This window comes from Myzus persicae, unplaced genomic scaffold (assembly GCF_001856785.1).
Source record: "Myzus persicae strain clone G006 unplaced genomic scaffold, MPER_G0061.0, whole genome shotgun sequence".
Lineage (NCBI taxonomy): Eukaryota > Metazoa > Arthropoda > Insecta > Hemiptera > Aphididae > Myzus > Myzus persicae.
Genome location: NW_019103602.1, coordinates 1,391,726 through 1,463,814, shown reverse-complemented (window position 1 = coordinate 1,463,814; position 72,089 = coordinate 1,391,726). Strand labels below are relative to the sequence as shown.

The window sequence follows — 72,089 nt, the reverse complement described above, 5'->3', positions numbered from 1 at the left end:
AAATTAAATATAACTTAAAATGTAGTATGAAATAAATATATTAGAACAAATATGTATGCTCTCAGTTAAAATAAAATATTTATTAAATTATCTTAATTTATTTAAAATGATGAAATTGATGAATACATATTTATTAAATATTGATGTGCTGTGTGGGAAATTTTCAATTTTTGACAATGAATAAAAAAAAAAAACTTAATATACCCACATATCTTGTTAAATTAGTAAAAAATTATATAATTATGTAGGTATTAAAATATATTTGAATAATTGTATAATTAAAATTAACGACTTGTTGAAGAAGGTGAACAGATAAAGTTACCCACAACAACGTATAATGTTATACAACTGTCACTATAATACGTCTCTAACGAGATCCTTACCTACCAAAGTTATGAGTTGTAATCTACCTATAATTAATTTGTATAAGTAATAATAAATATTATTGTAATTCGATCAGTATCGACGGACACATTTATAAGAAGTCAAAATCTCATCTCACACCGTTTTATTGTAGAGGGGTGCCATACATCCCGGTTTGGCTTTGACTTCTCGGTTTTGAATATATCGTGACATTGTTTAAAGTGTCGGTCAATCGTCTCAGAAATACATTTCAATAATTTTAATTTTTGTTAAAATGTCATATTTTAGTAAATTTTTTCAATAGAACAAACAGTTTTAATGAGATATACAATAAACAAGCTGTTTACTTTATTGACTGACAAAATAATCTATCATAAAATTATTTTTCGGGCTAGTTGACTGCTAAATCTAATATTATATCATTGACGAATACCTACGTTTATTGATTTATCGTCCCATAACAACAATATTTTATATTATTGTAATTAATTATCGCTAACCGATAATATTATTGTATAGGTTAGCTACTTATTTGTTTAATTGAGTCAGTTTTTACTCAATACAAGTACGATCACTATAATAGAGTGCAGACCATTGAGAATTTATGTGGAGGGTAATGTTCAGTTATAAAAGAAAAATATTATGGTAAAACTGCCGGCTGACTTTTAAGAGTGGTAAGATTTTTTCCATAACAATGTTCAAAAAAATCTTCGTCATAGCTTAAGTAAATTAAAATATGGCAACCCCATTGTGTGACGAACGACAAATTGTACATGTCAACACTTCTTGTAGATTGTGGTAGACTCGTAGTGAGTGGTATTTACTACGCCGTGTATATTTGTGCACAGGTGATCGATCAGGATCGATGTTGGACACAATATTTTATGGAAAATAATAGTAATAATATATTTTTTTCTCAAATATTTCTCATCAGTCTGCAGTCTGTCAACAGTTTGAACAGTGAGCTTAATTTATGGTAATAAACGAAATAAAATAATGACATGCGAAACAGAGTGAAGGTACCACCCAGTAAGGAGGTACTTCGAATAAAAATATAATATCCTTAATACTGTGTGAGGTGCAAACGTCGACCGTTGAACATTGTGCCACCAACACACTCGCAAGCTGCGCCGGTCTCTCGCAGGTGAATTTTGTAAATTCAATTTTTTTTTTCACAATAAAATATTATAGGCACCTTTATACAATATATTATATTACAACCATTAATAACAATCATTGTGATGCACTAAACTTATTATTATACAGTATTATTCATTGATTCGCGATTACGCAGCTATTTTTCCCCCGTTTAGTTTCAAATCGACACGGTTCGTATTATGCATTTTATAATATCATATAACAAATAACACACACACATATTAATCTTATATATGTAAAACCGTGTTTCCAATTTTGTTACACTTGTCGTTTAATAAATTATATTTTGCCTCATCCGCGCATAGCACGCTGGAATCACAATAAACGATGACGAAAACATATAATATATGTGCCTACTGCCTATATATATACACCTGTTGAAGTTAATAGTGTTAATGCTTGTTTTTTTGTATAAAAGAGACTGCAAGAGTGCATATATATAAATATATATACTTATATGACGTCTCATCGTGTGAGTCCCTTTTGATAAGTTGTTTTTTATAATGGTTTTAAATGCTTAAGATATTTTATAAAAAATATTTTATGAGTGTTGATGGTACCAACAGTTTTCGAATTACTATAGCTTATGAGTAATTTTCACGTTGTACAACTTGTAGTTCACGCCTTAATATAAAATGAAAATTGCTGTTGAATATAAAATCAAAAATCTTAAACAGTCTCTTGAAAGAGCTAATTTAAGTCGACATTTTTAAGTTGAATTTCTAGTTTCCACAAAACGTTCTAATAGATATTATGTTCCTGTGTATGATTTCAAACCTAAGCAGGAATTGAATAGTTCTAACATCACATACTTGTATAATAGATTGTATAATAATTATAAAAATTTATAATGAATATAAAACAAAATAAAACACATTTAGTTTGTGGATTAGGTAGATATTATGTAAGGTTAAGGGTGATATATTGTATAAGACACCCTGACCATTCCGTAGGTTATTCACGACAACTTTATTATTCCACAATTTTTGTGAAAAGTTGACCGACCTATACGGCTACATATAGTGTTTTCCATTTGTTCATTAATAAATTATCACAATATTTAACAAAAACAAATATACTATAGGTATAGAAATCACGAACATAATATTGTGTAAGACGTCATTCATTCATTTCGCATGACAGGTCACATACGATAGGTCATATAACTATGATACAAGCAAATATAACTTAGGAAAAATGTAATATGTTTCTGGAAACCATTTACCATCGACATTTTTACCCGCGGGAAAAGATCACACGGGAATGTGAAAATCCAAAAACCAATTCATAAAACAATAATTTATCTTTTGATGAAAGTTGTTGACTTGTTTAACACATTCAAATTTTTATTTTCTAGTTTCATTTACATTACCCCTCCTACGGGTCCTGGCTTGACGATAGTTTGTATTTATAAACCACGCATCCACGGGCCACCGTACTTAATATGGGATAAATATAGCGAGACCGAGTCCTGCAGCCGAATCGCGTTTATTTACACTTATTACACCACACTGGTATAATATAATAGCCTCTTATATAGAGTAAGCCATTATTTTATTTCTCTAACAAATTCGTAGGCACTTCACACTCCTTTTATATACATTATTATTAGTCCAAACTCGGGGCGATGGCCACGGGCGTAAAGTCGTAAAGCTCTTAAGAAATCCAAACACATTTATATACACGCGTATACGCCTTATAATAATATACGGTTAAATACACACGCGTTTTGAATAATTCGTACCTATACACATCTGTGTGTCCGCGAAAACTTGATACTCCGTATAATTAAACTACCAATGTTGCTCAGTACCCTATATATATTTTTTAATTCTGTTTGCTCGACATGCAACGTGACTGTTGGATAATTATTATTAACTTCCCTCGGACAGAATTCTAAAATATGTATGGGCGAGCCCGGGCAAATTAATGATAATATTTTAAATCGAGTTAAGTTGATATAAGACAAATTTAAAAAGTTAAAAAGTTATAGTTACCGTAATTCCTTTTTTAACCCGGTTAAGTTAAAAGTTACGAAGAGACTTGCGATTAAGTTAAGTTATTTTTTAGTACATAAATAGCCAGTAATACGGTTGGAAATTATAAAAAGTAAATATTTATCCAACATGCGTCGTCAATAATGATTGTATTATTTTTAACGTGACTCGTATTTGATTAAAAGTAACTCGCTTTTGATGTACATCAATAAAAATCAGTCAAGTCGAGAATTAACAAGTAAATGAAAATTAAATTTCAGAAAGTCAAGATAGAAAGTGAAAATTAACTTCATTCGAACACTTTTGAACTCGTTTATGCCCTGCAGGATCGTGTTCCGAGTAATGCGGGCGACTGCAGAGTTATGGGCGCACCCAGCTTTGACGGGCACAAAGTATATTGTAATATACCGTACGCATTTGCATTTTGGCACAAAAAAAAAAAAAAAGAAAAAATAGGGGCTGGCTTGTAACCGCGACGTGATGCGATATTTTGGTATATTATATCCTATATAATATGTACCTAATAACAATATCACGACCCGCGATCATATATATATATATATATATATATACCTACTATTATTTATTATATTTACAAACACCGAAGCATACCTACTACACCGCGGATCGATGAATGCTCAGACGGCATATGGGTACCTATATGCCTCCTAATAAGAATACACTCATACGAGAAATGCGCACGTATATATATATATACATATGAGTCATGTACGTCTATATATATATATATATATACACCCGTACGTGTATGCCACTTACACGTGCAAGTAGTATACTTGTATGTGTATCGCTAATTTCGACACAATAACAATGGACAAAGAGCGTCGTGGAGGCGGGATGGGTGGTGTCGGAGTGAAAGGTATATACCGGCGATGGGCGTGCGGGTCGGAGCGGTGGCGGCGGCGGCGGCGGCGGCGGCGGCGGAGAGAGGAAAAAAAAAGTGTGGACTAATGTTGGACAAAACGCCTTGCCTGCGGGGAAACCACACAAGATGATGTTCAGCAGGAGTCTGTGTTAACACCTGTTTTTAACAGTAGGAAACCATGTAGATCTAGATTTCTTTTCTGTGCTCGGCCCGTCGCTGTACATAATGTGTTTATCCGTCGTTTATCGTCACCTCTTTTCTTCTTCTCATTCTTCTCCCGGTTCTTTATTTTTTTTTTTTTCTTTCCACCGGGACGTCTCCGGACGCGCATTACACGGTCGTCGTCCCCCGGGCACAATGCGACACGGTGCCCGTCGCTCGCGCGCCGCGCGTTCCGGCAAAGGCGGTCCGCGACGGTGACCGCGGCGGTCGTTGCGGTAAGGGCGGGCCGCGCGAAGGGGTCGTCGACGGTGGCCCGAAGGGGGCGATAGCGGCGTGGGCGTCGACCGGACGACGGATAGGGGTGGCGGCGGCGGCCGCGGCGAAAAGGAAATAATTGTATTACATATTATTATTATTATTATTATTATCATCATAGCCATCGGTTATTCTTGACAAATATGTTTTCGATTCGGACGATATATTATTATAACAAACCGCAATTTGTATGCGACACATTATTATTGTCGTATAACACCTACCTACCGTTTTTCCACGCGAGACAATCACTTATATCCGCTCCAGTGCAGCGGCAGTGTGTGAGGTACATAATATGCAGCATTGTGCAGGGTGCGGGGCCACCGTGATTTTCGGTTGGGCAACACGTGGTGAGACATCTGAAGTCCCGAAACTACTCATAACGACTGCTCTGTACACTTATAAGTACCAGGTGACATATAATATGACGTCGTGAACGATTAACACGCAAGGCATGGAATCAATACAATAATTAATGCATTTCTATAGATGACGCTGCGGCGTCGGAAGACTGCGATATCGATTCCGAATACGTTTAAATACAAAATGTAAGACTCGTATGTCTCGAGTACTCAGTACGATATATTATATCTAAAATACTTATGCCTACACGCAGTGGCACCTTATCTACGATGCAATAATAAGCGTATTCGGATCAAGTCTAAGGATGATTTGACACGATCCCCCTCCACATTATTCCCTTTCGCAATCAATTTATTCGATTTTCAATTTTTGGAACCCTTTAGTGCGTAGACCTGAGGACCATATTTTCAATTGTTTAGAATTTTCATACCATTTATTTCAAGGGGTGTAACGTGACCACACAAATACCAATCTGAGTCTTAGCCGTGTGGCGGTGCAAACACTGCAAACTCATAAAGATATCAAAGTCTTGAAAAATTCTTTAAAATTCCGAAACTAAACAATTTAACAAATTAATTATGAAAGAAAAATTGGGGGGTTGGGTGAGCTTGACGAATCACAACGTGTATTTTTTTTATTTCAACATCTTCAATAATTGCCATTTTGTAAGCGAAACGGTTGGATATGGACATATTATGATGGTATTCGTTCATTTACTCTCTGGAATGACCCGTTTTAATACATTTTATTTTTAGAGGCGCAAATTGACCTAGGGAGGGAGTTTTCGTTGGTATATTTTTTGGTATACGTATGCACATATCATTGGACTTAGCAGTATAAAATATTATATTAGCGACATAATTGTATAATAATTATTGATAATAAAAACTATTTTACAGTATTGCGTTAGTTCATTACTAATACATTGTTTCTATGATATGTACATATTAAAATATCAAATTGTAAAATATAAAAAAACTTAATAGTACCACACAAGCGATATCCTTATATATTTTAATTTCGTTACCGAGTTTGACGAGTTGTACGCCTGAAACATTTCTAACTGCTACCACACTAGCGTGGTATCGAGCCACCGATCAGCACATGACGTGATCTTATTGTTACTACCCGTTATTTAGCTATGCAAAAATGACGAAACAAAATATCCATTGTTGATTTGAATAAAGCAGTGAAAAAACATTCAAAACTAATAACTTTGAGATGTCCATTAATGAGAGTGATTGTTTTTATTTTATTAAAGTATTATAATGGTTGGACCCTCATCATTTTATCAATAGTTGTTGGCGCAACATCATTAAATATTGTAAAAAAGAAGATTGACTGTTATTTCTTAGAAAACAGAAGGTAATTGACAAACAAATGTATTCATTGTAATGTGTCTTTGCAATACAAACGTCAACATTATTTAGAGTTGGCCTGTAGTTCGAGATCGGAATAAAATATGCTGAAATTACTTGCCTCTGGTAGTTGCGTCACTCTTATACAAAAATCCGTACAGAATTTCCAGATGAAGCACATAACGAAAATAACACTATAAGAATTAACACGAATTCGATACGGCTACTCCAGTTATTATATTCATTCTGAATTAAAACATACAAAATATTAGTCTTGCGGGTGCTTAGAAGCTAAGAACTAAGAAGAAATGATATCGTGTTATTATTTAACTCATGCACGACGCATAATAGTAGATATAGACGTACAGTCGAGTGTTGACGTGTTGTATAGTGTCAATGTATAGACGTAAATAGTAACGGGGTAAACCGATTTATCGTGATTTAGTTTTATCGAGACGATCGAACGAGAAACGTTCATTGCAAAGTATACATTTGATTTCGTCTCGTTTAATTTTCAAGCCATACGAATTACGTAGGTATTTCGGAATAATATTATGTGTTTTCGATGTTAAGATAATCTATTTCTTAGGCACACGGCGTTAGGAAGGTTTTCTTCTCGGTAAATTATATTCAATTATACACATACGTCAGATATTATATTTGAATTTGACGAGTCCACGTATTCGCATACGACGTATGACATCGTGTTCCCCGAGATAGTGTTATTAACACTTATAAAATATGTTCGCGCCATGACCCATAATGCGATGTAAACTTGAACGTTATGCGTCCGAACCAATCGATATTGCAGGTAGGCATATAATATTATACCGTTTACGCACAGCGCTTGCGCACATTTTCAAGCAGAACTTTATCGTTGGCATTCGTAATTTCAAGACCTTGATTTAGATATTACAAGGTTTCGAAATAGGTTTCTTATTTTTAACTACTGCCATTATATTATTATATACGCTTTACGCCATTTTGTAGTCGTACGAACGGTCGTATAATAAACACCATGTGAGGTTGGTCGTCGGTTTGTTTTTCATTTAAATAAATCGAAAAATAACAATAAAAAAATACACCCACGCACAATATATATTATTATTATTATTACACACACCTACCAGCTATTGTGCGAACGACGGTTCGTATATTATGCTCAATATGACGGTAAAAACGGGATGTGAATATTATTCTTTGTCGCGCCATTGCTCCGCGAGTATATTATATATATAGTAATGTGCATCATTGATATTGTGTAGAATACGGTGGACACCCTTTTATTTCGACTGGTTATTTTTTTCGTCCCGGGTGTCGGAAAACCCGAAAACTCACGCCCCGAACCATTGCCGCCGCGCGTTCCAAAAACACAATTTATGGCCCCGGCGGCGGCGGCACGACCAAAAGCCACTGGGAATCGGTCCAGAAATTTTTTCACACCATCCATAATTACGAGGCAATGGGTATTTTGGGTGGTCCTAAAAATAAAGAGGAAAAAAATCCACCTGTAGTATATATATCGATTTTAGAGTTGATTGGAGTCAAACCGTCAGACCGTAATCGTGACCCCGGCGCACACACATCGCATGGTAATTGTTGGTTGAGGTTCCTTTTTTCTTTTCTTTCTGGTACACGCTCACACACACACACATACACACGCACACACTTACACACTATCCATAATAATAATATCATAGCCGCTCGCGCGCGCGCCGTGTATATATATATATATATATATTAGTTTTTTACCCAATTTTATTTATGTATTTATTAACACCACCGCAACAACGTGTGGCGTTCGCCGGAATCAAGCAGCTCGGTCTCTCTTATTTATATATATAATATAACTACGTGCATACCATGTACAATATACACGAGTACAGGTACCTACATGTATTATATATTATACTGTTTTTTTTTCCATTCTCACCCATAATAATTATTACACTCCCCCTCCCATATTATACTCGTCGCATTATCGTCCCTCTCGTGTATATACATCACATACATATTATATATATATATATAACATATTATATATTATATACGCAACTATCACATTATATTATTATACTCGGTATATATAATATATTATACATATTATGTAATACCTGTTTGCCCTGCGTACGAGAAGAAGAATGAGAAGTGCCGTCCGCGGACCCTTTCAAGTTTACGGCGGGACCGTTTACGACCTGCGCGCCGGCGGGGCACATTTTTCCCATTTAAAAAAATGTAAAATAGAAAAATCAACCGTGCAACTTTATTGTGTACCCACCTTTACGTATACCTAATAATAATATGCGTGCGCGGGGAGAAACGTTTATAATAATATAATATAGTGCCTACGTCGGCGGCGTCGGTGGTGTTGCGGGAACACAAGAGATTCTGTCCGCACATAATACTACCTCTGTACGTGAACAACAACAAAAAATAAATGGGAAAAAAAGGCGTTAATACGCGCCGGCGTTCTTTTTACACCTCTCTCGGCGTGCCGATGTGCACTATACAGGTGCCTGTGTGTGTGTGTGTGTGTGTGTGTGTGTGTGTGTGTGTTTTATAATTTTATTAACGTGTGTGTTTTTTGTGCAGGCGTGAAAAGGAAGCCTCCTCGCCGCCGCTCGCGGTACTCGCACTCACAATATCTATGCGTGTATACTATAGCGGCGGCGGCAGCGTGCGTTCATCTCTCCATTCACAAAAGACGAACGACGATGGAGCGGTGACGACCGCGACCACCGCCTCCACTCACCCGCCATCACCGCGGGCACCGCGAGGCTGTGCATTATAACCGCTGTGACCATCATCAATGCGACCCGCTGAAACGGCCGAATGGACCGCCGCCGCCGCCGCCGCCGCCGTCATGCGATGTTATACGAGACGCGCGTCATTCATCCGTTTTCACCGACAAATAGGTAATAATAATAATAATAATAATAATAATAATAATAATATAATCTTCACACACGGACGACGATAGGAAACGGCGCTAAAACGCGCCCGGTATGTTGGGGAAAACGCATTATGTATATAATATAGGTACGATGTTATTAGTCGTATTATGTACATGATATTATGTATATATGTGCGTGTGTGGGTTTTTTGTTGTTGCCGCCGAACAATGGCACTTTGTACGTCGCGTAGTTATTCGTCAAACACACACACACACACACACAAAAAGAAACATCTTCATTCAAGAAAATAAATATAGTACCCATATAACACATAAGTATATCATACTGGTGTGTTACACTAACTATATATACATATAGGTATGTGTGATATTGTTATATCCCCGTATATATAATGTAATGTATAGACAGAACTCACCGAACATTGTACATACTTTATGCATGTCCGGCCATTATGCTGTAATAACCTAAGTATTTTTATTATACTTACGTGTGTGTGTGTGTAGTAGGTATAACGTGCGCGGTATGCGATCTCCGTCGTTGGCTACTCCGATCCACTCAGATTTTTTTTTTTGTATCACTATACCAATTTAGGTATACCAAACAAATCCGGGCATACCCGGTATACTATTACAACCGCACATGACGCGCGTCGTGTTTTGATATCGATCCCGAAGCCGAGCGGGAATATCGCGCGGACGGTGGCAGGTGGACTTGGGCGGTTTTCGGGGTGGAAAAAAGTACGATATTTCATTTTTGGGGCGCCGTATTTATTTTTTCGATTTATTTGCGACTCGCATTATGATCACACCGGAGATGATGGACTTTATTATAGTATATCGTCATAAACACTGTGATTATAGCACATACATATATATATAAATCGACGCTGCACGGTGCACCGGTTGAATCAAACCAATATTATAAGTGGTGAAACGTTTCCCACCGCGAACCTTCCGTAATCGACTGCATAATGATATTGTGCTATATTATATTATTGGCATAGAAAACCAAAATGGACGACTAAACCTTATTAATTCGGCGCCACATTGATACGCGCCGATTGAAAACCGGTAATATTTCCGAACTTCCTGTGGGTATTACATGGTGTTAATACCCATTTTGTAAACGTATTTTGAATCTCGCAGTGATCTTGTGCATAACAAATTATAACAGACGCAAATTAATTGTCATTTGTGTGCGTTATTTTTGAAACCGCTAAATCATATTTTACGACGAAATACCATTAAAAAGAAACAACTATTATCAGATAGGATTGGTAAAACAACAATCGATCATGGCAGAGGTATGGAGTAATAATTATTGTAAAATATTTTTTTAATACCTTATACCAATGTCTAAATATAAAGTCATACAGGTATAGGTAGCTAAATGATACCGTTAAGGAAATGGTGAATTTTCGTTCATATTTATTATTAATTGACAATCCCCCGACAAAATGTCAATATACTTTGTTATTTCGGAATCAGAGTGGATCGAATAAGCTATAAGTTATTTTTCAGATAACATTTCATGAGATAGGTAATATTAATCTTGTCCAAACAAATGTAGTATTTTTTGAATACTGACAAACCTTCGTGTTTAACATTTTTTTAAAAATTTTATATATAAACTTAACTTGCCAAACTACGAAATCCGCAAAATTAGCGATAATAGTTCAGTAATGTCAAGTTCGTTTTTTCTTCTAATTTCTCATCCATAACACCAATTAAAGATAATATTGGTAATACAATACTGAACAGTGAAATAAACTTGTGTAATTGGAACCCATTAGTGTCACAAATAAGAATCTATTAAATTGAGTGATATAGAATTAGAGAAATAATATTAAGTTCAACAATTTAAATCTATTTTAGTCATCTGTTGCGATTTGTAAAACACCAGAATATAGTTTATTAGCAGTTTGATACCAAACACTTTATGATTAAAAAACTAATAATTTGATTGAACTCCAATAATCAGTGTAGTACATTGCATGTTGAAGGCATGTGGAGCTTTCTTCAGTATGAATTGTATTTCGTACCGATCGAATATGCATTTGGAGATAAAGTTGAAAAATATGAGAGCCATTTAGTTATTAAAATAATGAGCTATTCGTTTTTGGAAATAACCACGACCGTTAAAAACAAAAATTATTAGGTATTAAGAACATTACATAATATATTCTTTCGATTGATGTGCATATTTCAAGTGATGAAAAAAATGCAAAGGGATAATTATCATAAAAACTGAGCTAAAAAATAATTATAATATCATACAGCTAAAGAAGTCTGCTTCCTATGAAACAATAACGTAGCCACGTCGGTATGACTGTGTACTATTTTGAAAAGAATTATTACAAATGCTCGGTGGTTCGTTCGCAATGAAAATACCTCCAAATCGTCGAAATCGTAGACGACACGGGCACCCTATCAAAAAAATGTCCACAATTCATTGCTCAACACAACAGGCTCGTTTCGCCACAATCTTCATATCAGTCGACCACTCCAACGAAGTCTAAAGTCAAATTCTACCTCCAGCTTATAGTGTGTTTGTGACGTTGTACCGTTGTTGCATTATTTTACGTTTAATCGTACGGAATTAATGTAATTGCTTAGATTAATCGTACCCATGTGCATACGTGTGTTGGCATAGGTACCTATTCAAAATTACCCACAAACCAATATTGTTCTGTATTGACCACAGGTATGTAGCCGTTGGCTAGGAATGCCTTAGTTTATTGAACAAAAAAAAAAAAACAACAAAAAACAAACAAACAAACCGTATCGCAGACATCGAGACACGGCTTGCGGTCTACGCACACCACTAAAATATTTGTAGTTATTATTGAAATAGTACAAGAGCAGTTGTGCACATATTATATAATGTCGTAGCCGCGCAGGTACTGTAATAAAACTATTCGAGGTTTACCGGTAATTCAATTATACGTACAATTCAATTATAAACACATAGTCCAATCGATTATATAATCTTTATAATTGAAATCCGTTAAATAATACCATAGGTAATAGACTATAATGCGCTGTCCGTGTGTACATTAATTCTATTTATAATTTACAACTCAATTACAACACCACGATTTTGGACTGGGTGTCTGATACGCGTTTTTTACTTTGGTTTTACTTATACGCTATCGTGGACAACTATTAATTTAAACACCGATAGATTTATGTGAAAATCGATTCAATTGTCAATCCATTATAATAAAATAGTTGGGGCTTGGCGAGGCTAACGCTCTGAGCGTACGTACCGGCTGTCGTTGCTAGCACTCAGATGGGTGACCACCCGGGTTTTTAGCAACAGATCCTTGCCACACATACAGAACGTGTTCTAACCAACCGTTTCTCCACACACAGTACCAGGCCAATGACCTAGTAGTCAAAGCCTTAATCCAAATAAAAATAAAATAAAATGGTTAACATTTATTCACTTGTAGATATTATGTCATCAATTCAATTGCGAATAATGACAATACATATAAAAATATTGTCTATCTCCTGTGTTTACATATTATTTCGACGGACAATCCATCAATCAAAGTTTATCAATTTAATTATAAACACTATTTTTACCCAACGGCGTATTAGCTGTTTATGCTACTGTCTTGGACAATTTTTTAAAACATCGAATTCTAAAATTGTACACTGTATAGAATTGTATACATCTAATACTCTGATGAGAAACATTTTTTTTTTTGATTGAAACCTGTATTTTTAATTTGTACCTAAGTTACAATTTTGTAGATGATAATATTAAAGCATAGGGTTTTTTATTAGAAAGCATTTAAAGTTTTGATGCGGAAATTATTGGTGAGCCATGCATTTCGCAAAGTATATTTCCCTCGCCACTTTTAACTGGAATTCAAATTATCATGAAATAGAAACTTTTCATTTAATATTTATGAATCGATATTTTTTTTAAAGTATTATTCCGTTATAGGATATGAAATTTAAAATTTAAACTGCTAAATTGCCAATTAAAAATCAAAAGTTGCTGTGGTATACTATCATAAGGATTAAAAAAAAAAAGTCAATATCATATTATGATGGGTGCATGCATATTGATATTGTTTCTCTGAAAAAACCTCTTTAAAAAATGTATACTTTTCCAAATATTAAGTATATTTACTACGAAAAAAAAATCACTTTATGTTTAGTGCCTCTAAACGAATGTCGAGCAACAGCTGCTTTTGTACACCCATAAGTATAGGTTAGTACATTATGCACATAAAATGTTTGTTTTAGTCTTAATCATAGGTAATATATCATACAAGTCACTCATATTCTTATGAAAAAACGTGTTGTTAAAAAGTTTGCAACAGGAGACTTTATATTTCTTGTTACTCGCTGATTTACTGCGCTGCTCTCTTTGCGTCGTTCTATAACACGAGTGGCCAAGTGCGTTGATCCTTATTGTCAATTAAACTCTCCAACTCGAGTTGCACTTCCTCGTTTTATGGTGTTTATTGATCTCTTATAATAAGGTTGTAATAATGTTAATAGTATTTTTGAAGGACTGTTATTATAGTTTTCTTGAGGACCAGTGTAAGTATTGGCGTTCATCGTTGTTATTGATCTCAAAAAGCAGTGTATCGTCTGGCGATATTTAATGACTGTATGGTATAATAATTGATAACCTTTAAACATTTCGAACTACATATACTATTCAATTATAATATACAAGTTTAGTACCTATATATTATGCTAAATAATCGCCACAATAAGTATCATTCGTTATATTGATATTTGTATTTAATCGATGATAAGTATGTGCTTAGTTCGAAATTATTCACATGTGCGAAACGCGTGGAATGTTCCAAATCGTTTTAAATGTTATAATGAACCTGCAGAGGCACTTGAGTACATAAAACCAGAAACTTATAATTAACAACCTCTTGATTTTTATACACATTAATATTATTGATGACGAGATATTATCCCATACTAACACATGACTCAAAACTAAATACCAGAGCATAAATTGCCCAATAATATTTATTGATATCTTGCAGTAGTACAATAAAAATAACAATAATAACACGAGTGGAATATTTTATGTTATATAATAATTATTGTTTTAACAATAAATCGAATATACTTGTTCGAATAATATGAGTAGATTCCAGCCAGAAACAATATAAGTAGGTATTACAACTCGAATATCTAGTCGAATGTGAATATGGTCTTTTTCCGTTTAATCATAAAACATATCAATGTCAAGCTGTAAACAACAATTATAATATCTCGATTGCTCATAGTACGTATATATACTTATTGCCGGTACTTAATTTTATTTCTTCTTGAGTGTTATCAATTGATTAATTTAATAACTTTTTTTCACTAAAATAGGTACTTGTTCTATCTTGTGCACATATATCGCGCTTAGTGACCATGTGTATACTAATAAAATATATTTGAGAAGATTTCAACTAAAAGCTCAAAAACGTTAGAAAAAAAAGTCAAAAATGATCGACTTAATGACGTGTTCTATTAATTCACTCTCCATATGGTAAGTAAATCAATTTATTATAAAATTGTATTAGTGAATGGACTTTCTCGGCTAGCGTTGATAACTATTTGCCATTTTTACCACAATTACACTTGTCGATATAAGTGCTTTTTATGACAAACTCGATGCACACGAGAATATGACGTTTTATTCATCGTGTGCGATCTCTTGTGACGTGTCAGTATATTGCCGTTATCGACTATAATACGTTTCTCAAAACATCGTTTCTAATAGATTTTGAAACGAATTATTTATTCTGATACCAATATTTATTTATGCTGTATGCCTGTATTACAGTTGCCCTTGACGAACCTAAACGTTTACCTATTTAATTGTTGTTAACTTCAATCTATAGGTAATAATTTGATTTCTAATTTCAAATCAATCGAAAAATTATTCTATATAATATGAACAGCAAGTTTACTGATTAACTATATAATGATACTGCTGAAGAAACGCAATTCGTTAGTTTTGACTTATCGTAATGATATTTTACTTTTTATTTGGGGGTTACGTTGTTGTAGGAAAATTTTAGTGTGTATATAATACTCTATTATTCTTAGAAGTTCTAAAACCGTCGACAGTTAAAACTATAGAGCCAACTGGGAATACGTTTTGGTACCTATTTGTTTTTAAAACTATATTCAAATTGCTTTAACAGTTCAACTTTTTTTGTTTGAACCGACTGTGATGTGGAAACTAGTTACATAATACTTCCCCGAAACAATTCAACTTACCTATATGATATGGATTGCATATGTTTTTTACGAGTATAATAACTTAATGAAATAAATACAAAATAAAATATTGTACAAGATGAAATTAAAATACAGTTACTTTAAAGTGTTGACAAACGTGATGGCGATTTTTGACCTATACCTAGATACTACATTCGAAATGATAATATCATGTTCTGAGGCTAAGGACCAATAATTCCAGTCATGACTGTTCGGGTAAAGATAGAACTTAATAACTTATTCATTACCAACATTATATAATATGAAATGATTAAATTTAAAATATAGATGCTTGGAATAGTATCCATATCGTTATAGCAGTTGAAACTTCCCACTTGAATCGATCAACAACCTATTTAAATTATATATAAAAGAAAAAAACAAATAAATTAGAACATTTGATACCCATTCATTATCTTCTATAGATACTAATGAAGGTGTAGGTATAATATGGTATTTTAGTTAAGCATTTAAAAAAATAAAAAGGTTGAATAAATGTGCATAATATTAATTGGTGGTATTTACCATGACGCACTACATGTAAAACTCACCACCTATAGATAACGTAAAAAAATGATATATTTTATAATGTTGTCAAAATGTACTTACCGAACTTTGAGGCTTTCCACATCTGTATTGATTGGTCCGACAACTACGGTAATTTTTGGTTCAAACTCTGCAGTCTTAATCGTTTATTCTTAACCATATTAAAATACTATTCGAGCACCTACTAAGAAAATCAATCATTAATCGGACGGTGATGGCCGACGTAATATCACTCCCAGTCTTGGCGATGAACGGTTAAGTTACGTGTGCGACTGTACAGACTAGCGGTAGCACTTTATTAATACCGGTTTGGTGACTATGGTACTACTTGCCATTGATAAAACATTGTAATACTGTCACAATTACGTATAATTGCATGATTATACTGATGCTGAAATTTATGGAATTATTAATTTGTCACAACTCGATGCGTTCTACCGCGGGTGTAGAGGCCAGCCACGATCTGTGCCATGTTCGTATAATATAAAACTATAGTATTGGAAGGTATCTCTGTGCATGGTATAATATATTAAACATGCGATGTTCATATCACAAATGACGGGTTTATATTATAATATGTTATCCATGGTTAAAAATCGTCTAAAAAACAAACAATTAAAAAAAAAAAAAACTCGTTTTGAAGATGTCAAAAACACATTTGCTAGTTCGAATACGCATAATGGTAATTTAACTACTATAAAATAATCCAAAAATAGTCATAACTGCAATGATTGAGAAGCTGCCAAGGTCAAAATAAAAATGTGTCTTCTCAAATATTTCATATAGAAAGCAAGCATTGTCATCGGACATCAATAAAATAGGTACTTGAAGAGTACCTAAATTCTAATAGTCCGGTAATTTATTTTATAACCACGAGTGTATTACAGTGCATTATGTACTTAAGTAGGTAGGTAATATAAATTTCAAACAATGTAGGAAACACGAGGTTTCTATACATTGCCATCTAGAAAATATTAATAGGTAGGTAACTATTTAAATATTTTTTATACTGACCGGTTATTTAAATAAAATCCCCTTACGATATACGTACGTCAAGATTTCTGATTCTTCGTGGAAAACGTGACCTTTTACTTGTAAAATAAAATATTTGTCTATTTTTTCGTAAACAAACATAAATTTATTACTCATTGAACCTAGCAAAAATGTAAAGTAGATTGGAACAGCATTACTCTGTCAATTTGCCACTTGTATTAAATTCAATAAATTCATTATTTACAATAGTTATGTTGGATACTAATGTACACTATTACAGTATATTTATGGATATCGACTAATTCATCATAATTAACTGATGACTTTTATGTGATTGACTTCTTTATAGAGACTAATTTTATAATGCAGATCTATTTTTTTTCTCAAATGCAATGGTTTTATCAAATTTGTAATAATATTATAATCATTAATCATAATTTGTAACCACCATATTAGTGCGCCAAGTGCTATGTGGAAACAAATAACCAACAATTCAACAGATGCCAAATAAAATAAAGATCATACATTGCGCGTATCGTAGAAAAAATAACTAAATATGTACAAGACACGTAGAGAATAAAAAAAAACATTACTATTATCGATAAAATATTTTATATGCATATTATAAATGATGTACCCGAGTGGTTTAAAATATTTAATTCGTGAAGATTCCTTTTTCGATTCGTTTTTTTTAGTATTTTTGTTAGTCTTTAGTTTATTTATTAACTTAGCGTTATTCCAAAAAATAATCTATACAGGACATATAGTGTATGAGTTGTATTATAAAATAATAAAATACTAAACATGGGCGTTATGTTGTACACTGTATAAACATCATAATCCATTCACTATACAGAAGAGAAACTAAATTCGTGAGGAACGAAAACTGTGTTGGATGTGTAGATAACAACAGTGAGTACTAATCAAGTCCCCAGAACGGGAAAAAAATAATACACTAATTTAGTCCCTTTTAGAAATTAAAAATGTACCAATTTAGTCTAGGAAACAAAAAAACACTGTTTGAGTTCTACGATTATTTTGAGTAGAATATTAAATCAACAGTACGATTTGAATAGTATTATAACATAGGTACAGATTTTAACTTATATTTTTGTTGTTTACCTTTGAAGTCATTATGATATTGGCCTCTATCGAGAGATGTTCTCTAGTATGGATCCACTGTTTGTCATCCATTTATTTCAAATGCTAGAATTTGTGCAACGAACGTTCGAGCTTTTATTGTTGCTTTTCTCCTAAACATAAAACACCCGTCGCATGACTACTATGATATATGCATACATTAGTCAACTGCTTGGTCTGAGAAGTCCATCAAGGAGAATAGCTAGCAAGACTTGCCATAGTAAACCAATATCTGGTTTTGTCGATTTATACCTACTCTCCTGCCAAGGATCGACTTTAGGGTGACTATACCGTCCGCTTAGGAACTCCACTAATTTGTTCCTTGCTCCACAATATTATCTCCTACGCCGTTTGACGTGCGTCTCGTCTGCAACGAGAACCCTATCTTTGATCTTCGATCAATTGCGCAACAGTCGTGTCAACGATACCGAACTTATTGTTGTTTCAAGAGATCAATTCGATTCGAGGCGATCGTCGTCAGACTCGCTATATTGTAATACCGTAATAATATAAAAAGACGCGAAAACAAAAATATAATAATAATATGTCGTAGACGGCAGGCCTACCCGCCGGCGGCGCATCGAGCCGCAAACTTTGCCACGTTTATTCACCGAAATCGTGTTTAGGAAGCCAACGGTTTCCCAGCTGCACTGCGCAGTAGATTTAAAATAAAATAATAATCTACAATCATAAGTGTGCCGTACGCGCGTGCGTGTGTGTGTGTGTGTGTGTGTGTGTGTGTGTGTGTGTGTGTGTGTGTGTGTACAAGGTACATGCTATAAAACATATTATTATATACGGCGACGGTGTCACGTATAATAATATATATATATTGTGAGTTATGACGTACACACGTTGGCAAATCGCACGAGGACTTACTTTTATGTACGATCGAGAGTGTCAATACATTTGCTCGTGTGTGTGTTTTTTCGTTTCGTTTCGTTTCGTGTTCATTTGTTTGTGTTTTTTTTTTCCTCTCGTGCAGCACACGACGTCATGTCGTACCACCGGCATACCTACCGTATTATATCCGTATATACCTATGCACATACTCGTATACCTACACGTAATGTGCGCACATACGTTTTCGATTTAATTGATCCGATGTAAGGCGAACGTCAATTATCTAGTCCTCGGTCCGGTTTCGAACAATCACCGCAGCGCACGACGGACGCGGATACGGCCGAGCGTCAATTGTAAGAGCAGAACACACGCGGACGACGTCGCGGAAAAACACGTAATATTATATTATATACATTGGTTTATAATAAACGTTGGACCGTACCAGAGGTATTGCGGGCGGGCACAGACGATTATCATTACCGTGCACAGTGCATTATATATTTTTATATCGGCTACCGTTCCAGAATACGCTTTTACGCTGTATATTATAATAATAATTGTCTCTGTCACCGCGCGTGTTTCCGAGTCGTTCGCCGCCCGCAGACGTTTGTCGAGCAGTAGCTTTGTTTTTTTCTTGCATCACAATTGTCCGCGTGTTTCTCTGTCTGTCCGTTTGGTCATTTCGCTCTCGCAAAATAAACGTTTCGTTTCGTTATCGCGTATAATAATAATAATATCGTGTTCGTGTACACGATAATGATTACGCCGGTATGATGTCCGAACCGCCCACGCGAGCGCTGGTCGCTGCCTGTTTTTCGATTTTAGTTTTTTCACCGTCAAATCCAATTCGTTTTCTCGAATGCTCTCTGTTTGAGCTTGTCGAAGAGCACATGGGCCGTGGTCATGTCCAAACCAGAACGTATCTGCAGCGTGCCTGTCGTGTCTGCGGCGTACGAGTACAGCAGCAGCGCAGTGACCGCCTCGGTTGGTCATAAGATGGCGGGCGAGCGTTTTCTACATCGTCGGCTCGACGATAATTTTCATCCGAGCACGGCACGCTGAGACGGAATTTGAGAGCTCCCTGAGTGGTCCAGGAGAGTATCTGGAGTTATTTTTATTGTAGGGGAGGCTTATTTTAGTTTTTAACTCTTCACCGATTCGACAATGTGATTCATGCAGAAATATATATATATAAATTACTTACTTGGGAGAAGCGAAATAATGATCTATGTAATTGATATTGGAAACGATCAGTAGCATTCCATTGCGAGAACGTCGAATCGTCCAAGCACGAGTCTTAAGTGATGGTGGTCGACGTCGGTACGTATTTATGTACCGCAATATTATGATTTTCGACGGCTGTATCGACAAAATGGTGTTCTCTACAAAAATAATGCTCAGATCAACGGTGTACAAAAAGCATAATTCGTAATGATTAGGCTCGAGTACTGTTGGCGTTCGATTTTCATTACAGTAAAATGTTTATATTACTTACCTGTCGTGGTTTTGAAACTATGTTTAGTTACATATACGTATTCTCTAACATTACAATTCACAACTTTCGACCGAACATTTAGGTAGACAACACTTTTGTATGCATTAAGGTAATTTCAAGGTAAAGCATAGGTTATATTTTAACGGGGACGCTCAAAAAAAAAAAAAACCAATTTACACAAACAGTCAAAGCTTAGAGTGGCTACATTTTTGGGAGGAACATAACTTTATTGAACAACGCTGTTTTTATTCCGACCAACTGAACTCAAGTGCTAGTCGCAGTGAAGTAGGTCTCTCGGCCTTGAGAAAAGAGGAGATAAATAAAATATAATGTGCACTTTTATCTGCAGTGATCTGATCCAACAGCATTCTTATACGTGTCTTTGTCTGCCGTCAAGAACGAGACCAACGGCTATACATCATATGCATATAGGTATACATTGGACGACATACGTGTTTAATGCGACGTTACTCTTTATACGAATATTCTCAATACAGCCGACTAAAACCATTCAATCTCTTGTCTGTCATTGTGAAGCGCGAGTGCAATTTTGTAAACAACACGTCCGATAGGCCAATAAAATCGTTTGGATACAACGTGTCGAATCATCCAAATAGCTCAATCGATCTTTCCGCGAAATGAAAATCCAGTTCATAAAAAAAAAAAAAAAACGACCAGAACTTATACATACTTGTGTCTACCATCTTGTCCAGCCCATAGAACGGGTGAAATGTTTGTCCGCTGTCGCGGGTACTATAATTGTGATACTGATACTCATTTTTTTAGCACCCCTCCAGTATATTATAAAAAGACATTTTTTTTTTTGCCTGAACAAAGTTTAAACAAGAACTGCATAACAAATAATATTATTGTATTTATCATAGTATTTGTTTTTTTCTATTTTAGATACGCCTCACCGTCGCCAAAGATTAATTTGGCAGTCAAATAAATCGACAATGGGTGATTAAAAAATATCCACCATATTTAATTTATTCCTGTATTTCTTTTTAATATATTATTCTAAACAACTATCGCTACTATGTAGCTAACTAAGTATAACTACTTAAACTAATATTTAATTTTTGTGTTTAAGATCTGAGAACACTACCCTTATGACAACTGTAGTCACATTATCGTGCAACTTCCCTTCTTCGGTGCGACGAGAAACAGTGGCGATCGTCCACGACATAAATTACGATTTAATACAATACGTCAACGAAATCATAGGACCATACAGTCGGTACTCGGCAAAGTACAATCGGGGTGTATAAATTCAACATTTTCAAAATAGGTACGGAAATTGAAAGTAGTGACATGTATAAAACAGAATTGCATTGTTATAGATTGGTACACCCTAGAACCGTTTTTCAATAATTTTTCATTTCCCATCTCGTCACACCCCATTTTCTGGTGTTGGCCGGGGGCAAAGGTATCGTTTTGCATCTTCAAATTACGGTGGTAGGTAAAAAATGCCAGGGAGGCAATTTTACCACTTATCCACCGTTCAACGTTGAAACAAAGTCATACTCTGAAAACCGAAAACTTTTCATTTAGACCGCTGCAGGAGACGACGCAGGAGAGATCGGGTAAAACGGATCCCGGTGGGTCCTGATGTGAGAATAATACGTTTCGGCGGTCGAGATTTGCAGACGTCGCGGGGAGGCCGAGCTGATTTATGATGTGGTCAAACACGCATTGTACGAGAACAGTCGTAAACGGCGCCGGCGGGCGAGAGACGTGAAAATGTTTTAAAATCAAGGGATGATATTATCAATATTAGTTGGGCGTGTAAAACGCTAGCCGTGGATGGGTACACACATCCGAATTCTTTGCGACGACGTTCTGTACGCCAGCAGTAGACATTTTCGAAAAAAATAGACAACCGGACAACCGTCACCATAGGTATTTAAATACCTATACCTACCACTTATTATCCATACAATCGCTGTAATGACAACGCGAGCGTATTGCCGCTTAACGAAACGTATACCGGCGATTGTCCGTCCATCGAATAAAACTATTTCATTCAAATATGTTTCGATTGTACGGAAAACCGTTCTTTGTGCGTGCCTACCATATAATATATATTATATAGGTAAATATATGTGCGTATTGTGTATAGTATATATTATATACATGACGTGCTCCTTGGGTTTGCGAGGTATGTCGGGCATGCGCATTTATTCACAAGTGTACGTCGTCTGAACACAGATCGAATTCACAGACCTATCGTCATTATTGTGCGCCGCGTAATGTTGACGATAAAATATTTCACTGTATAATATATTATTTTAATATTACACGCTACGAATGTACACAATAAAATACTACATCCGGTTACAGTAATAACACTTTAGATTGCAATAATAACCTATATTATGCGGGTAGGCCTTAGGTAGTTAGGTTTTAATAAACTAAAGAACCGTGCAGAACCGATAGACACCAGAGTGATTCGTTAATACTTGTTCGATTTGAATCGTTTATTTTCTAATGATATAATATCATAAATCATAAACAATCTAATAATCGCACGCGGTTAGCGTATTGATAAAATATGTTTCTGTAAATTAAAATACTAGGGCACTTTATGACTTAAAAACATTGTAGTTCGAAAAAAAAAATGTTAACTTTACACTTTTCGGGTTAAATTGTTTCTTTGTTAACAATATTAACTGAAGGCTTGTTAATCGAATAAACTTAACTCGTAAACAGTTAATTATTTTCATTGACTTGCCCTACCTTGGAAATATGGTACAGGTAATACGCATAGGTACTGTATGTAACCCAGAACCTCATTCTAAAAATACTAGGTTTCATGTAACGCTTCTCTTTGAATTTCAAACTGTTTTATTCTCTTTATTCCGAGCTTTTAAGATCGATAATTGAATAAGGCTCAACTCTTTATGATCTTCTGACTCTTTCAAATTAGAGTGAACTCAGAGGAAGTTTCTTAATCTCATCTATTTTTGTCTTAAGATTGAACGTCAACACCAAGATTATTTCTCCATCTTACACCACTTAAACTATTAGTAGTCTTTCCGACGCAGTAGAGTTTTAATCAATCTTAACCTTCTCAATGTGCTTGTAAACGGTTCCATCAATGCACCCAAGCTTCTTGCAGAGGTGAATTTTAGAACCCCAAACAGATCCTCCAGGCTATCTGCTTCTTATTACTATGTCCTTGGACATTACACTAACTATGGCTACCCTATGCTCCGAATGATGCGACTAGCAAACGAGAACCCCTCTAGCCTTTAAAACCTTTTGGAATATATGTGCAATAATACTTAAACGTAATATTTGTATGTCTGTTATATTGTTCCAATATCTTTTTGAAACGGTACCTTGAGCATAAGCCAGCGATGTAATGCAAAAAAAAAAAAATGAACTTAAAAATGACGAAATACAGAATTTTAATAAATTTGGTGTGAAGGAAAAAAAAGGTCGTGAGCTTGCTTGGTGAATAAATCTACATAAATATAATATAGCATGACATATTATACCATCGGATGCTTTGTGTGTCACGTATTTTTTGACCTTATCCAAATACGTCTTATTTTAACGTTAAAATGTGTAGGCCACATATATAGCTATACAGGCTATATGTTATAATAATGCGCCTGTTTTGAAAAAAGGGATTATTCAGAAATAGTCATGTCCTTCAAAAATATCATGTATATATTATGTGCGTGTGACATAATAATAATATAGTGTATTTAGTGAACACAACGTACATTTTGTATTATATTTCACAAAACGATTTATTATGTTCAGGTAACGGGAATATGGTCAAGTATCATAAACCCATTGATCATAATAAAAAGAATCATAATGTTGTCATGTCATAAAATATGATCACAGTGGTGAGCTGTGTTATTAGTTATAAAATGAGTCCACACACATGTCTAACAGGATTAAAGAACACACGACATTTTTCCACGAAAGAAATGATTGAAAATGCGTAATATATATAATAGTGTCGTATGGCACATACAATGTACACATATATATTATTACATAAAATATGTTGACGGTGAGACTTCTAAGTAAACAAACAAAAGGGTACACGAACAACAGATACGCAGATATCATTCGTAAAATATAACGCGGGATCAAAAAACAAAAAACAAGCTATTTAGGTTTAGGTAGATTTTTATTGTGTATGTAAGCGTATAGAAATATTTTAATGTAAGTGCGGTTAAATAAAATTTAAAATGTGGTGCCGTCCCTGTAGTGGACTTTTTTTTCATAACAAGTAATTTTTATTTTTGCAATAAAGTTAAAAATTGAATGTCGCAATATGATATTATACCTACTCATATTACGTTGTTTCATTATCCATTTGGCATTTGATGATCCAATCCTTACACAAAGATTTTCAATTTTATTGTTAAATCAGTATCTGAAGATTTATTCTAAACTACCTAAGGTTTTAGAAGTGATCCGTGGAATGCGGGGTCGATCGTATTAACAATATAGTAGAAGTAGATCGGTTAGAACCTAAGACGATGCAGCCAAAATTTAAATAGTTTTTAAGCGATATTTTCCTCAACCAAAAGTCCCATTATTTAAAACAATTGATGACATATTTTTACTATCTATGTATTGAAAAATCTATAAGTCATAGGTCATATACCTTAGCATAACCAATCTAGTAGTGAAAAATGAAAAATACAATATTTCGTGAGATCATTTATGTTTTTTGAGTATACGTCTTCAATCGAGTAATGAACAATTAAATAATAAATAATAACACAAATTGTAAATGACTTACTGTTGATAGTGTGGAAGTGTTGAGTAGTATGATATGAAAACGGATTTTCTCTCTCTTCTTTTTATCATAATATTATATTATAGCCCTTATAAAGGCACACACTTGTTTGCTAACGTTCTAAATCGAACTAAAATTTCAATTAAAGACTTGCTGTATAACCAATTTATATCAGTGCAGACCAGAAAAGATTTATGTTTATTCAATGTCGTTTCATTAATGCAGAAAACATCACAGAGACAAGGTTATGCAAAACAGTAAAAATATATAATGGAAGTCATCCGTCAATTTATATTTGAATAAAAAACACTTATTGTATAGATTGAAAGGCATTTATTGACACAATCGTTGTAGGTGCCTGTGTAGGCACCGTGTGTTATTAAATACAGCATAACTCAATACGTCTTGTCCGTTTTCGTGCCGTGTGTTTGAGTAAAAGTCGTCGGTACCTACTATGTTTCTCAGTGAGCGTGGAATGGATTTTGTTTTATTTCTTTTGTTGACACATAACTCGGCCGAGAGGAGAAGGAAAAAAAAAATATCGAAAATCTGGTTGTGGTAGGCGCGGACGACCGTGGTCGTTTTAAGTGGACAAGAAGGTTAGACGTAGTCTCGTAGACATGTGAAATAGCATGCCAAACAAAATGAAAGCCAGAGACCGCCTAAGTCAACTACTAGTCATTCTGTATTTGCTTAAAAGATCAGACTGGATTCAACGACGACATTATGAAGAAAAATAACACAACCGTAGTCGGATAATGTTACCCGTGTTGGACCTATTGTTGACAAAATACCTTTCCAATACAATATAATACACCTAATGACAATAAGCTCACCGAATTGTTTTTGTTTTAACCGCGCATAAAAATATGTGTATAAGATAATAATTATCATTTTCGTTGATGAATACGTATAAAATAATTTAAAACGTTAGGTATCCGCATTGTTTTTATGGAAAATTTAATTCATATATTTTTGAAAAATTATATTGTTTTTATTGCCTAAGCATAACATTTGGAAGAATACCTTAGACCGCAAAGACTATTAAATATTCACACGTCGAGTGATAATTTTAAAAAAAAAATGATCTTATTTTTCAATGCCTATTAAAATATATTAGATATTTAGTTTTGAAATGAATTTATGTGATGATAATATAGATTTCAGCTTGGCACCTAATCAAAGAGTATTTTATTTATCTTTCTCACAGTATTCAAAACATTTTAAATGCTATCGAAAAAAATGTACTATTTATAAACAGTAAAACACTTTTAAGTAAAAATTAAAAATATATCGACATTTCCGAGAATTAAGATACTATAGCTATAGCCATTACACTACTAGTATTTTATTAATCTAAATAAAATTATGAATTAAAATTTAATTTGTTCTGTAGATATTTTAAAGGTACAAAGCTAAAATTGTATAAAATCTGATAAGTGATAACCGAGGAGGCATAACCTAGGATAAATGTATTTAACTTTTTCTGTCAAAAGGTATATCATGTTATAAATAATAATTTTACTCAGGATACAAATTATACCATCGATAGTTTTATAGTCGAAACATGATAAATTAACAATACGATTCTGGCGAAGAGATGACGCCGTGACTTAGTGATTTTGTTTAGTAACATTTTGCAGTTTGGCTAACTATGGCTGGTAGCGGTTGTAGGTAAAAACACTGTGGCCTTTGATTATACCTACAAAAGAAATAATACAGGAGAAGTATTATCTGAGAACTTGAGTTTGCTCGGTGTGTAGTTGCATTCAAATAAATAGTTTTTAAAAAAGGGGGGAAGTAGATGGATTTGGTTCGGTTATCCTAACGTAATAAGGTAGAGTTAGCTGCTGTGTGAATATGTTAAGTTTAAATTGGTACGCTAATGAATGTGTTAAATATTAATTCTATTATAAATCGTTGTAGTCGATGAAAAACGATTTTGAGCGATGTCCGTCAAACTAACCTAACCAAGGTTACCAAACAGTTTTTTTAACAACAACATTACAATTTTAACAAAATATATTCATATTTTCTTCCTGATTATTTTAAAAAGTATTTACTACTGAGAATTTTAAAATTTTACCTCTTAAAAATAATATCCGACTTTTTAGCTGAAACCTTCATTTAAGTTTTAAAGTCAAAACATTTTTTTATACCATAAAAAGTGTCTGCTTAGACTTAAATAAAAAAAACACACGTTGTACAATCAATCTCTCCTCTTAGAATCTTTTTTAAGACTATATAATTTTAACTTTTACCATAAAATATATCATACATAATATTAAAATCTATTTTCAGTAAAATTGAGTTTATTAGTTTGGGTATATTACTAGTGTACATCGTTTTATTATATTCAGTACCTACATTTACTCACCTATCCCGTAGGCTGAACCAATGGACACTACCTACAACCCTGTACACTTTTTCATATTTCATCGGATTTCATAATATTCGTCTGTATTATAATTTTATCGTATCGACCAATCGCTGTGAAACGTACGTATAATAGATATTCGATTATTTCCACCCGGTGTGCGATGGTCAGAATAATACCGGCGATGCCTCGTATTACAATAATATAGGTTCAACATCATCACAAATTAAATAATATTACGCTTGATGCACCCGTCGAGGGCGTTATTGACCGTCCAAAGGTATACACACTACGGGGAAGGGGACATTAAAAATGTATACATTATCCAGAGGTCTGCTGAGAATCGGATACCTACGTCTTGCACACGTATGTGTACGGCGATCGCACACGGTCTAACCTTTTGGCTGTCACTTTTATACGCCCGCGCAGTGGTGTAATATACGTAGGTACGCACGAGGGAAAACACAAAAAATCAGAGAAAAAAAAAATAATACTGCGTGGTGCGGTGTTGTTCGGAACCTATGTATAGGTGCCCGTAATCGAATTATGCCAACGTCGTCGGCGAGGGCGTTCGTACGGTTTCCGTGTGTATAATCCCTGCTTTTAAACCTTATATGGTCGTGACCGTCGGACGTGGGTACGCTTCAGTCGGCCATCAGACGACGGGGCACATCGAATGCCATAATATTTTATCGCGAAATATCGTATACGACAATATTCGACGTCGTGTGACAGTATATAGTCGGTCTGCCGTACACTCCGAACGCGGTCCGGTCGTCGTCTCGCGTGCGTTGAAAAACAATAGCAAGTCGATATCGTCGAAACATTATCCGATCCGTCGTCGCCGCCGCCGCCGCCGCCGCCGCCTGCGTCCGGGTAACACGCACGCATAATATCGCGACGCCAGTTTTTTTCGACAGGAAACCAGAGGACGAGCGCAGGACCTACGCAGGACCTACGCAGGACCTAAGCAGGATCTACGCGGACGCTCTAGCTCGCCATGGGAGACGGCCGCAGAGAGAAACTACTCGGCGCCGACCGGCTGGACGTGGAGGACTTGCCGGACGCCGGGGACCGTTTCGAGCTCGGAAAAATTCTCGGCTCGGGGATATTCTGTAACGTTTACGCAGCCATCGACACTGAATCGGGTTAGACGATTTTATGGTTTTAAAAAAAAAAATTTTTTTTTCAATTGTTCTTCTCCGAAAACACTAAAAAAAATGTCGAGCGGTGGACGGACGTGGACCCGGGGACGGCGAGCCCACCTCTCATCGATTTTATACCTCTGTTGTATGCATTATGTGATGCGCAGTTTCGGACATATTTTGGTTTTCTTTTTTTTTGGGGGGGGGGGGGGGGGGTACGTCGTGGTGTCAGTCCTACAAACAGTTTAATGTAATTTGTCCCTTCGTCTCGATTTCGCTCATTTCCGCAAACGCTCAGGTGTACCGAGACGACTTTGATGTTCGACGCAGTTATTATTCAAATGCTTAGGTATTGTAATTTAATCCGTCGACGGCCAAATGTTTTTCTTTTCGGTAACAATTTATGATATAATATTATATAGTCAATCAACTACTAAGCGGTGTGGGTACTGGGTTCGCCATCCCCTCGTCACATATACCGCGTTGTCGCGCTTTTACGCGTCGAGTCTTTGAGGGGGTTTTGTTTTGGGTAGTTAAGTGTCAATTCCACACGACTAGCAAAGGGTGAAACGGCGGCTCAGATTGTTGAATTCAACGTAGCGGCCCATTTTGAGCCCCGCGAGCCAATGACTAGTGTAACAACCCCCCCCTCCACGGCCAACACACACAATTCCGAGGACAACGGTTCCTCCGTCGACCCGTTTTCGAGAAAATGTTCCTTTTTGTTAATTAAAATAATGTCGTTAACACCATTATAGCCATCAAATGTTGAAATATTATCTCTCTTTCACAGTGTTTCGCTCAAAGCGTTACACAAAAAAAATGTATGTTTCTAATTATTAGCATAATATAATATAATATAATAATATGATAATAATTATTATGTTAATTTATAGTTGTAGTGTATAATAATATGCGATTTCTCTCTGCTATACTTTTATATTTATTGTAGGCCTTGAAATCAAATTGCAATTACTTGGCTTTAAAGCTTAGTTGAGTAGTTTAAGTTTTCCAAAAATAATAATTATTAAAAAAAAATATAACAGAAATCAATAATAAAATTACAGCTGATATAAATTAAACACTAAACGAACCTTAACGAAATAAATAACTGATAATAGTCACACCCAATAATATTAATAATATTATGTAACACTATTGTGACGTATCACGTGTGTAATGTATACACATTCTAATTTTGTCGTCAGCGAATTTTGGAATTTATGCTGTCCAGCAATGCAATCATTCTCAATCGAACAATATTATTCGTTACTCATTGCGCATGGTTTTTTAATGTCCTTGAATTATTGTCTAAGTTATATATCATTATTAGTACCGATGACACGGTGACTAATAAAAATGTATGGGTAGTTTTTTTAAATTATAAAACAATGAACGCTCACACAACGACAAACGAATTGGCAATTGCACAGTTGTTGAGTGCATAGAATTATATTGTTACATTACATGCATTTCTTATTTGAGATTTTTTTCGGTATTTCCGTATTCATTTGAATCTGTTATTGTTGTGTTATTTCTATATAAAGTACAACCAAAATTGTACACTTTCAAGTAGGTTCATTCAAATATGAAAGATTTTTTCGTAAATCATGAATTTGTTTTTAAAAATATACTGCATTAGAATTGACATGTGTGTATCGCAAAAAATATTATAAGACTCAATAGGTATAATATACTCAGCAATTAATAATATTATATACTATTTTATGCTAGTTTAAGGCTATAGCGGGTGGCTACAGTCTCTATACATTTTTTTGTGTTTATATGGCTCAAGCTTCACACATTATTATAATTCATTAAACATATCATAACAAAAAAGATTGTTACTTTTTCTGGTTGTCGTATTATGATTTGTATATTAAAGACTTTTTTTTTTCTAATAAACCATGTAATAAAAGAACATTTCAGCAAAAAACGAAAATATAATTAGATATTTCGATATGCAAAAAGTTATACTTGTTTATTTTCTAGATGACTAAGAACACTACAGAACTCGACAATACAACTGTACATTTCATATGGGTATTATTATTTTTAAATTTTTTCCCAGTGATGTTTTATTGTGATCGATGAAATGGTGCATAATATTCTCAATTATTAGTATAAACATATTTTTCTAGGATAACACGTCAGTCATGGCCAATGGCCAATTAGACATTTAGTTTTCATAACATTGTCTTTTGAATTTCAAAAATTCCATTTCTCTCTGAATTGTTCAAACTATTACGACGATGTTAACATTAATTTAATCATTATAAATCGTCTGCAAATTATTATATTCGTATTGCGATTTGCCAGATTCATCACACCTGAAAAGAGAAATAAATCGATTTGATTGAACAGCGATTTCCAAGTAGAGTCGCACCGACCCTCTGTTCTTGTTGGCTGTTGATTTTTTATGGCCTCCACGAGTCATACCAATAAGTTTAATGGATGCTAAAAGATCTATTAATGAGTATAAAAATATGAATGAAAACACATATATCTCGATTGAGACGATTGTGCTTTATATTTATACAATACATTTTTTTTTATAAAACTATTTTATGTCTTATTCATTCCATCATATTTGAAAGCAATAATATGATATATTGCTCGGCTTAGCAGAATATACACATTGCTATAACACTTACGTTATAAACTTAATCGGTAAAATATCACGCGTGACGACAGTAGATACGCATGACGTCAAAGCTGAGGATTGATGAGAATATAAACTGGAGATGATTTTTTATTTTTATTGTTTGTGTAATGCTGCTGAGGATGCCTACGAGTCTACGAAATTGCTTTGATTTCAGTTAAATTTGTCTAACTATCACAAAAATAAATTCAAAATGGAAATGTAGACATAGAAATATGTAACTAGTTGTTCGGCAATAGAGTTTGAACACTTTGAACATTTAAAATTGAACGAAAACCAGAAGTAAACATGGTTAACACATTTACACTATAACTTGTAACTTATTGAAAACAAATTAACAAGTAGTTGTCTTACGCATTAGTAAAGCAAAGATTTTTTATTAAGTATTTTTCTTTTCAGCAATTATTATTTTTAAGTACGTACCTACATTGCAATTTCAAAACACATGCTTTTTTTCAATTTCACTAATGATTTATGTGATGGGAGAGGTTAAACTCAAAACAGAGTACCTACCTAAAGTAACTTTTATAGTTAGATGTTCACTAACTAAAGTTATATTATAATATAGACTACGTGTTACCAATTTTCTTGTTAAAAAAAAAAAATGTGTTGTTCTGAAGGTACGTCAATTTAATAGCTTAAATATGAACAACTTCACTACAAGTACTGTTGTACTATTGGCGTATTCATTTTGTATTTTTATAAAATGCTGTCCCAAAATAAATGATATTATGTGTACTATTAAACGAAACGTGTGTCCTAATCCCTAACTTATTATTACATTTCTTACAATATTGTGCACGGCGAGTTTTTAATGGAACAACAATTGCATGAATTCTTAACCCTTATAATTCAGGGAAAAATGTTGCGATCAAAATTCAAAAACTCAACGAATATACGGCCAGCGAAAAAGACACCAACGAAGAGTATCGGATATTGAGAGATCTGTCGTCGCATCCAAACATGCCCGACTTTTACGGCGCTTACACCAAAAATAACGCTGTCGAATTGTGGTTTGTCATGGAGGTATAATATATCCAACTGATTGTATTAATATTAATGATGTGCTCGATAATTATAGTTCTACTTTTTATTATAGATGTCTTAGTTTTATTGTTTCCATAATTTGTTTTTAGTCCTACTCATGTTGGAGAGATTAATATTCGCACACAAATACACTGCACAGTACCGATTTTCCATGATTTATAGATACCCACTTAAACCTTGTAAAATTATAAATGGTATACATGTTACTTATATTAAAATTAAATTTAAATTCATTTTATAGATTTACTTTTCTTTCACTTCAACTAATTTAAGGATATTAATAAGGATTAAATTTCGTAATACGCGTATAGTCATTAATTTTCGGTACATATTATAATACCTATTGCATGCGTCTTATCAGTAATGTAATTAAAATCATATTCAAATATTTACAACAACAATTTAGATATCTTATAATTTGCTCCTATCGTTCATCGTTCTGTTAAGTAATACATTTTTTGGTTACAACACATTTTGACATACTTTTTAAAATGATTTTAACGTATATGGGTTCAAAAAATTTAACTTTTCGATGTTATTCACAGATGTGCGAAGGAGGAACTATCGTGGACTTGGTCAATGGTCTTTTGTTACAGAACAAAAAAATGAAAGAAGAGCACATCGGATATTTACTCAAAGAACTGATCAAGGTATGTGTTCAACAATAATACGTAATACCAAATAGGTACCTATCTACTAAATGGAAAAAAAAAACACAAACTATTTTCAAAACATTATTACAAATAACTATAACATTTTGAATGTTGATACTTCTCGAATTAAATAATAATAAAACGCCAATCTGGTAGGTAAAAATAATTAATCAAGAAGGTTTTTTATACGATTAAAAAAAAATGCAACCTAAAAAAATTTCACCACTCGGGTGAGCTTTGATTTGTCTCAACTCAAATGTTCAAACTTTCTTATACGACGATAACGAGCATAAACGTAACATTATTTATTGATTTTCAGCGGTGTTTTAATTTTCTTGTATCTGAAACGACGCAGTGGCCGTGGTGCTTCAGTATACGTACCTAATTGCTTCTAATTTATTAAAAATAAAAATAAATAAATAAATAATCCAACCTAACCTAATCAAACGATTTTTAATTTTTTAAATTGTATAGGCCTTGTGTTTTTTACACGATAATCACGTGATTCACCGAGACATCCGAGGCTCGAACGTGCTGTTGACGAAGAACGGGGAAGTGAAATTGGTAGATTTCGGTCAATCCAGGTAAAGTTGTTATAATAATAATGCATGTGCGCTCGCACACACACACACACACACACACACACACACACACACACATACACACACACACACACTGAATGCTGTTTCCAAACGTTAGCCAGACGAACGAGATAGAACGCTAAACCCTAAAGCTGAACATATTTACGGCTAGGACGCGAAGTGGAACGTCTACTCCCCCGCCAGAATAAACATTATAGCTCGAGAAAATGTTCAAAACGTTAAGCAAATTGCATGTTTCCCGATCGGTTGACATTGGAGTCGAGTCCAGTAATAATGTACACGAACAAATTAACAACTATCCTGTTTTGAATGTTGAATAAGTACCTATTTCACATATTGTTTCTGACAAAATAGGAAATCCGGCAATATGAAAATAACCATTTTACAAACGCTTTATTTTCTTTGCATTTCTCTGGCCACTTTCTTAGACCACTAAAACTGGATGGTCAACTGTGGCAATACATTTTCCTAGCGCCGTGTGCCAAAAATTAACCGATTTTTTCTGTTTAGCATAAAATTATGAAAAAAACATTATAAAAAATGCAGTGATCAAAATAGTGTTGACGTTTCACATCGTTTGTTATAAAGGGAACTACAGGGTCCCGAATATAAGGCTAACACGGGAGTTGGATCTCCCGCATGGATGGCACCAGAAGTAGTTCTGGCTGAATACAAAGACAGTTCCGGCGAACAGCCATATTACGATCAGAAAATCGACGTTTGGGCAGTCGGTAAGTTCGTTGGCGCATCATGAATAATCACTTAGTAAAAATTTTTTAAAACATAGATGTTTCAATTAATATATTTTTATTCACCCTGTAGTCTTGCCCTCGACGCATTGAAAAAATAATATCTAATTTAAAAAAATAGACCATATTATAGTTAATTCACATGTGAAATTTTTTTTTTCTTAGGTATTACCGCTATTGAGTTGGGTGACGGTAAACCACCGTACCTCGACATCCACCCGACGAGGGCGTTGTTCCAAATTGTTAGAAATCCGCCCCCAGGACTATCCAAACCGTCAAACTGGTCGCAATTGTTTAATGACTTCATTGCCGAGTAAGCAATTACAGTTAATGCGTGGGAGGAGTAAAGGGGAGGCAGTGCTGCATTGTGATTTGTGGTTAATACCGCGCGGCTGTGTTACCATAATATTAACCACAAAAACGAAAACGATCGATTAGTTGTATATATATATAAATATAATGTACATAGGTAGTGTATTATTATAGTTGATAATTTATATATGATATTATACACCTTGGTGGGCAGGTGGCCACCTGGAAATATTAATTTCAACGATTTAATCGAATACCGGGTCTGATATCGGTGATACGCACTGTGTTATTGAAACACTACAAATATTGTTAAAAGACTTCATAGGTGGTAACACAGTAAAATATAATAATCGTTAATACTCTAATAGTATATAATATGTATACATCCCTACTCCACGCTATACAGTACCTGTATTTAATAATAAGTTATCCTATTACCTACCTATGTAATATACGCTACTTACGTGACCATTGGGTTCGTAGAAAAAAAAACGACACTGATGTAGGATATTAATATAAGGTTTGGATTTTTTCGGAATTTTACATCAAAATTATTATTTTTTGAATATTAAGCCGCATTTAACGAGCAATTATCAATTACGTCGTTTTGCAGACAATTCTTAATATAGATGCGTTCTTATTGAATTGTAACTGATGGACTACAGACTAGCTTTCATAACTTTAAAGTTCTATACATTACACCTATAGAAGTTTAAAATTATTCATCTGCGAGTTTTAATTTTACTATTTATTTATTTTCTATAAACTCGTGTTTTTTTTTTATGATAGAAATACTTCAAACTAAGATATAGCACATTTAACTTAGTTTTATTCAAGAATTGTTCAAAAGTTCAGAACATTTCGAAGTACTATAGGTATACGTTAGTTATTTGAATAGGAATTAAAGCTTCTGCAATTACATAACCTTTTTTTTATGATTATATATTATATTATATTATATTATATTATATTATTTTTTTGAATACAATTAATACCCACGAGACATTTTTTTAAAGTACAAACTGCTCGTACCTTACTTTGACAACAAGAGAGTAGATGAAATAATGTTTCGAAGCACAGCGAATTTATTTTAACGATTTTAAGGTATTTACTAATGTAACCTTATGGGTAGGTAGGTGAACAAAGAGTATGCCAACGAACTTTTTTCTTAGCGATATGTCACTACATCATTCTATTACCGTTCTAAAATTAAAATATGTACATAACTTCCAAAAAATTCATCACTTTATTATACAAGGTAAAACATCTGGTTTAATTGTTGTAAGCGTTTCATGTTTGAGATTGAATTTTATAACACTATATTTTATAGTTAATGAGTTGTTTATTTATTTGTTGATAAAATTTTACATTTTTAAGAGTACTGTGGTTGTTATATCATCTAAAATAAGCACAAGGTTGGCTAATATTCGTTACAGATATCTATAATACTATTAATCCTAACAAATTTGGAAGGTTTATCAAAAACCGTTTATTGAAATATTTATTCATGAGTACTAGTACCTAAGGAAAACTCTAAATTATCATAAGATCCATTCAATATTGTTTTTAGCATTAGATGGTTTACAAATTTACAATGATTTGTCGTCCTTCAAAAATAACAACACGTGAGTGACTATATCAATTTAATGATAGTGAAGTGTACGACGTGTGACCACCTCTCCTCTTGCCATTATCTGTATCGTTCAATCTGTACATTGACCTTTCCTGTCAACTCGCTGATACTTACATTCGTACTCTATTTTTAGTTATTTTTTTTTTAATAATATATTAAAAATATTAAAAACCGTGTTTTGGACAAAAAGAAAAATACCATCTATATAGTGTTCTGAAACAGTGGACATGGCATAACTAACCTGTCGACCCGTTCGTTTTTTTTATAGGTCATGTAATGTGGTATACTGTAAACAGAATATCGAACAACAAGTAGGTACCTAATATTCCCGACATATTGACTGGTGATACAAAAGAAAAACTGACTTGAATATCCCCCGTATTAAGTAGTTGTGCTCTTTGGAGCAAAAGAAAGGATATTCAGATATTATCCGATCAAGGGAACGCCGTTGTAATTAGATTGAAGTGATTGAACAGCTTATGAGTACTTTTGTTTAACACGAACAAAAGAATATTTGACGTTTTAAAACACTGAATATGTGTTCACAAGTACATTTACTCATTTTTTTGCTGAGTGCCTATAATATTGTAAACGAGAGTAATATTTTATATACAATGTCACTTTCAACATGTCTTTTGTCATATTTTTAAAAAATTTTAAATCAAATATTCAGATCGTGATTAATTCAATATGAAAATCAAACGCTGTTCTGCAGAATAAATCGTAGCACCTGATTATTAGAGCTCAATCTCCCGCAGTCTTCGTAGTGATTTTGCCGCATATATTATACACTATATACATAGTTACGACTATAATTGAGCTGAAAATACTTTTTTTTTGTTTTTCCTATGATTTTTATTGCATTGAAAGTTTTTTTTTTATGTTAATTAACGATAAAGTTTAATTTTCAATACCATACGGTGTTTAAGCGTAGGTATACTTGAAACCAATATCCATACTTGATTTCAAAATAATAATTAGAACTGCAAACACCGTAAATTATTAACTCATATGTCTTACAGTGTAAGCAGATATATTATGCTACTATTCCACTGTTAAAAATAATAATAAACGTAGTCCTAGACTATGTAAATGCCACGCTAACAGTCTTTTTGAAATTATATCAGGTGTTTGGAAAAAAATCCTGATCACCGTCCATACATGGAAGAGCTTTTAGAACATCCGTTTTTAACGCAAGTTCCAGAAAATGTAAGTTATACATTGAACACATTGTTAGATAGTCAGACATAAGTTATAATAACTCTTACGAATACAAAACATATTTTAACAGAACATATTTTATATGGTTCATTATTTTTGAAAATTCAAATCGTTTTATATTCCATACAGATAACGCATCATGTTTGATTTCAAAAATATTACTTTTTATAATTTCAGGTACAACAAGAATTAAAGTCAGTTATGTCATCGATTGTTGACGACGTGACGTCTATTCGAAAACCAGAAGTCAGGATTATAAAAAATGGATACTTAAAAGCAAGTATTATTAATGTATAATATTTAAAATTAGTTATAAATCAAAGAAGTACTATGACCAAATATTTATAACAATATGTTTTTTTGGTTTTTTAATTTTAATTTACAAAATTATAACAGTATCCTTTTGAGAATTGAGATTGAAAAAACTCAATTGGGCGGGAATGGGATTGAGTAATATTCACATAAGAATAGGAAACCATTATGTAATTCTTACAGGATCGTATAATATTCGAGTTTGAATATTGTCAGATATTTTTTCAAACCTTGTAACAATTGAAATTGATTCAGAAAATATTTAATGATTTATTTATGTGTCCACTGACCATTACATGCAATTACAATTTTTATTCAACCCATATAAACTTTAACTGAAAATGAAATTAATAATTTTTACATCAAGTAAAAAGGAACCTAAAAATATTGGTTCTTTATTTTAGAAAAATGTCTGGCTTCGTGCCTGAATAATGGACACACAAAACCTAATGAACCCTACTTATCTCATTATCAACTTTAATGGCTGCTCATCCGTTAATATGAGTAGTTATATTTAATGAATAATGATTTAATGATATTTTCCTATATTTAATTTTTTCGGTTTATTTTTCATTTTTCTTTTGATATAAAATTTAAATATTTGTTGCATTTTATAATAACTAAAATATATTGTGATAGTAAAACAATCTAAACGCATCGATTGATTTCGAAAATTAAAATAATTTTCTAAATACGAATATATTAATAAAGTGGGTAGATTTTATATTGTATACAATAAATATCGCCAGAGGCCACACAATAATATGCAAATAATTGTGTAATATTCGTATTTTGTATATTTTACTTGCAATATTAATTTCTGTACGCCATCCGTCGTTGGCCTGTCAATTTAAAAAAAAAAAACAATACAATCAACGCAAAAAGGGAAAATAAAATTGATTTAAATGTACCTATTTGTTTGAAATCTCAACGAGTATTATACGATCAACTGTCATTGCCACGACGTTCGCCGACGAACGTCTCTACTACTTGATTAGTCTCGAGAAAAAATAAACGGCTACGATGTTTACCAAATAACACAATTATTATTGTACGGACAATGCAAAAGTCCCGCTAGTGCGAGTACCCAAGCGTTTTGAAGTTTATTGCATTTCAGCGTATTTAAATGCCAATCATCATTAGAGAATAACATATTATTATAAAATATGTTTGAAAATGAAAAAATAAAAATAAAAAACATGACTACCACAATGATGAAGAATTGAAAATGCGTGTGGTTCTATCGTCCGACAAACATAAGGGCAGCGAATCCGGCGAGCAGAGCTGCTAAACAAACCGCACGTCCGCCGCGGACCTCGTCGCGTCCATTGTCTTGTAGAGTTATTATAATTGTTATTGAGCGTGTGCGGTGCGAAATGCGAATTGCGTTGCACACGACGGGCTGGAAATTGGACGTGCACGACACATCTCAGATGATGGCAGTGATTTATGTTGCAGGTGAATCAAAAGGAAGCTGCCAAACCCATGCATCTGGAAGATTTAGCCGCGTTGAAAGACGTGTCCGAAGAGACCGTTCTCGACGAATTGCAAAATCGCCATTCGGACGGTCTGAGCTACACGTTTGTCGGCGACGTGCTGTTGTACTTGAACCCGAATCGAGACGAGCCTCTGTACGAGAAAAAGGTAACCGTGACCATATTGCACTGCGTTACCTACCAAAACAAATTACCGAAAATTATTTTTTTTAAATTTTTTCCATCATAATGAATTGTATACAACACCTCCCGCGTATATAATTTATTCCGAACGTTTCTACTATATTATAATATTAAAACGAAATAGGTACCGACGCTTGCGACAATAGCGTAGGTCATGGTATTGTCATAGTAGGTATGTCATATTATAATATTATACACTATACAGTTATATACCTATTTCTTTTGAAAACTAGTTTTGTCAGCGAATTAGTGCCATTCCACTTGAGTTTATTTTGATTGTCATGTGATTTAATTTTTGTTATTTTTAAAATCGTTTTTACAATAATATTTAAAAAAAAATACTATGGACATATTTATATAAATCAATGAACTTATGAGACAAAAAATGTATACTGGTTATATACAACAGAACACCAAGCAATTATGCCAACATATAAATACAAATAACGCCGATCTGAAAAATAAATACAAATTAAAATATGTGAAACATATTTTAATATAATCAATAAAATCATACTATCTATAACAGTGTTAAGCTGTTAAATTATAAAGTGGTTAGATGATATAATAATCGTTATATCTGTAATTATTTTTACTAAACGGGTAAATTATGCTGAATTTAGTGAAAATTGCTTATGATTATAAGCGAAAATAAACTATTTTCCAGAAGTGCATTATTTACCAAAATCGTGAAAAGCCACTAGAAAATATTCCATTTCCACTGTGCCCCTATCAGTTGGACGAGGTCTGTCAACTCATACTCTCCCCCTCCCCAAGACAGTAAAGACTTATTTTGCACACATTTTTAGTTATCGTGAAATCTATTTACCCGTAAACCGAATAATGTAAACTTAGAAAGATTTGTTAGTTTCAAAAATCTGGAGAGTTTACCAGTCCAGGGACCGGACCCCCCTCGAAATTTTTAAAAATAAAAGCATTATAAACGTTACATATTGTAACCATAATATTGCTTATCGACTATTGTACTAAGCGTGATTTTATATTTTTGTAAAAACAGTATGCGCCTTGATTGTCTCAGACGGCCTTGCATTCTAGTCATCAATAACTGTGATTTGTGTATCTAATTTACCTACCAAAATTGGTTGTTATACCGTCTCCCAAACAAGTCCATATCCCGTGTTATAATAGTTTTGAAACCATCATTGCGGTTATCTATAACGATTTACTCATACCAGTTATGCTTGCTAATACTTGTTGTTATTGTCGTACGTTTCAGCATCATTATCGTTATCAATTCAAATGCCGATCCGATAACGCGCCTCACATATTTAGCGTGGCCGATGCAGCTTATCAGGACATGCTACACCACGAACAGCCACAACACATACTGATGGCGGGCGAGACTAAGTCGGGAAAATCGTTGAATTACGGGAAGTTAATCGAACATTTGCTGTTCTTGGGAGAGGTTGGTACATGGTTTTCTTCCGTCACTATATTGCGATCAGTAGATAAGCCCGTGCAGTATGTATCTACATCGTTTCAATAATATAGAACTAATTGGTCTCCGGACCGTCGGATGACAAATATTTATCTCCAGAAAACAATGTTAGGAAAATAGTACAATAATATCATATTAATAGGTTTATTGTGTTCACTGATAATTAATAGTCAACAAAAATATTGCGTTCTACCGAGTATACGAAATTATAAACTCATAAGAACTTATAGTACAAAAAACAAAAAACCCATATACGACAATCATGTTATTATTTTGTTTGATATTTTAAGCAAAACCACATCAAAGTGAACGACATCGGTTTGAAAATAAAATGCGCCATAGACGTGATTCAAGCTTTCGGAAACGCGGCCAACAAATATCACATAAACTCCACTCGGCACGTGAATCAGACCCAAATCACATACTCGTCAACCGGCAAGATCAGTGGTGCCATATTTTTCATCTACCAGTTAGAAAATTGGAGAGTAACAAACACCAAGTGAGTGGTTCCGATTTCGTCTACCCTTATGTACAAGAATCTACATGATTATTGTATGGGTTACCGCATACCACGTTAAGATTATTGACGATTTGACGGTTATGGTTTACGGGAGTATTATCTAGCCACCAGGCATCTATCGTATTATTATTTCAATTAATATTTTTCGATAACTTCATATACCTGTTTATAGTATATTTTTAAAAATAATTATTCTTGGCACAAATTGAAGTTACATTTTAGATAGTTGGTAAGATCAAGCTTTGATTTCAATTTACTACAGAACGAGACATGTGAAGTAGCCGGTATAGTAAATACTTTCGAATTTTATTCTTAATGCATTACGACAAAGAAATAATAACGCTCTGATCACTGAAGTTCCCTTAAAATATAATATATATACTTACTAATAGTACAATCTTTGTGGTTGCATGTACAATATTTTTTATTAAATTAATACATAAATAAAAAGAAGTAATAATAATATTAAATATATTTATTTACTCGATTGCTAACGGAGCATTGAATAGTAATGACATTTTAATATTTAAAAATTACCAAACGACTTAATAACTACTTGAAAATATTCTATGAAATTAAACTACAAAACTGAAAAATATTGTAATCGTGTTGGCACTCAACTATAATTATTTATTGTCATACCGATAGATAACAGCATATTGGTATTAAAACTATTTACCTACTTGAAATTGTATTTTACATGCTTAAACAAACACAAGTATGATGGGTACCATCATGGTATGAAACGCACTTAACATTATTTTTTATTAGGAGTAATGGACAAAAGAATTTCCACGTGTTCTACGATTTCTTGGAGGCGGCCAAAGCCGATCAAGTTTTCAAGCAATACCACTTGGAGGAGGACCGTCGGTATCGGTACTTGGTGGGTGAAGGTTCGGACGAGCGCTTCCGGTACCAGCCCAAGTCGAACGTGAAAAACTTCAACAAACTGTTGACTTGCATGAAGGACACGTTGGAGTTTAGTGACGAACATTTGAACACGACCTGGCGCATTTTGGCGGCCATACTCAATCTTGGCGAGTTGAGCGTTTCCGACGACGATGATGGCGAGACAAAGATCGAAGGCGCCGAACTACTCGCGAAGAGTGAGTAATTCAATCTTATAAAAGCTCATACGGCAACCATAATATGCTCCGTGCTTCTAATGAGAACTCAGTGTACCCAAAAGCGAAATGTTTTTTTTCAAAATAAGTATTAAGGAATTTCAAGAAATCGGTGAATTTTATTCGATTTTGTTCATGACCGCGCGCGATGTCTACTTTATCGGCATGAACACGCGGGCGTTGGAATGTATTATATTTTGATCGCAAGTTATTATATTAATACATCGTAGACTTGTCAAATCGTCCAAATCCAACAGTGCCTACGATATTTCGTAACCGGTCCCACAGACCGAACACACCGATTTTTATTAAATAATGGTAATAAAAATATTAATTATCTTGACGCCCACGTTCCTACTGCTTAAACACGACACCGTCGCCGACACTAAACGTGTTTATTGTGAATACGTTACAAAAAATAATAATTACTGTACGAACGCGCGGAGATAGTGATCAAATCACAAACAATTTGTCCGCACGAATTATTTCTAAAACGCACGAAAATCGCTCCGGGCGAACGACGCCCACGTGTTCTCGAGATGAAATTTGAGTTTGATTTCGAACATCGTAACGATAATATAATATAATAATATTATGCGCTTTGTAGTTGGTATATTATGTAGGCGCGGGGTATAGGCAGGCACCTATACCTGAGTACTCTCTGCGGTACGATCGCGCGTGATATACGAAATCGTATAAGATAATGATATCGGAACAATATGTAGATAATGTGTGCCGACCATTTCCCCGGCGTTCCGGTTATTATTACTGTTGTATTAGTGTGTATGATATGTAAAGATCTATATGAGTACTGAGCATATTTCGTTGCCCATATCGGAAGACGAGTTTCAAAATAAAAATGTTTCGATTTCATCGACGGTGAAAAAAATTATTACGGTGTAAGGGTGTGCGGGCTATAATGATGATACTATGACGTGTGCTGCAGCACACAATATCGCATAATAATATGTACACATGTTATTTGCGAACACATAAATATTATACGACATTAAAGGTGTGCGTTTTAGGTAAACGACAAACGAACAACGCATATTAATAGGTGCCTAACGAATTCAAATTATTTATTTTTTTGACATTGTGCTGTTTTTTAAAATGTCCATTGGTCCACATCTTGTTACTGAAATGTAAGAGAAAACTTTGTATTTTCACGACGAACGACGATTTGCTCTGTTCACTGTAAAAGAATCCTCTGCGCGCGCACTACACGATTAGACATCATCTGCAGCCATAATCAGATATATTGTTGTGAATGTAATATTTGTGTGAGCACATTACGGCTGGAAGCGACTTAAACGGCAAGTAGTGATTCGGCTAAATTCGCGTTTTTGATTTTCAGTCGCCGAACTGTTGGAAGTGGACTCGAAGAAGCTGAGCTGGTCGTTGTTGAATTACTGCGTAGTGGTCAACGGCACTGCGGTTCGTCGCAAGCAAACGGTTTCGGGGGTGTACGAGTGCTTGCGAGTGTTCTCCCAGACATTGTACGCCAGGCTGTTCGATTGGATAGTGAACGTCATCAATCTGAAACTATCGTTCACCAGGGCCATATTGTGAGTTAAATCGACCGAGTATAAAACGATCGGATTTGAAATGATTGCTATTGAGATGACTACCTACTTGCCTATAGTCTTATACAATATTATTACGAAAAAAAAAAAAAAAAAAAAAAAAAAAAAAACAATACAAATAAATACAATAATATAAAAATAATTACGACACCACACAATATCATATTGTACTGTGCTGTGTCATTATCGAGAAAATCCAACTGTTCGCAGCGGAGACACGCACGTGGTGTATTTGATGGACTCGTTCGGTTTCGAATGTTTCCACCAGAACAATTTGGATCAACTATACGTCAACTGTCTAAACGAACAACTCCAGTACCATTACAACCAACGGATGTTCGCTTGGGTAATGGTGAGTGAGGAAGGGTGACAACAAATTTAAATATCGATAGAAATATATAGGCATAATATTATTAGCTAAATGCTTGGAAGTATAATATTATTAGCTAAATGCTTGGAAGTATAATATTATTGTCTATCTTTCCTTTACACAATCACACAGGTGGTACTATACAAAGACTACTTGTTATGAAATTAATGGATTCAAATCGATTTGGATGACATTGACGTTCATAAAGAGTTATACGTCATTATTATTATTTAGTTATAATAGTACACATAATGATACGCCAAGCATGCTCACTTCCGTTTTTTTAAATGAATAATATATTTATTCGAATTCTGATTTTTAATTTTTTAAATATTACACTTAAGCTGTAAATATCACATTTTCAAACGATTTGGATTTTTCGTGCTACTTGAAGAGTGTCCTATAATACGCACTTCTATTTTTCAAATAAGAATCACCCTTGTTTTCTGTAAATGATTTTATGAATAATTTTTAATGACGAGGATTTAAAAATATGGTCATCAAGTATTCTTTAAAATTTCAAAAATCAAAAATTGGTGAAGGATTTTGAACACAAAAAAATGGGTTGTGAATGCTTGGTGAATCGCCCTGTATTGTTAATATATGATTTGGCAGTTAGAACTTAGACAGCAGGTCGAGTATAGTACATAAGAAATTTAAAGCATTCTCGACAATAATGCAGATTATGATGTATATATAAAGTATATTATTATCATTACGCATCGGTCCATAAAATATACAAAAGAATCTTCGCATTGTTTTATGTTCTTTTGTAAACGATCGTTCTTATGGTTCGATATGCTAGTTGCGTAAATCATGGCATCTTTATATCTTATTTTTCTATGGTTTGTCGGCTCTGCGTCGACAAACAGACTAATCAAAGTGTCTGTACAGCAAGACTTGGAGGAAGAGGGCATGGACCAGTACAGCATGCAATACCGAAACAATAAACCGATAATAGATGCACTTATGAACAACCCAGATGGACTTTTTTACATGTTTGACGATGCTACTAAAAACTGTGAAGAAAACTGTGAATATATCACAAGTAATAAACATACCATTAATAGTCGTGTTATAAGTAGTAATAACTAATAAAATAATATAATATTTCACAAACTCCTAACAAATAAGTAGTGGTTGTACATTTAAACTTTCTTTTTTTGTCGAGGAATTAGAAACAATGATCGTGGTTGTTATTGAATTAAAATTAATTTTCTGATCAACCATTTTTTGGATTCTGAGATTTAAGTTGTATTAGTCTAGTACTAGAATATAGTACAGGCATTTCTGGATTGTATTAAACAATTATTATTATTTAGAATCTTACTACTTTATAATTGTTTAAAATATAAATTGTATGAAAATTATGAAGATACTGAATCCGTTTTTCACGTTGTTATAGTCCAAGGGAAAAAATTTTAAAAAAAAATTTAATCAGTTGCTTGACAATTTATTTTACTCTTTTATAATGTGACAATAAACATGAGCAGTACGTACACAGTGAAAAATGAAAATGTTCTCGTTCGTATAATAGATGCACTAGAGATCAACCCCAAAGAACCATACATCCACGTGGCCAGTTCAAAGAGCTTTAGCGTGGCGCATTATAGTGGTACCGTCTCATATCAGTTGAAAGACGTGCTTGAAAAAAATCGTGACTTCTTGGCACCTGAAGTTGTCGAGACAATGCGTATGTCCAAAGACAACGTGATAAAGGACTTATTCTCCAACCGGTTGACAAAATCTGGAAATCTAACCGTGTGCAGAGAGAAGACTTTAATGGTAAAAACTAAAAATAGCAAAATCAGTAGATGGGGCGCTGCGTTGATGTCAGAAAAAACACCGATTCGAGTACGTACAAATTTATGATAATAACAATATTATATGACTTATTTAATTAGCAATATTATATTATTCTACTCGTTTTTTTTTTTAAATTTTGTTATAAATTCAATTATAAACATAATATCGATCTATTTAAGTGTCCACAGTAATTATTTCTAAGAATATTAACTCATAACATTTTTTTTTAACTTTTAGTTACATAGTTTTCTAAGAATGTATAGTTATTATTTTTCAAAAACATAATGTATCAAAATTAAAATAAAAAAAATAATTAGTGTAGGCACATAAATAGATCACTCATTAGTTCAGTTTTTGTTCGTAAAAACCATAACGTGTAGTAAAATACCTGACCTTTAGAACAAGTGATATATACGGCGAATCCAAAAATAAGTCATATGATGTATTTAAAGTTATAATAAATGTCCAAAAACTACAATATAAAAAAAATGCAAATTTTTACCATTTCTAATAATGTTTTTGTAATGTACAAAAAATTTAATTAAAAAAAAAAGGTGGACAAGTTGGTTCTGTGCAATTGAAGTTATAGAGCATATAATTGTATGGATGTGTTATATTTTAATTCAATGATAAATCAGTATTGCATACGAAAAAGACGTTAGGTCATCCTAGAATATTTGATAAATGTATAAATAATCAAATTAAGATAAATATAAAAAAAGTTTTTATCGGCAATAATTTTTTAAAATTTACGAAATCCGCCAAATTTCTCAAGGCTAGAAATCTCGCAAAAAAAGTCAAAATATTTCTAAAATATTACCACAAATGGTATATGATGATATAAATATTTGGTGAAAAATTCAAGAACTATGATTATGGATTTGTGGGTTACACTAAAAAAATAACCTTATTTTTTAAATTTTAAATTTTGACCTCCCACCCGAACACTTCAACTAGATTCACTTTTCTGCCAGAGAATTTGGCGATGTCGTAGATCAGAGCATTTTTACCACCCCAAATGTAAATGGCAGAAAAAAACACGCATTATTGTAAATACAATACATTCGTCGCTACTCTCAGAAACAAAAAAATATATGCCTACATAAAAGATTGAAAGTGTATAGTACCTATACCACCTATGACGATAGAAATTAAAACAAACATCATAGAAACATGTCCAAATATTTACGACTGGAGCCAATATATACCAACGAGAAGTGGAGGCATCGGGAATAACCCCAACCTACATAATATGTTTAACAATATTGTACACCAGTAACTACAAAGCGACAATAACAGTTGTTACGGGTTTAGGAAAAAAATGCGAGTGAAAAAAAAGCATATTGGAAAAAAAAGCGAAAACCAATATTATTATTATTATTATAGGTATAAATTATTACAAATAGACAAATAGTTTGTTAAAAAAAATCAAATAAAAATAATTCATTAATTAAATATATTATGTATATTATAATATTATAATAAGTCATAAGTGTAGGTATTACATGTTAAGTGCATCAACATGATAGTGCTATCTAAATCTATCTCTAATCTAATTTTTTTAATCAGTGTCCAAATAGAGGGATGATTATAGCTAATGAGTTTAGAAAATCGATGATTAAATCCTTCTGTTTGATTATTAGTACGCTCTGCATTTTTAATAGTTGTTTCGTGTACATTCTACGTAGCAGGTGGGAAGATTGGGGGAATATTTCGAAATTTAGTTTTTTTACCTGGCCGTGAAATTTCAATTGGTCTATTTACTCCCGAAATATAAGTTTGATCACAATAATTCACTAGTATGCTATAGCATAGATTATAATCCTAAAATTAATAGTAATTTTTGTTAATATGTAAAATTTATACCTATAGTAATAATAATTGGTTTTCGCTTTTTTTTCATTCGCTTTTTTTTCAAATTGCTTTTTTTCCATATGCTTTTTTTTCCTTTGCTTTTTATTCACTTGCTTTGTTTTCCTAACCCCGTTGTTACATCATATGGTCTGTCGACGCCGCCGTAAATGTTATTGTTTATTGTGAAAATGTATAACATTTGTATCGAGATAAATATTATTAATATCGTGCACCCCGCAGAAGTACAACACGGAATCTCGCGGGGAGTATTCGCAAACTCGGCGCATGCGCACCGCGTCTGCGGTGTATCGGTCGAGCAGCATGGAAATCTTGCGGTCGCTGGCCGACACGGCCGAGTACAAGAACGGCGTGCACTTCGTCCGATGCATGAGGGCGACGCTTACCGACGAGCCACTCGGCTTCCAACCGGAAGTGGTCAGGCAGCAGCTCAAGGCGCTGTCCGTCGTCGAGACAGTGTCCGCCCGGCAGGACGGTTACTCTTGCCGGATATCGTTCCACGAGTTCATACACAGGTAATATTCGATGGCCGACGACTATACGAGTCGCCGTGGATTGAATGACGACAATGAGACGATTTAAATGTTAAAATACGCTTAGCTTCAGTCTTTGACCACTTTAGTTAATGGTCCAATCTCTCGTTACAACGGTTTGCTTAGAAACTTCTGATATCGTGTTTTTAGCTACTACGGCTGTTCAGTGAACTACGACGTGGCTGTAAGAGATTTTGATTAAAACATTTTGACTTTTTACCTAATATTGATGGATTACATATAGTGTCGTGATACCCACTTGTTGCATTATACCGTCAATATAATGAAATATTTAAACTCCACAGTTTATTGGATAGAAAAATAGAGATATTTACGAATTGTACATATCATTACCTTAAACCACATACCGGCACTATTGTAATATTATCGACAGCATGTCACTCGATTTGGAAATATGTTACAGAAAGTTTGAGCTTCAAATATGTTTACTGAATAAAAAAAAACATCGGTTACTGTGCCCTTCATAAATCTCGTACCTAGTGCTTTGTACGTTCGTCATATTATTGCTATAATAATGTCGTCATGTCTATACCCAAAAAAGTGCACTAAAATGATGATGCGGGCCTATTTTTGCAATGCTTTCGTCTATTAGATGCAATTTATTTGAGCTTTGAATGCTTTTGAGACGGACGTAAACTAATGAGAAATTTCTTAGAATACCAAAACATATAATTTTTTTAAATACATTTATTAACACACAAGTTACAGACAAAAAACCTCTTAAAAAGTTAATAGGTAGATAGCAAAGATACGAAAAGGAGCATTGATTAAAATAAACTTGAAATATTCTAACAATATTTTAATTTTGAACTTGCACCTGACCATAATATACACTTTTAATAATTATATGACATAAAATGGTGTATGTGTTGAACATATAGGTACCCAAAACAACGTCCTCTTATTTCCAGTTGTTATCACTGACATAACAATACAGATTGATTCCACGATGAAAGGCTATTATCGTACAATATACCTTGATGAACATGCGAAAATTGTAATCCCCAAATTCCATTTTAATGAAAATATTTGTTTGCGATTCTCAATTTTAAAAAATTAATACAATTTTCTTAAGAAACTTTTCCACACATTATACGATTATTTATTTATGATGTACATACAGAGTGATTCACCAAGCATGCTCACCCACTTTTTCCTTTAATAATGCAGTTATTCAAAATCTGATTTTTAATTTTTCAATATAATTGAAGACCATATTTTAAAATTCTTGAGATTTTTTATACTACTTAAGAAGTGTTCTATGGAGAATACAAACTTCTGTTTTTCAAATAAGAATAAAGAATGTTATCCTTAATACAAACATTTTAATAACTAAGAAACTGCTAATTCGAATCTTGAATATGGTGCATATAAATTTTCAAAAAAAATTATTCACTAATCAATTTACAGTTAAATAGGTGGGTTCTCATTTGAAAAACAGAAGTTTGTATCATAACAGGGCACTCTTTAAGGAGTACGAAAAAATTCATAATTTTCAAAATATGGTCTTTGAGTACAAATATAAATTCCAAAAATCAAAATTTAAATAAATTCATTATTAAAGGACAAAATGGGGATGGGCATGCTTGGTGAATCACCGTGCATAGTGCATATAATAGTCACTTATATTATTCAAACGTTTGTTATACACAACGTGGTAGGTAATATAGATTATAGGAGTTCTACTACAATCTTAAATACGATAATTATAATTTCATGAAAAATGTAGATGTTATTTTCAATTTACCTAACATTCATTTTTATATTTTTGTTTGCTCAAATTGTTCAAGCGTACCATTGTTAGTTCGCATTAATACGTTTTATACTGATCTGTAATTTGTCATAATAGACTATTACTATTATTTGTTTGAATCGTATGTTTAATACATAGGTACATATTATACGGTCGTAATAATAGAATGATTGTCACACAGGTATAAGTTTTTGGCATTCGATTTTTACGAAAACGTTGAAGTCACCAAGGAAAACTGTAGACTATTGCTGATTCGTCTAAAAATGGAAGGGTGGCTTATTGGAAAGAGCAAAGTTTTTCTACGGTACTACAACGAGGAATACTTGTCCAGGTACGTACAACATCTAAAGATTCTAGACAGTTGAAACAATGTGTTAGTCGTCGACATGACTATTGATGACCCATTTGATTATGCGTATCGTATATTCGGTACTGCCCTTACATTATTAACGTCAACTTGTGATTGGAAAGTTCACGATTTTCGTAAAAAATAGCCTATTAACATTATTTTTTTTTAATTTAACTGCACACTTTCAGACTCTATGAGACCCAAGTGAAGAAAGTTATAAAAGTGCAGTCGATGCTCCGAGCATTCATCACGAAAAGGAAAATTGGACCGCAGTTGATAAAACAACAATCTGGTAATGACGATGCGTTAATACAGTCTTAATATTTTTAAACTAGTTTGTTGAAGTAACATACAATTTTACTACTTTTTTTTTTTGTATCGTTATATTATTATATTAAACTATTATAATCCATAGTCATTAAATTATTGTAGTAGACTCTCGTAATGTAGTGTTGTTTAGTTGGAAAAATAATACAAATAATAAAATAAAAATATATTCGGAAAAAATTAACTTATTTTTTTTATTGAGTAGTTTTTAAGTGTTGGGAAGGTTCTTATATTATAATCATTTTGTGTTTCTCATAATATTGAACTATACTACCAAGAAAATACAACAGATATAAATATTATTGAGATAAATTTCCATACCAATAAATTCACACAACATTAAACTTTTATTCACTAAAACTGAGTACATTTTTTATCAAGCTAATTTTATTTTTTCTGAATCCCCTAAAGCACATACTGGATATTATGTATTAAATAAAAATAAAACATGTTTGGAAACTATGCACTTGAGTTTAATTTAAAGCGGTGGTCTAAAATGAGAGCTGCAAAAAAAAACCGTATTCAACCCTTGCCAATGACTTAAAAGCATCTCGTGACTCGGTATAATGCATATTATGTAGCAAAATAATGAATGCTTTTACACGATTTGCAGTACCCAAAGAGGGTTGTAGACAATAGCTCATTAAAAAAATACCGTAATATTATTACACTGTATTTAAATTAACAACTAATTTTATTGCTCGAAATCCATTTCAAAATAAAAATGTTTGCTCAATTTGTTAAACACGGCGGCTACCCCAATTCGGATTGATTGTAAACAGATAGTTCAAAGTATAGGAATATAATGACTACCATGACGACAAAAACATCGAATCGTTTAGTTTGATCAAGTGATCACATCAAAGTACGCTTTTGGATACCTCAACTCATCTGCAACACCATTGGCGTATGTAGGAGGGATAGGGGTTTCAAATCGACTTGAAAATAAAAGTGTGTGTGTGTGTGTGTGTGTGTGTGTGTGCGCGCGCGCGTAGAATTACTATTAATAATTTAACTGGCGGTAATCATGACTCAGGATTTCCACAAGGCCCAAAATATCCAATTGTCAATTGATTATTTATGTACTTCAAATGCAATGATCGAACTGGAATTCAACGTCGTTTAAATGAATAGACGCCAGAGAACAGTGAACTAGAATAACGCACTGGTTACTGGTATAATAAACACATACCGGACACCAGTGACTAAACACAAATAGTTTGGTGACATAAGCGGGGTAATTATTTACGCCAATCTATTCGGTATAATATGCTGTAAATGGTTTTCAAGAATTTCTCATACTCCATCGAGAAATATGTTAGATATCTATAACCTGTAGGTATTCTACCATCAAGGAGTAATTATCATACAATCGCAAAAATGTCAAAATTAAAAATTTGTTAATTCCTATGAATTTACAATTATTAGTATAATTCAATGCATAGTGATATCATGTTTTTTTATGATTTCCTATAAAATATAGCAAACACTCGGGAATCAAACATTTAACTGCATTAAAAATATTATTACAATTTGAACGGACAAAAAATTATACTGGGAGCTCGACTATGCAAGTATAAGCATGCTTGCATAGGAGATATCCCCATCAAGTTACGGCGTAGGATCCCGTGTCTACAATGCACTATTAGCTGGGACAGTATACTGTTACACCAATTATTAATAGATGAAGTAAATGTAATCCATTTTAGTACCGGCGTATATTAAATGCCCTCCTCTCCCCAGAAAAAAATGCTCTTGTTTCGGCCGTGGACGCGCAAGTCAATCATCACAAATCACAGACGTTTACACACTGACGAACTGCGCGCTGCACGCAATATAATAATCGTAAATAAAAATAATAATCCTCCGCGCACCATACATGATGCTTACGCGTACACATAATATATTGCACACAAATATAGCATTATATATGTTATTATCATATTGTGTCGTACACCAAGGCCGCTACTTGTGCACGACCAAAGGGTAGGTACAAGTCATCGTGACGTTGATGACGATGACAAGCGCTCGCGTTCGGAGGATTTGGTGCGGGACCCTCGTGTTCGGGAGATTCCTGTCGTCGTCGGCGGCGGTGGTGGCTGGTGGTCGGGGCTGTTCGGCGCGGTGGGAGGGTGTAGGTGGCAGTTCCCTGCTACTCCGGACGAGTGGGCAGAGATTATTTTGCGCGCCCGCGGGGCACAGGGGGTGGCTTTTTAATTGCGCTTACCCTTTGAAGTCGGGCAAGCGGATCAAAGGTCTGGTCGGCACCGCCGAGGGGCCGCGAGCGCACAAAGAGACTTTACCCTCCCCCGCGGCGGTCGAGCAGCCATGCCCCAAAGCCCCACGCCGTTTGCCTGACACACACACACACTCGGGCGCGCTCGCAAACATTATAATGTATAATACGATCGCGGAGACGGAGATTTAAACGTACTGGCGGAGCGCAAAAAACTAACGAAACGCGACAAAAAAAAAATCTCTTCTCTGCCACGCTTTCGAGTGTATACCGTCGTTTTTGAGACACACGAACAACACACTCACTTGCACACTCTGTCTCTCTCTCTCTTTCTCCCACACACACACACACACACACACAAGCTCGTAAGACAATAAAAAACACGGAAATAAGTGGTTTTTCGTTTGGTGCTCGTATATTATTATGTTTATATCATGCATGCACAGTCCGACTCCGGTCGAGGGAAAAATGAACAGACACAAAATGCGGTGCTGTATCGGTGTAGTTCGGTTTCACGGGAAAATCGGCATCGGCGTCAGTCGCTCTGTCAACTGATTCGACCGATATCGGCCGATCACCTCGTTCGTTGGCGCTCGGTATGTGTTCTAACGCCGTTCAAACTATAATTCTCTAAACTCTTCTGTTCTTTGAGATCGATAACCGTAACTTTCGTCAAAGTGGACGGAATCCGTCTTTTTGAGCTACAAACACACGGTCATCGGCCATTCGGTGTACATTTGAATGACAAACAATGAGTTTTATTTCATTTCATTTTGTTTCACAAAAAACTTTTTTCTCATTTCTGTAAATCGACGGAAAATTTTTATAAATATTCGATTTTCGACTGCAAAAACGAAATTCATCTGTGAGTCACTCTATAGCAGCAGCATAATATAGGGGTCTAAAATAGGCTAAAAACGAAACACGAGTCCCAAAGAATCTATCGTCATAACTTGCGTGGCCGTCGGTCTAGTATTGTTTCTGAGAATTGCTGTGCGTTAAAACATACAAACCCTTCGACTTTACGATACCTATAAGTATAGTGTTAGAGAATAAATTAGATGGTTTAGATTTTGTTTGGGTTGCCTACATTTTAATATTTTATTATTTTATCACTGCCGGCCAATCGTTATTCTTTTTTTTTAACCACTGAAATAAATATATACGATCTCGAAATCTGCCGGAGGATCAAAAATATCAATCGGATACACCGAGTGTCAGTTTTCCAACCACGGTCCATGAAAATACTTTGTACATATCATTATAATAACATATTATATTATATCATAGAAAAAAATAGTTCAAGGTTAAAAATATCGTCGGAAAAGAATACCTTCCGGGCAAAGAAAATATTAGGCTATAACGACAGACGATGTACAACTATTATTGAATTATATTATTATATAGTGTAATCGTTATACCTATAATAACCGACGAAAAGGAGTTGAACAGCTATTTCTACGGCTGTGCGAATTTCTTTCGAGAAAACGACATAAATGTGTTTAGTATTATGTCACATTGTCAGCCTAATTATTGAGGACGCTCAAAAGAAGTCGAAAAAGAACTTAACGATAATATAATGAAGAAAAATCTTTAATAAATGATATAATTAAGATGTATTGTCTGCTTGTCGTGATAAATATTAATCAAGTTGTAATTTGAATAAGCAGTTGTCTCGTTTTTCGTACCAGATTATTATTATTGAAAAATATGTTAAACGTAAACATTGTTTCGATGTAATATATGATATTATTAATTCAACATGTTCATACACATTTCATGTTTTTTTAATAATTATTACGAACGAATATTATTGGTCGTACTTCGGCTTTCGTGCGATCACTATTGACGCGGTTGGCCGTTTTAATTTTTATTTCAAAAATCGAAATCTGAGAACCGCCGACACGGTTTAGATCGCTGGTCTGCAGCTAAACCTACTAGAATATATTGTGCTCTGTACCACTCATCACGCGAAATCCGATTTCACAAGTTCTGGAGTTCGAAAGTCACCACGGTCTATCCGGCGTCAGCTCCCACACGGGTCAGTATAAATGCTTTTAATTGATTAATAATTGGGCACTTGAATAGTTGTTTGCATCCAAGTCTACTTAGTCGCAGTCTTGTTCCCGTGTTTTGTTGTTGTTGTTGTTTTTAGTTTGCTTTCTCGATCCTCGTTAACTCAGACGTAGAGGTTAGGTTGCATGCTCACCCTGTTCGCGTGCTTGAATTGTACAAGTATTCGAATTTTGATTTTTCTAACTTTCGTATACCTCATCTACTTGAGATTTTCTGTACCGCTTGAGAACGATCCTGTGACAATCCAAAAATATGGTCTTTAGCTATACTTAACAATTCCAAAAATCAGGATTTGAATAAATGTATTATTAAAGGAAATAACTGGGGCTGAGCATGTTCAAAAAATCACCCTGTATACTGTACTGTACTCGGCCCGGGTGAAGGTGATGGGTTCAGCAATATCTAACTTAGATCGTCTTGATCACCTTATACTATTAGATGTTAATATTAATTGAGTGCACATAGAACGTATATATTATTTAATTTTAATCGAAACTGTGTAATTTGAATTAAATTGTCCATTATATTCGATTATCGTTTCCCGCGCAAATTGGTTCGATGTTTTATTGTAATTTGTGATTAAAATTTTTTTAAAAATGTATTAGACCACAATATTGTCTTATTCGTAGATAAAAATATTTCATTACGTAAAATTTGAATGGCTATGCAGATTATATCATTTTTTCCCCCAATTTTTCTTGAACAGTGTATTATACATTATTGGTACTTACATTATTTCTCAATTTCAGCTTATGGAGTGTTTTTTTTTTTTTTGTCATTTTTTAATGTACCTAGTTTGAAAAAATAACCATTTAATGTTGAACGTACTCAGTACATTACTCAATAATTGTTCATTAGATTTGTTTTAGTATTTTTGTTTACCCAACAATAACTACTCAATAGACATTCAAATATTTACGTGTTCGGTTTCTCAGATTTTGATGTATCTAACACGCGTGAATTCTGTATCATTTTTAGCATGAAATAATACAAATTTTAAATAAACACTGAGCTAATTTTAATGCGTTTTTATTCATTATATTTTGTAAATGTATTGTTATTATTGTTGTTTTTTTTTATTGATCGAGAAAGCGTAGTTTTCTTAAACCTTCTAATTTGTCAAAGTACCGAATTTATTAATTTGCTGAAAATAGTGTTTTATATAATACAGAAATTAAATTATAAATATAAAGAAAATATAAAACCTTCAACAAGTATACTTTATCTAATATTATACACTATACATTGCAACTTCAGTGTAGCGGACTTCCATTTAACAAAACATTTGTGAGAACTAAACAAAATTAGAACCACTTTCATTTGATTGGACTTAACGAATTTCTCTTCAGTACTAATTTGTTTAGTTGCACACGATTTGATATGCGTATTAATATGGAAGTTTCGTTATTTATAATATTTTATTACTTTTTTTTAGATGATTTTTTAAATGTTTTTCGTAAAAAATGTGATTGACATTGATCCCGCACATTCACAACAGAGGCATACTCTTTATCCAGTTATTGGTACATCTTGTATTTTGTGTACTTGAATTTGTTTAATATAATCTATACTCTCGTGTTGTCACAATATTGAAATATGTATTGAAATTATATTATACTGCTAAAATAATATTCTCATAAACTATGGTTTTCAGCGAATAAACGAAAGTATTCAACTACTCACGAAGAAGCAGCACTTGTCATACAAAGACGTGAGTATTATATTACGGATTTCATTACGACCTTATATACAGGTGAACCTCGGTACCTCAAAGTCTTGAGAAAACAAAAATAAAATTCGACATATAAAAACGTCGAGTTAATAACTTACAGTTTGTAAATTAATGAAAAAAAAATGTATTCACAGATATTGCGAGTTACCGGAGTTCGAGATATCGAGGTTCCACTGTAATATTATTGTATAGGTTCACGCCAAGTGAAAAAGCGTTTTTGTATACCTATAGGAGAGGGTAATATTGGGGAGGGAGTGTAGTCAATATATTGTTGATGTATCTGATGACTTAATTTCTCTTGATTGCACTGCTTACATGATTAATTATGCGACATTTTAGAATGCATTTTGTATCGTTCATACTTCAGTTTTACATGCAATAAATATTGTCTGGTAAACGCTAATCAGTAATCACTGAGCAGATTTAATCATGCATTCCGTCAGGTCACTGTGTATACCGTAGTATAAATTTATATTTCGTGTTTGGTACAAAATTAGACGAATATTAGAGTTTATATTTTGTCTGATAGCGTTACTTAGATTTACGTACATGTAGGTTTTTGAAATTTCTCTTCAAATAAGTACAAACAAAAACATAACAGTTCGTATTACGGTGATGACTGATGAGGCTATAACTGTCTACTTGACACAAAGCTATGCGTATGTTAATTTTTTGGGATCTTCATATCATTATTATTATAATATATACTGAGCACTTATCGAGAATGATTTCCATTTGTCGATAAATCATAATCAACAACAAAGATCAGCCACATGTTTTGAACATATACATAAAAAAATAATATAATTGATTGACTATAAATTTATTTTTGTTTCCATTTAGATTATAAGGGATATCAAGTACGAAATAAAAACAGTTCAATAAAAATCGGTAAGTACTAATAGTTGATTTATAGTGATATAATTACTGTCGTAATGTTATGACTATTATGTATTCTGTTTTTACAAATAATATCATCTCCTGATGAATGGAACATTAAATAGTTACTCATACAATTATATATGGAAATAATAGTGCATAACTAATTTGAAATACTTCTGATGTTTAAATGATAACATCTTATTTAATGATATTTAAAATTGTATTTTCATTTTTCAAACGGAACTTAATACCAAACAAATTTGATTAACGTATTTTTTTTTTTAGGCAAGCTTGATGCCGTGGGACGTAAGAAACTAAAAATGATTATTAATAAATGGAAAGGAAAATCAATTTATCAAGTCGTATTGTTGGATCGAGCCAACAAACTTCAAGACGTTGTATACTTTTCGTTGCAGGTAAGTTTCAACACGTATTATTATTTTAGTTTGTACAACCTATATTGGTCTTAGTACAGACAAACATAATATTTAAAACTAAACAAATGACTTAACAGATATGAAACAGCAATAGAATTGTGTTTGTTTGTCATAACTCAAGCCCGCCTTGTTGTGCAGTTTCAATATAATTACATCCGAACTCTAAATAAAACATACAATGTAATATATTATATAATATTTATTATTAAGTCGTGGTCGGCTTTAAATAACATTAAAAAAAATCCCTGCGGCTTATACAAAATTTTTTTTTTACTCTTCAAACACTACATCCAAACACTGGACGTAAGCAGTCAAAACTCAAAAACCTTATAATATACCCACGCCTCTGCATGGTGGAACTCGGAAGTACCTACCTACTTAACATAATTGCGATCTCCCAATCGAAGTTTTATTTGACAACAGTCTTTATTATATTATATCTATACGCATCGATAGCAGTATGTCCACTTCCCGGAAGTTCCACGCGATCGGGTTCCGGTTGCCCTAGGCCGCCTTGACCGATCGATGTCCATCTCTATTATAATATGTGTATTAATGTATTACATGTCTGACGCCCGCTGTAATGGCTCGTCCACAGGTGCACCTGTACAACCAACATGCGATTAGTAACTTGAACAACATGAACCACCGACCGGTCATGCTGAAAGATGTGATGAGCACGACCAGCGTAAACGAATTCCTGGGCAGCAAGAGGTGTTATTTGTACAAGATACCGTTCCAATTGAATCAAATGGACACGGAAACCAATCACAACAACTTGATGGACGAGAGGTGATAAAAAAAAAACTGGCAACGCAACAAGTCGTTATTATGGTATTTGATTGCCGTATTGCTCGTAATGTTATATCGTCCGCGGATCACGTGACGTCCTAAATATTTCCGAAGCAAAACTTTCGTTTTCTATCACTTTTAACTATAGTACAGATCGCTTATATAATGTAATGTGAGATGAAATATTATAAAGCTGCTCAAATACCACGCAATTGTTGCTTAATGTTTGTAATGGTACCTACCTCCTTGGTTCAAGACAAACATTATATTTTTTAAATTTCCACAAAGACCTTATTTTTCATCTTGAAATTCAAAACAAGTTACTACAACCGAAGAATAGTCGTTCAAGCCAGCAGAGCTGATTCGGCATACCTGGGGTTTGAAGTTAGGACTTTTTTTTACAAAGAAATAATTTTTAAAAATCTTGTAACATAAAATAATTTAATTTTGCTTTTAATTTAAATTCAAAAAATTGACTTTATTTTATTCAAACATAATACCATGCTACTAATCATTATTTGATCATAATACCTTCTTCTACTAACACATAATATGTTAAATTTAAACAAATCTTATTACCTACTATTCTTGTATTCGCCTATTTTTTATTGAAAATTCGTCATAGACGGTGAAAATATTTATGCCGTTATACATAAGACTTTCAGTTTATACAATATTATAATCAATATATTAATTTAATTTGTATTGACTATTGATTTACCATTTGTTCATTGTGCTGTTGTTGTTTCAGTATGGTGAACAATGTGGACGACTGCAATTGGGACTCTCCTCTGAATCGTTTTCCAGAAGCTCGTACTGCATTCAAAATTTTGAAACACTCGTTCGCAGTCCGAGGTAACATAGTTCAGTCTTCACTTATGTGCATACATAGCAGATTATATCGTGTATATGAAACAACCAGCTCTCCGGCAGGGATTGATTATATAGGGTCTAGGCCCTAAGGCCCCCAGAAAAATGAGAAATACATCCATTATGTTGTATATTGTCTCAACAAATATTTTGTGTTCACTGAAATGTGTTATGGACATATTTTAAAAGAACTTTTCTGATTCGGTTTTCACACAACTATTTGACATCTGTTACCTAATAAAATTAGTATTTCACACTAACTAATAATAATTACGTGTTGATGGGTATTAAAAATATTTTTATTGGATTGAAACTAGTAGACGCACCCATACTTGGATATTTTGTGATCGATATTCGTATTTATTTTTATCAGTATTCCTTTGTGATGGGTCAATAAATATAAATAAAATAACCTTTCGGTGCAATTACTACAATAATGACATCACAAACGATAACATTTTTAAAACATACGAAATGTAAAACATTTATTGTATTCCTCGTGTATATTATATGGACGAAATGGTTTATTGATTATGTTATTTTTGAACAGATCAAGGCGTACAAGTGGATGTAGTTCAAGGAGTTCGATTTTCCGATACCGAAAACAGTAAACCACAATATTATGTAAGCACAAATCAAGTATTTCGTGTTCAATAAACATGTAGACAAGTATTTAATATAGTGTTTTTGTACTAGGAAAACAATCGTATGTATCAAAAACAGGATGAAAAACCAATAAGACAACCAATGAGTGACAACAGATACAGTGTTAACGGGAAAAACGATTCGAAAGTGATCACTACAGTGAACAAATCAAACATAAAAAAGTTCGTCGTTCAATATTCGTATTTATAGCTTACTTTTAGTACGGATGACAGTAAGAGCCATAACAAAATTAATTTATGAATTACACTAGGCTTACTAATAATATTCCATAATCAAATTAATACTAATTTATTTATACATTATTTTATTTTACGAACTTTATAAAAGTTAAATGTTGAAAAGGGGATTTTCAATTATTATAGTAAGACTAAATTCCAGCTAAAGTTTTAAATTTGATTCGATTCAGCACAATATGTATCAATGATTGAGTTTGATAAAATTATTATATATTTAACCTACCTAATGCAAATTTGTGGTATTGATCAAAAGTATTTACAATTATGTATTTTATAGTTAATTAATTTTTTATATCTTAAGTGATCATTCAATGACCACTTTTTCGGATTCAAACAGTGCCCCAATATAATAGGTATAGAGAAATTTTTTTTAACTATTGATAAGTTAATTAAACGTTTATTGAAAATTTTTGAAAACTGCATACCGGTAGAATTAAAAAATATGGTATACCAGATACCGTATAGGTCGCTGCAATGCATTCAAGATATGACATAGGTACATAGTAAATATTTAATAACACTTTATATTTCTATATGTGTGTATGTACAATTTTAAATTCGTGGAATTCGTGTTTCTCCATACCCTAGAAGACTTTGACAAACTCAAATTTGTAACCAGTAAATCAATTATTAACGTATAGAATAATATTAGTTCGAAGTAAAACTGTAATTCTTTAAATTTGAATTTTCAGACCATCGGATAAATCAAATCCTGTTCTTGAACTCCAATTAAAAGGTAAACAGTACCAGTCGGGTTACACGGACGAAGACGATCCTCCTTACAATTTTCAGGTATTAGCTGCTGTCATTATACAATCTTTCTGTAGCATATTGAATACAAAAATAATAATTCAAAGTGTATAGCATAATATTACAGAGGCGTAGCCATTTGTGGGAGGGGAGGCTGTACCTTATATTGGTTGCTGTGGGTATTATTTTTATGGTGTATGAATATTACTGCAAATACGAATTTGTATGGCTGAACAAGAACCGAAACCTCAACACCACCACATCGGTATACTAGTAGGTACACCGCTAAACTTATGAGAGACCTAGATTTCAACCAAATCTGTGTAAATACATTATCAGCCCCCCTCCCGCCCAAAGAAAATTCCTGGCTACTCTCCACCAGTGACGTGCTCAGCTTTTTCGTATGAAGGGTGGGTGGAATGAACTAACTACCTACACATTACTATTTTTTTCCGAGAAAACCGAAACTATCGAAGAACTATAAATTACGCATAAAAAAAAAAGTTCATGGGATGATATGACACCCTCATCCCCCCCCCCCCGTGAGCACGCCCCTGCTCACCACTGTAATATTGTACTACATGTATATAATAATTCGCATTGTAATATGACATTGTATTATTATTGCACATTTAATTCTCCTTGCAACAATTTAAGCATCATATAGTATCACTGTATTTCTATTGTGTGCTTCACAGGCGATTTTGAAAAAGACCAACTACAAACGTCCGTCACTGGACGGTCGGACTATAGAGTTCTCGTCGGCTAAGTCCGGCGGCGACAGAATGACGGACAGAGGAGGGTACGGTGGCGGGGGACCGGACCGGGTGACGCGGATAGAAGAGGATTACGGTCGCAGGTCGGACGCAGACAACGTGAAACGGTCGAAGGACTACAAGAACGAGCTGAACCATCAACTGTCCAGAGCGACGAGGACTGAGATCATACCCGGGGTGGTGCTCGAGGGCTCTTCTTGCGACCTTTAGATACCGGCTGACGGCCGTTGACGTCGCGAAAATTAGTCATTACTAGGGCTCGGAAGTTATTGCACTAAGCACTAGCTTTGAAAATTGCAGAAAAATATCACACAAAATCACACTTAAAATTCGCGTTAAAAATGAATTAACTAATACAAATTCGAATTAAACAGATTTTCATAATTTGATTTGATTTTTATTTTATCTTGTTTCTTCGGTACGATTAAAAATAAAATATTACACAATTCAAATTCAAACTAAACTGGTTTTTCTTCGGTCTTTAAACGTGAATAAGAATATTACGAAATTGATGAATAGCAAACGCAATACAATGAAAATATACTATATATACATTATACATATTATGAATCATAATAATTCCGTAATAGTTTTGGGAAAATAATAATCACGGCATCACCTTATCGCATTTCCGGTTGGCCACGACGGTGACCGCATCAATAAGAACAAAAAAATACAATTGTTGTAAATACTTATTGTGTATCTAAGATTGTACTAAAAATTAGGAAGGTCAACGAAATTGCAAAGAGTTGCACTAAAAATTCTATGCAGATTTAAATTCGTACTCGCATGAAACGAATTTAAAACCTACTTATAGCAGAAAATCAAAACAATGGGAAAAAAAGTTCGCAAATGAAACAACAACCGAGCCCTATAGTTATTTCATTATAATTATTATATAACTATTATACCATGATATCATGAACGGGATACGGATACATTTTTACGTTCGCTTTCTATATAGTCGCTTTTATAATAATTGTAGTTAGGTGCACAGTGTTAGTCGTGAAGTCTTTTCGGCGTCATCATCTGTAACGATCCGGCTGGATTAAATTTGTCCTGATATTCACCAGTCACAGTCTGTCGCCTTACCGCTTCCGTTTTAACCGCGGTAACAGATGAACATTTTTAAAATATAAACACTTGAAACTATGTCATACACCCATGCCTTTCAAACTCGTATTGGCCACTTTATATAGTTATAAGAATATACTAACACTTTTTTATGTGATTATATTACACTCTAGTGTGATAACCGATGTAATAGCGACAGTATAATATCTTTTATTTAACTTTTTTTTTTTTTAACTACCTATTGTAATGAGTAATATAATATAAAAGTTTATGGAACATTTTTTTTTTTCACAGTTTTTATAATGATTAAGGAACGTCACATTTTCTCCAAAACGTTATTTTGATATTATTGTCTGATACCAAGTTAAGATTTAGATATTAGTACAATAAGATTTCACCAAGAAATTACCTAAGTAATTCCTAACTTGACCACGTTCTTAGGGCATTTCATTGCTACACGCTGATATTGGCTTCTATAATTTAATAACCACTATATAAAGCATTGAATCGGTTGCTCACAAAGTAGTGGTTAAATGGTTTTTAACTCATCCAAGAGCTGAAAAAGATCTATCACCAGAACAGTTCGCTGGCGCAGCTGAAAGATAAATTCTTAAAACAATACATAAATTAGGGAACCCGATTATAAACGGGCATGAATCCAGGACGAAAAGTCCGGGGACAAAAAATCAATTTTGAAAAAAGTTGGACAAATAGTCCGGATTCATTTTTTTATTGTTGGACAAAAAGTCCGATCACGCTTTTATCAAAAAGTCTGAAAAATTAAATTATAGTTCCTTGTACAAATTAAAAAAAAAAAATAGAAACATCGATGACTACAGTAATAATAATTTAAAATAATTCAATACAAACAATGTAGATGTTTTGTAGAAAAGGTATGCACACTATTGCGAAAAATAATTTTTTAGTAGGTACGGTTTAACTTTGTAAATTTGATTTCGGGGTGCCAGGCTGGCCGGCCAATCGACTAATGTATAACTATAACTAATTATACCTAATATGAACTGTTTAAGAAAACATGTACACAACTATTCAATAAAAAAATCGGGATCAACTCGCATTAATATTACTTTCATTAGTAGGAGTATATAATTGTAGTTGGAAATCCAATAGAACATTTTAAACTTTCGGACTTTTCGCCTGAAAATATAGAAATGTGATCCGACTATTAATTGGCTTACAGTAAAAAAATGAATCCGTCTTTTTGTTCGACTTTTTGTCACCGGACTTTTTGACCGATTGCCAATGTTTTTGTATTCGTGAAACTTAACTAGGTATTTGTGTTGAGCATTTAGGTACATGTTCAATGAAACGCAATACAAAAACCGAAAAAAAAAATAAATATTTTTATTGACGTAATCGATCTGGCATCTTCTAGGCGCCTTTTAAAATTTAGCACGATTGTCCGTACCCACGACTGTCGTCCGCCCGTAAGTCTGGCTCTGGCACTGTACATCGTATATTGTCCTCGCAATGCGCATGCGTCGGGTCGGCGAGATATAAATATACCGTCATTGTTATTTCCTCGATCATCGAAGTCGTACGAATACGCATTATTATTATCACATTATTACCGTCGACATGGACCGCGACCATATAACCTATCGCGTGCGGTTCGCAGTGGTAACTATACATACCACGTCGTTTCGGCGGTCACAGTGACATCATATTAATAACGCACTTGCCACTTAGACTTCCTGCAGTCACGCAATAATAACATAATATGATGGCTCGACACATCGGTATATACTTATACCCAGGTATGTGTGTACATCATGTGGCGCATTTTGTCCCTTTTCTCTGCGGCCGTCATCGCGTCCTCGTTGCGTGGCACAATAATGGTAATAATAATAATAATAATAATAATAATAATAATAATATCATAACACGCATATATGGGCGCTGCATTATTGGCCCGATAATATAATATATATTATGTACAATAGTATACTGGCGGACACGGGACGTGCCCACACTCGCCGCGTCCCGTGCCCACCCGCCGCCGATTCCGACAAAGCGACGTTTGTCCGGACCCGAAACGTACTCGCGCAGTCCATTAATAATTGTCCTCGTGTCCGCAACCATTCACTCGGTCGCCGGTACCACACGGGATTATACCGTATGATATATTATATTATTATCGTGTCTCCATCACATCCGTTACACCGGCGAAATTAAAAAGGCCCGTTGTTCGGGAGAAATTCACACGTTGCTCACGACGGATGTTATGCGGACACTGCGGCAGTCGTATATCATATACGATTTTATTGCGTTATAATAATAATACTAATACTAATAATAATAATAATATTATTATTATTATATTATAACACAGAAAAGCGTATTGTGACGCGCGTGTGGGTTACCCACCGGCGACGTACGAGATCGGGGCTCGGGCGGGATCGATGGCCACCCGCGGTCATTGTGGAAATCGCCGATTTTATTTTTTTTTTCAAACCAAAACAACCCGAAATCCGATCGGTAATCCCACAAAGGTCAAGACAACATTGCGGCACAAGGTGTAATAACACTCGGTGTATCGTGCCTGTTACGTATTGTTGTTGTTGTTGTCGTCGTCGACTAAAATCGGACCGCGTTTGGGTAGGTAGGTCACACGATATCACGATATGAGACCGACGGAAACTTGATGATATATATATTTCGTAGAATTTCTTTATTTCTCTTCTTCACTCTTTTTCCGTACAATAATATGATATATCCTTTTCTCCGTTTCTTCGGTTGCTATTATTATTGTTTTTTTTTTTTTTGATCTGGCGTTTGATCCGGCGTTTTCCATCGCAGGTATACACGCAAGGCTTACCGCGCGTAATAAATAATATTATATATTTCACTCGTACGGTCAAACATTGTGACGGGACTATTACGATCCCCGCAGCGGGTAGGCAATGTATAGACATAGGTATATATATATTTATATGCGGCTATGACTCAAAATAGGAAAGCGGTTTTTCTTTGGTCGTCGTGAGCACAAAATATTTTATTACGTGTTATATACTTATATATTATTATTATTATTATTAATACTGTCCATTACACGATACGCCGCGGCGCAGTCCCTGCATACCTACGGGTATATATTATATAATCAGTGGCGTCTATAAGGGGGAGGCCCCCTAGGCCAGAGCCCATAGTGAAATTGCATGTTCAATTAAAGCGTTGCATGTATATTTACACTGTTTACAGTTTTTCACCATGATTAAGTTAGCCGGTTGATTAGTCATTTTTGAGGAATCAACAAGGAAACGTTATATTGGCGGGACTCGCTTTAATGACTTATTGACTTTGATGTTAAATTCATAGTATTATAACATTAAAATATATAAACGACACTGTCAATATTTTTAAAAAAAGAAAATTGATATTACGTAATAATTATAAAATTGAATTGCGCAATTTTTATTTGTACTGTATAATATTTCATAATTATTAATTATATAACCACGCAGCTGCTCCCTTAAAAATGTATAATTATGGCTATGCTGCTTGACTAGTGATAATTGATAAATTGGCCCATAGTGAAAATAATTCGTATATACGCCACTGATATATATATATATATGTTACAGCTAAGGTGTTGAATTCCGTTATTTTATGAAATAACTAGGTAGTTCACGAATTTAAAATATCTATAGTTATTCTATACGGTTTCAGTTCGATATCCGTTTAAGTATGAAATACATTACAATTTAAAATATTATATATTAAAATGTTTTATTTTACCGAATTGACTATAGTTATATAATTTATTTATTTGTTCGTGTAAGGCTATTATGGCATTTAGAGTTGCACAACTCCTCTTTTTTTCTACAAACACATCGCTTCGTGCCACATTTTTTGGTACAAATACACTTAAAAAAACCCTGACCAGTTCCCAGTGACTGCGCAGTTGCCGCAGATCTTAACGTAATACTTTTTATTTGGAACGACTTCTACGGCTAACAAATGTTCAGAACATACTGTGAACTATGATCGAAAGTATAATAATTATAGTTGTAATAACACTCCTGTAATTATAATGTGTAGGTAGATGTCAAATAAAAAAATAATAAATAAAAGGACGTCAATCTTATCCGATTAAATACGTTGCATTAAATCGCTGAAAATGTCGGAACTATATTTATTTATCATGATATTTTGTCATTTACAATTCGACACATTAACGAAGTGATGCCGGGGAACGTATACAATAACTAGTCAAAGTATAAATTATATATACATTACCTACAAGCCTCAGTTATTTTTTTATAAATTACCTAGTTATTTCATAAACTAACTGATTCAACACTCTAACTGCAACATATTTATTATATGGGTGTATATTAAAACATTGTGAAACGTGAGCTAACAATGCATACCTAGGTGTACAAATAATATTAATATTGTATCGTGTCGGACCGGGTTTGGGCGACGGACGGCGGCGAGTGACCGACTCTCGTCGGATTGAAATATCGCCGGGTAGATGACGTTTTCGACATTCGGCTACGTCAAAAATCGGATACATCATAATACGATATTACCATAATATCATAATATATGTATATGATGTCGGAGACTATGACGTATTGTTTGTGTGGTGGCACACGTGATAATAATATACGGTCGGCCATACATTATTATCAGTGTGGTCCGTGTGGGTCCAATGGTGTACTAATCATCCGTGTGTTTGTATTATTACAACGGGTGTAGATCTATATGTACTTGCGGGCATATATTTCAACTCCCGAAATCCGACGAATTCTCTACAGTCTTTAATAATTCAATTTTCAATCATAAACATCTATTTATATACAATGTTTGTGCGTACGTCATGACGTATTGTGCGCTATATTTTATGTAGTAATAGACACGCTCGATTATTTTATCGTTGAATTTGTGTATGTCCCTGTAACATCCATATTTACTCCGATACTCAGTGTTTGGTTTTTTCTTTCGAAGCAGGTACCTTCTATATGCCTAGTCATTAGTGTTACGCACATTTTACACGTTGGGCAAATCACAAAATACCGTAAATTTGTTTTGACAAAGTACAATAATATCTTGTTATTGATCCTTCCCACTATAATAATTATGTTTATAGATTACTATTTAGCTAGGCTCCGATTTATGAGAATCTAAATGTGAATCGCGGAAAAAAGCACAACAAGGAAAAAAGCCCAAAGAATAACAGCCCAAAAAAAAAAAATTAAATATAAAATAAATGTGAACTCATGGCGTATATTCTTCTCCTAATTTGTAATTAATAATTAACGTGTGAGGTGTGCCTATAACAAAATATGATATATTATAATGAAAATTATGTCATAAATTATTATCATATTTAATTTATGTATAAATTTAGTACCTATGTATATACCTAAGATGCTGTACTTATACTCCTGATGTTTTTTAACTTATAACTTATGACACTGTATATTATGTTTAGATGAGTTCATATTTATTTTATATTTAAATTTTTTTACGAGACTATTCCAAGTTGTTTTTTTATATGCAATAAATAGTTAAGCATAAACCATATTTAGACATAAAATTATTTATATTTGAAATTGTTCATTGAATAAATAGGTAAAAAAAATGTTACTTATTAATTGAGTATCCGCATATAAAATTGCCTGTATGGCTATATTTGCTATAATAATTTATTAATTACTAATTAAGAGTAGTGTATATGTACATGTGTTAACATTTATGTTTGATTTTTTTTCCTTATGTGTTTATTTTTTTGTACTTTTTTCCCGCCTACTCTTAAATCTAGTGTCACAAATCAGAATTTAAAGAAAAATAATTAAAATTAAAAGTAATATAATATATAGGTATTTTAGGTAGTACAGTTTCCACAAAAATTAATATTTAATTTTCTTATAAGAAACTTATTGTGGTAAATACATTTATTTACATTTTTTTTGGTTTCTAAGCATATGTTTACATGACCTTATATCCCCGTTGTGTCTGTCCGGGAAAGATGCAGAGTGAGTTTTGCTATTTTTAACATAATATTTGTATAAACCAAACAAATTTTGTCAGTTGAATGAAATTTAGTTGCCTTTAGCACACCAACTATTAGAAACAGTTTGCGAAATAGTGATAGGTATTATTTTATTTTTTGTCGATGTTTACAATGCAAGCCATGGCCTGTCGAACAAATGGTAAGTTTTTATAAACAAACATATTTTAAATAGGTCACGCTCGATCTGACCGAATTGCACACTGTATGAGTATATGGAAATCGGTACAAATCCATCGCAAAATATAACAGTTGATGATAGTATTTGGACACAAATACCAAATCGACAATGCGACCTCGAAACATACGGTAAAGGAGCTGCAATTTAATAATGAGAAACTACAACTTCAAATTTCCTAAATGAACGTTAGGAGCTGGAAATATTGAGCCCTCCTTAAAAAAAAACCATCAAAGTAACGATAGAAGTTGCGAGAACTTCTGTACAAATCCATAAATCACCGGCAATAACTGGGAGAAGCTGAGAGACATAAGCTACAAATAAAAACCTTGATTAATGTTGAAATTAAGATACTAATGGACGGTGAACACCAATTTCGTCCAACTAGCATTAGAAGAACAAAAATTCAAGTATCACTTTCATCAGTTTAAAACAGAAAACAGTTTCAGGTGGTAGTTCGTGGATGTATACCTACATACCGAAACCAACCCCTGTAAAGTCAAATCATCCAAAAAAGCGTACTTTGTACAAAATGCTACGGACATTCAAATAAAAAGCTGACCCTGACAACAATGGTGGTGACTGCTGCAAGGCTACCATTGCTCTCCGTGGATTTGGAGGCACAAGCAAACGGCAAAGTTATCGATGATCTTAAAAATGTGTGATATCACAAAACAAAAGTGATATCTCCGGGGAAAACAAAAAAAAAAGCGGCATGATGCGAAATTTCCCAAGTTTTTGTTGGCACTCAAAACTATTGGTTCAAAATATCAAAGCGTATGAAATGTGGCGGAGAACAAACTTTACAAATTTTTTTTTACTTTTTTTTTTAGCTTCCAATTTTTAAATTATCACAACTAAACCATTACAACAATATTTACATTTAAAGAAAAAAGATTCTCCGAGTCTAAGAAATCAATGCCAAAAATACGCGAACTGCAGTGGGAAAGGACGACGCACCTTAAATTGGAAAGAATGCATTGCCCATACAAATGGTGTAGACAAATTTGACACGCCTCTACTTTCAAAAATCCATTTCACTACGTGGACCACTTCAAATTACGTGGCTATCGATGGCAGATGAAATTCAAAAGTTTGCTCACTACATCGGACGATTCTAGACTACCATGTAAATTCATTGAACATCCAATTGCAAGACAACTCTAAAAGTGTATGTATAAGTATAATATTTATTCCAAATGATTACCTAGTAAAAAATGGTGACCCGTAATAATTTGGTCCGGTAAATAATATCTGGTGACAACTGATTCACGACGTTTGATCAAGTTTAAAGTTTAAACAGAACATGCATCAAACGTATCCGGCAAAAAAACTTCCGGTAAAAAATAATTAAAACAAAAATATAAAATATAAATACAAATTGTAGACAAAATTATCTATAATATTGTAGAATATTGTAGAATATTATAGAATTAAGATAAGCGGATAATTCACCTTCTATAAATATTAGCTTGTATACAGAAAACTTTCGGAAAAACTACGACTAAACGAAATTTAATCAGCTCTTAATTAATCAGATATAAAATAATTGTTATTGTGCCATAGATGGCGTAATATCCGTTTTTTCGATTTCAGAACACGAGTACACCTAGTTGTATGCACACGTGTACAAATAACTTAAAAATTTAAAAATGCCACACATT

At 33.7% G+C, this 72,089-nt stretch overlaps 1 protein-coding gene across 1 annotated transcript; it reads left to right on the top strand.

The window, feature by feature from the left end:
- Positions 1 to 28,563: 28,563 nt before the first annotated feature.
- Positions 28,564 to 64,425, top strand: LOC111034848 (neither inactivation nor afterpotential protein C). The gene is made up of 28 exons (XM_022316246.1): positions 28,564 to 29,093; positions 32,609 to 32,778; positions 33,345 to 33,449; positions 33,927 to 34,036; positions 34,643 to 34,785; positions 34,969 to 35,116; positions 37,876 to 37,957; positions 38,147 to 38,245; positions 39,740 to 39,925; positions 41,198 to 41,386; positions 41,710 to 41,918; positions 42,711 to 43,045; positions 44,421 to 44,631; positions 44,860 to 45,001; positions 45,914 to 46,067; positions 46,557 to 46,873; positions 48,920 to 49,212; positions 51,186 to 51,335; positions 51,542 to 51,645; positions 57,647 to 57,703; positions 58,568 to 58,615; positions 58,892 to 59,022; positions 59,642 to 59,835; positions 60,587 to 60,690; positions 61,256 to 61,329; positions 61,402 to 61,532; positions 62,300 to 62,399; positions 63,056 to 64,425. Exons 1-28 carry the CDS (start codon positions 28,946 to 28,948, stop codon positions 63,341 to 63,343), a joined length of 4,422 nt encoding a protein of 1,473 aa, XP_022171938.1. The 5' UTR covers positions 28,564 to 28,945; the 3' UTR covers positions 63,344 to 64,425.
- Positions 64,426 to 72,089: the final 7,664 nt, after the last annotated feature.

What these genes read in the sequence shown, in the direction of transcription:
- LOC111034848 (XM_022316246.1), top strand. Translation starts at nt 28,946, where the DNA reads ATGGGAGACGGCCGCAGAGAGAAACTACTCGGCGCCGACCGGCTGGAC. An exon ending in GTTGATAAAACAACAATCTG is followed by an intron (nt 51,646 to 57,646) that starts GTAATGACGATG and finishes TATGGTTTTCAG; the next exon opens with CGAATAAACGAAAGTATTCA. An exon ending in TTGTATACTTTTCGTTGCAG is followed by an intron (nt 59,023 to 59,641) that starts GTAAGTTTCAAC and finishes GCTCGTCCACAG; the next exon opens with GTGCACCTGTACAACCAACA.